Source organism: Gracilinanus agilis, chromosome 3, assembly GCF_016433145.1.
Source record: "Gracilinanus agilis isolate LMUSP501 chromosome 3, AgileGrace, whole genome shotgun sequence".
NCBI classification, from domain to species: Eukaryota; Metazoa; Chordata; class Mammalia; order Didelphimorphia; family Didelphidae; genus Gracilinanus; species Gracilinanus agilis.
In genome coordinates, this window is record NC_058132.1 from 83497338 (window position 1) to 83569426 (window position 72089).

Sequence of the window (72089 nt, forward strand, 5' to 3'; positions counted from 1 at the left end):
CTTAGGTCTAAAGCGATCTGTCATTCCAATCCACTCAAAAGTATAATTTGTGAGCCCCCACTGATGTGCTTATTTTTTCTTTAGCCACAGGACATGATTAACAAAAAACAAAGGCATTAAAATAAAAAATAGCATAGTAAGAAGAGTCACAATAGATTTCCCTTATAAATCTGGTATATAATTGCCCAGAAATATATCATTAATGTGGAGAATCATGCACTAGGGGCACACATGTGATCAACACAACAGAACTGCTGGTGTCTTTTGGTGACATCACCATGATACTCTCAATGGATCTGCTCCATTTTCTGGGCACTTTGATCTGCTAGACTACTGAGCATTGCACTGCTGATCTAAAATTGTCTTGTGGGGGCATCTAGGGAGCTCAGTGTATTGAGAACCAGGCCAAGAGATGGGACGTCTTAGATCCAAATCTGGCTTCCGACATTTCCTAGCTGTGTGACCCTGGGCAAGTCACTCAACCCCAATTGCCTAATTCTTTCCACTCTTCTGCCTTAGAATAGATATCAATTCAAAGACAGAAAGAAGGTAAGAGTTTTTTAAAAAAGGATTGTCTTGTATTGGTGGATGCTATGGGTTGACAGTGGTTGTCCCTGGTGAGATGCTTCATGATGTCAACTTTTGTCTTCATCTCTTCAGGGCCATTTTCCTGAATAAGAGAAAAGCAACATCTCTTTAGTCACATCCACTACATTATACCTAAATCTGTCTTTTGCCCTTTGATTTGGCTGGGGAATCAGCCCTCTGGCTGATAATGATTTAACCTAAGGTTAGATATTTCTTTGCTTTAGCATGCAAGGAAATTTGAGCCAGAACAACAGGTAAGCTAAGAAGTCAAAGCCTTTGATCTCTATTTACCCTTTATTCTTTCCTCTATCTTCTCAGCTGAGGACCTTGCTTCATCCTTCATTGAAAAAATTTTGTATATTGTCCATTCATTGAGAAGTCCCTCTTGTCTTCTCTTCCTTGTCTAATATCACCTAGACATCTTTCACTATTTCCTCTCCTCCTACCTCCTTTTCACATGAAGAGGTGGTCCTCCTTATCAAAGCAAACCATTCTATCACCCTTGATACCATTCCTTCCCATCTTTTCTCTCTCTCTCTCTAATTTTCAATTTTTCCCTCTTTACTGACTCTTCTGCTGCCAGTGAACATGGCCATGCCTTCCCCCCATCTTTAAAAGGTCCTTTTTTGAATTGACCAGTGTTGCTAGCTATCATCTAATTCCTCTCCACTCTGAATCTGCCATACTCTTGGAGAAGGTGGTCTATATATACTGGATGTCTCTACTTCCTTTCCACTCACTGTCTATCTCATTCTTTGCAGTCTGGTTTATGACTTTATCATTCAACTGAAACCGCTCCCTCCAATAATCTCTTAATTGCCAACTTAAATAGATTTTTCTTAATTCTCATCTTTTTTATTTCCCACTTGTCTCTGACTTTATTGATTACTCTCTATTCCTGAATACTCTTCTCATTCTGGGTTTTTATGAAACTGCTTTCTCCTGGTTATCCTCCTCCCTATCAGAGCACATTTTTTAGACCTCCTTTGTTTGTTCTTTATTTAGATCAAAACCCTTAATAGTAGGTTAGACTTTGTCTTACACCCTCTTCTTTTCTTCCTCAATTGGTGATCTCATCAGCTCCAATAGTCTTTACAAATATGATCTCATCAGTTTCAATTACTGTCTTTACAAAGATGATCCCCACTTCTATATGTCCAGCTCTAGGATCTCTCCTTTTTTTTAAATTCTTACCTTTTGACTTAGCATCAATACTAAGTATAGATTCCCAGGCAGAGGAGTAGTCAGGGCTAGACAGCTGGGCTTAAGTGACTAGCCCACTGTCACATAGCTAGGAAGAGTCTAAGATCCAATTTGAACCCAGGACCTCTTGTCTCCGATCTAGCTCTCTCCCCAGCTGCTCCATTGGGATCTGTCTTGAGCCTCACTGCCAACTGGCTTTTGGACATCTTGAATTGAATATACCCCTAGATATTTCAAACTCAACATGTCCTAAACATCACTCAGTATCTTTACCCAAATCCTGCCTTCTTTCTTATCTTCCTAGTAAGTCAGATTCTTACCTTCAGTGCATCCTCGACTTCTCACTCTCACTTGCCCTAACAATATCCAGTCCATTATGGTATTGATGGGGGTAGCCAGCAGCCAGTGAGGAATAGTACCAGGAACAAGACCCTCATACTCTACAATCTTGTATTTCTCACCAGTTGGCACTGGTCAGACATCAACTGCAGAACCTGCTGTTTCAGCATTAGTCAGGCATGAATTGTAGATTGATCGGTTACCCACTCTGCGTACTAGACCTGTAATATTCTGTACTGGCCATCAGCTTTGTGCCTAATCTGTTTTTTAATTGTTCATATTGTTCTTTATTTACTTTAGATTAGAACAGTGAGATATAATTAATTACCGACTTTGGTCCTCCAGGGTACCGCATCACACCCTCCTCCCCTTATTCTCATTCCAGAAGGACAGCAAGACCTCTCCCACAGGGACAAATGATGACAAGGTGGGCAATGGGGAATATGGAACCTGCATACTGGGGATTCTGGCATTCCAGAAGAATCCCCCAAACCTGCACATGCTCCTTATTCCCCGTGACTACGTGTCAAACCCCAAACCCCACCTCCACCTGAATTCAGCCATGCCCAGTGTTTAGGGGAGAGGCGAAGCTTTCTCTGGAATGGGAGATGACTAGCTCCCAGACCCTAATAAATATGCCAACCCTGATCCACAGAGTGGAAGCTGCTATTCTATCAGTTCCAGAGAAGTGACTCTACTAGCTGATCCATCAGCCCCAAAGCTACCTGATATTTTACTACCATAAACCTCTTCAAATAAAAGTCCTTTCTTATTTCTGGATTGAATGGGAGTTTGAACTTCCCATTCTTGGGGGGTGGGGGGAAGACCCTGCTACAGTTTTTTTAAAATTTTTAAAATTTAAAATTTTGTTAATTGATTAAGAAAACCTTTCCCTGGTTACATGATTCACGTTCTTTCCCTCCCCTGCTACAAATTTGAATGTGTTTCTCCCACAACAGTATCATTGTTTCTATCTTCCCAACACCCTTTTTTCACTCTCATTCTAGAACTATTCTAGACCTGTTTGTACTTATTTGTTTACCTGTTGTCTTTCCCCTTAGATTGTAAGTTCCTCAAGTCTTTTGCCACTTTTCATATCCTCAGTGCTTGGCACTTAATAGGCACTTAAAGAATGTTTGCTTATTTATTTTAAACCCTTACTTTCTGTCTTAGTATTAATTTTAAGATAGAAGAATGGTAAGGACTAGTTTAAATGACTTGCCCAGGGTCACATACTAGGAAGTGTCTGAGGTCAGATTGGAACCCGGGTCCTCCCAACTCCAGGCCTGGCACTTTATCCACTCTGCTACTTAGCTGCCCCAATAAGGGCTTATTGGTTATTTGATTGATGTAGGTCCCCACTGCCTCATATCTGGATTATTGCAGTAACTTTCAGTTTGATCACCCTACCTCAAATGTCTTCACCCCACAATCTCTTCTTCATTCAAAATGATTTCCCTGAAGAGCAGGTTTCACTATTTCACCCCAATCTGTATTTATTCAATGGCTCCCCATATCTTCGGGCTGAAATATGAAATGCTTTGTTTGTTGATCAAGGCTCTTTTGTACCTGTCCCCTTTCTACCTTTCCAATTTCTTACTAGCTTGCTAGCCTCTCCACAGCCTAAATTCAGCCTTACTGGCCTAGCTGTAGTTCCTCAGTATCCATTTCCTATATTCCTATTTTGTGCCTTTGCACAGGCCATCTCATATTTCTGGAATTCTTTCCCTCCTCATTTCTACTCTTTTGCTTCTCTGGCTTCCGTCAAGGCTTAGTTCAAATTCCATCTTTTTCTGGAAACCTTTCATCTGGCCTTCCCCTCATGCTGCCAGTGCCTTCCCTCTGAGATTGACTCCCGTTTATACTAGGCATGACTAGTGTGTACGAAGCTTGCATGTTGTCTCTCCTATTAGAACACAAACTCCTTGAAGACAGAGATTGTGTTTTTGCCTTTTTTTTTAATCCCTGGTGCTTAGTACAGTGCCTAGAACATACTATGTGTTAAATAAATTCTTGTTGTCTCATTGACTGATATCTGTGTGGAAAGCAAATCCTTGCTTTGGTGCTGTATTTTGACCATCACAAAGACTTTCATATTTTCTTCTACTAAAATACGGCATCCCTGGTGGATTCCAGTATGCTATATGTGGTCTGAATAGGACAGAATACAGAATGGGAAAACCATGTTTCCTCATCTGGATGCTATGCCTTTCTAATCCTGGATTCCAAAACTAAGAGCTTCATTCTCAATTGATTTCATTATAAGATTTTATTGATATATTTGGATTCAATTTAGTTCAATTTGATTTCACTCCATCCCTAATTCCAATTCAGTTCAGTTCAATTCCAAATCTATTTCTAATTCTGTTCAGTTTTGCACACTTTTCTTAAGCATCTACATAGACAAATCATTATAGCAGAACCTGGGAACACAAAGATAAAAACCCCAAAGTCAATACCCTTGAGGAAATTACAAGAAGGGGAGGATACAATAGAAGGACAAGTAAGTACAAAAATGTCTGCAAAATAATTTATAGTGATCCACAAAAGGAGAAAATGCTAATAACTGGAGGTGGGAAGGAAGAGTCAGGTAAGGTTTCAAATAGGAGGGTAACATCTAAGCCATGCTTTGAAAAAGATCTGGAGTTCTCTAAAGGAAAGATGAAGAGAGAGAGTGCATTCCTGGTATGGGGACTATTTATGTTGAGGCACAGAGTCCTGTGTACTATTACTTTGATAAGTCTGCTAATATATTTAATGGACAAAAGATAATAAAAATCTGTATTTCACTCAATCTTTGCTATAGTGTTTGAGTGAAACATACTGATATGTTGTTTTTGTTATTGAGTCATTCAGTCATGTCTGAACCCTCTGGATCATAGCATGCCAGACCCTTCTATCCACCACTATCTCCCAAAGTCTGTCCAAACTCATATTTATTGCTTCCATGACACTATCTATCCATCTCATCCCCTTCTCCTTTTTGCCTTCAATCTTTCCCAACATCAGGATCTTTTCCAAAGACTTCTGTCTTCTTATGTAGCCAAAGTATTTAAGCTTTGGTATTTGCCCTTCCAAAGTGTAGTCTGAATTAATTCTTTTAAGTATTGACTGACTTCACCTCCTTGCTGTCCAAGGGATTCTGAAAGTCTTCTCTAGCATCACAATTTGAAAGTGTTGATTCTGCAACATTCACTTTTCTTTATAGTCTATAAATCACTACTGGAAAAACCATAGCTTTGACAATATGAACCTTTGTCAGCAAGGCAATGTCTTTGCTTCTTCGTATGTGGTCCAGATTTGCCATAACTTTCCTTCCAAGGAGCAAGTGTCTTTTAATCTCTTGACTACAGTTGCTATTTGCAGTGATCTTTGAGCCCCCAAATCAAAAATATAAAGCCTGACACTGTTGTATTTCTTTTCTTTCTATTTTCCAGGAAGTGATGGAATTAGTTCCAATGATCTTAGTTTTTTAGTGTTAAGCTTCAAGCCAGCTTTTACATTCTCCTTTCATCCTTCTCAAGGTACTTCTTAATTCTTATTTACTCTCTGCCATCAGAATGATATTGTCTATATATCTAAGTTTATTGATATTTATCCTAGAAACCTTAATTCTGGCTTCTGATTCACCCAGCCTAGCATTTTGCATGATATAATCTGCATATAAATTAAATAAATAAGGTCACTATGTACAATCCTGTTGTAATCCTTTCCCAATCTTAAACCAATCAGTTGTTCCATATTTGGTTCTAACTGCTCTTCTTGACTTGCACACAGGTTCTTTAGGAGACATGTAAGATGAGCTGATACTCCCATCTCCTTAAGGACTTGCCATATTTTGGTATGATACACATAGAAGTATCAGAAGCAGAAGTAGATTTTTTTTCTTGGAACTTCCTTGCTTCCTCCATCATTCAGCAAATGTTGGCAATTTGGTTTCTAGTTCCTCTGCTTCTGAAAATCAACCTATACTTCTGATAATTCTCAGTTCACATATTGCTGAAGCCTAGCTTGCAGAATCTTAAATATAGCCTTAGTGTCAAATGAGCACAATTATTTGGTAATTTGAACATTCTTTGGCATTGCCCTTCTTTATGATTGGGATATAAATTGATCTTTTGCAATCCAGTGGCCACTGTTGATTTTTCCAAATTTGCTGGCATACTGAGCACAATGCTTTAATAACATCTTTTAAAATTTATTTTATTTTATTTTAAATAATTCAGCTGGAATTCCATTACCTCTATTAGCCTCATTGTTAGCAAAGCTTCCTAAGGCCCACTTGACTTGACTCTCCAGGATGCCTAGCTCTAGATCAACAACTACACCACCATGGTTATTGGTGATGTTAAGATCTTTCTTCCATAGTTCCTCTATATATTCTTGCCACCTCTTTATCTTTTCAGCTTCTGTTCTGTCCCTAACATTTTTGTCTTTAATCATTGTCCATTTTTGCATGAAGAATTCCCCTGATATCTCTCATTGTGGAGATCTCTTGTCTTTTTTTTATTCTATTATTTTCTCCTATTTCTTTGAGTTGCTTAATTAAGAAAACCTTTTTATGTCTCTTTGCTATTCTTTGGAATTCTACATTCATTTGGGTATATCTCTACTTTTCACTTTTCTTCTTTCCTCAGCTATTCTTAAAGACTCATCAGATAGCCATTTTGCTTTCTTACATTTCTTTTTCTTTGAGATGTTTTTTATTGTTGCTTCCTATACAATAATTCTTCCTCTGACCATCATTTTTCAGGTACTTGTGGGTTTTAAAATTAATATTAAATACTCTATTTATTATATTTAGTAAAGTTTTATTAATAATAAACTAACATAAAAAGCTAACTAAAAAGGTACTAATCAACCTGCTCCCAAGAGCAAAAGAGGAAGAACGAGGCAGAGCCTCCAAACTTATACAAAACATAACCATGCAAATAGACCAAAGGAAAAGCATTTTAGGTAATACAGAAAGGAAGTTTGGGTAATGTAGTTTTTAGGGATTCAAGATTTTCCAACTATACATTCTCCATGCACCTGATCTATTTCACTAAATCCATTCATCACTTCTAGTTCATATTCACAAAGGATATAGGTCAGACCTATATGATCTGATAATTTTCCTTACATTCTTCAGTTTGCCTGGATTTTGCAATAAGAAGCTCATGTTCTGAGCCACAGTCAGCTTCAGGTCTTGTTTTAACTGACTTTATAGAGATTCTTTACCTTTGACTGCAAAGTATATAATCAATCTGATTTCAAAATTGACCATCTGCTGATGTCCTTGTATAGTAACGCCATTTAGAATGTTGAAAAAGTGTTTGATATGATCACAAATTATCTTGACAAAACCCCATTAGTCTCTGCTTTGCTTCATTTTGTATTCTAAAACCAAACTTTCCTGTTATTCCAATTATTTTTTAATTTCCTACTTCAGTCTTCTAATATCCTATGATGAATGTGACAACTTTTTTGGGGTGTTATTTCTAGACGTTGCAGATTTTCATAGAAATGATCAAGTTGGGCCTTTTCAGCATCAGTGGTTGGAGCATAGACTTGGGTCACTGTGATGTTGAATGGTTTGCCTTAGATTTGAATAGATATAATTCTCTCATTTTAAATATTTTACCACAGTGTTGCTTTTCACACTCTTTTATTGACTACAACAGTTCCTCTATTTCTTCTACAGAATTCTTGCCCACAATAGCATATGTAATGATTGCCTAAATTAAATTCACCTATTGTTATGGTTTAATTTTTCCACCTCCTGTTTAACCACATCCAGATTACCATGGGTCATAGATCTTATATTCCATGTTTCTATGCAATATTGATAATTATAGCCTCAGACTTTCCTTTTATCACAAGACATTTGCAGCTGAGCTTCCTTTCAGCTTTGGCCCAGATGCTTCATTCTTTCTGAAGCTTCTTGTAGCTGTCCTCTTCTCCAGTAGTATGTTTGGTACCTTCTTTCCTGAGAGGCTCAGTTTCCAGGGTAATTTCTTTTATCATTTTAATAAAGTCCATAGGGTTTTCTTGGCAAAGATACTGGAATGGTTTGCCATTTCCTTCTCCAGTGGGTCACTTTTTGTGAGAACTCTCCACTATGATCTGTCTGTCTTGGGGTAAACCTGCATAATATAAGTCATAGTTTCATTGAGCTATGCAAGAACCTTCAAGCCCCTCCACCATGGCAGGGCAGTGATCCAGGTTATAGGATTGTCTTAATATTGGTTCAGGTTTTGAGAGATGAAGGAACTCATAATAATAAAAAAATAACTAACATTTGTATAGCACCTGCTATATGCCAGGCACTGTGCTAAGTGCTTTACAGATGTCTCATTTGATATGAAATATGATATATTGTCTTCATAACAATCCTGTGAAGTAGGTGCTGTTTTAATCTCCATTGTATAATTGAGGAAACCGAGGCATTTAGAAGTCAAGTGCCTTGCCTAGGGTCTCTCAGTTAGTAAGAGTCTGAGACTAGATTTATATTTAGGTCTTCCTCTATCCACTGTATCACTTAGCTACCCTAGCCCTAGATAACCATCCCCTACCCAGATTTTAATTGGTTTAATGGATTAATGGGTTTAATGTTCTGGTTAAACTTGGATAAGTTAGGCTCTGTAAGGATTTAGGTGTGCTAGGAAAAGGAAATGGAGCTCTTTACAAATGTACCAATGAAAGACAGTAATTATCAGCTGATGTTATTATCGCACTTAATATAGATTATCCCATTGGATTTCACAATGACTCTGCAAGATGGGAAGGATGGTAATAGGGACTAGATCTATGATTTTATAGATTCAGGGAAGTTGTTGATGAGGAAATTCCTTCTACCAATGGAGACCAGTGCCTTCTCTTTAATTTATAGGCGTAGAGAGTTGTCTACATGTAGAATGGTTGTGATATGACCCTGCTCACATGGTAAATGTCAGAAGTGGGACTAAAACTTGCATCTTCCTGATTCTTAGTCCACCACTCAATTTACCATACCATAATATTTCTAGCCATCTTGGAATTAACTAATCATGAAAAGACCAGAGATGGAAGAATTCCTGGATTTTAGGAGCTGTACTTGGGAGTGACTCATGAATAACTCATCAATCATTCTAGCCATTTCCATCTATGTATCCCCATCACTGGGAGAAAAACTTCAAGCTAACCAGACTGTACAATTCTCTTAATGTATCCTTGAAAAACATTAGGTTTTTTTTGGCTTCAGTATCATCCTGCAAATTTATACAGTACCAAGTTTTCCATCCACTCAGACCTTCAGATCTTTATCTATAACAAAACTTGTTCCCTAGTCATATCTCCTTCATGTTGTACTTGTGAGGTTGATTTTTCTTCAGTCCAAGTGCAGAACTTTACATTTAGCTCTATTACATTTGATCTTATTCAGTTCAGTTCACTACTCTGTCCTGTCAAGGTCTTTTGGATCCTGACTCTTTCATTAAACATTTAAGCTCTCTCTTTCAGCCTTATGCCATCTAAAGACTTGACAAGTGTGCCACCTATTCTTTCATCCAAATATTTGATAAAAATGTTGAACAACATAAAGACAAGGGCAGATTCTGTGGGCCCTCCCTTAGATACCTCCCTCCCTCTTCAATTTCAGGCATTCAAACAGTTTCAGATTCATCTAATTATATCATCATTCAGCCCTCTTGTCTCCATCTTGGCCCAGAAGTTTAGCAATATCAACTTTATAAAAATGTTTGGTTGAGATCTAAGTATTCTATGGCTAGAGTATAATTTTTTGATCCATTAAAGGAAATATGGTTAATTTGATACAAGCTGTATTTGATTAATACATACTTGCTTTTTATAATCAATCACTGCTCCCCCTTCTATGTATTCATGAACCAACCTTTTAATAATGGATTCTAAAATTTTCACTGAAAAACAGAATTTTGAGTTAGAATGAATTTCATTAGACATGTAATCCAACTCATACCCAGAAGAAATCCCCTTCTCCTGACTTTCTAAGGAAGTTCATTCCACTTTTAGACCACTCTAAATCCTTATGAACTTTTCCTTAATGATGAGTTTGAATTTTCCTCCTTGCTACTTCTACCCTTCATTCCTGCTTCTTCCCTTCGCGGCCAGACAAAACAAGTCTAATCCTTTTTTTATGTGGAAACTGTTCATGTCCTTGAGGATCAGTAAGATATAATGGATAGAGTAGTAGGCTTAGGATCAGAAAGTCCTGGGTTCATATCTAATTTCAGATACTTCCTAGCTGTGTGATCCTGGATAAGTAACTTGACTGTAGTGTGCTCATTTGTCAAATGAGGGAGTTACACTCGATTATTTTTAAGGTGACTTACATCTTTAAATCTACGATCCCATCAATTGCCCCCTTTTCTTCTTTTCTCTAGGCTAACCATTCTCATTTCTTTTATATGGCACAGGTTAAAGAACCTTGCTGACCAACAGTTTTGCTAGAAATAGAAATCAAGTTCATTGTCTTTAACTTTGCACAATTCTACTCGAAAATGTTTTTTTTTAATAAATTAGGACAATTGTTTTACTCTTCTCTCCCCTTCTCCTTTACTTCTCTTATTCCTTGAGGTGTTTCGAGTATTAATGACAGTGCCTCAGCAAACACACCTTTAGTTCTTTTAGAAATTTTGGGCGTGATTTATTCAGATCTGATAAATGACCTGAACTCATAAGGGAAACCAGGTGATTTCTGCCTACCTTCTTATTTATCTTGTATTTCCTATTCCAAAGATCATTATTTTTATTACTCAGAGTTGTAAACAAACAAAATAAAAATTTCACATTTCAGACTTCTCATTATAACCATCATCTTGATCTCAAGCAGTGGTCCCATTTCCTATCTCAATCTCCTCATCCCCCAAATACTCAACTAGATCTGTGGTCTCTTCATTGATGCAGGTTGCAGCCCATAAATGTCTGCCTCTTCTATATAACTCTCATCCTCTTGTAATTTGTCATAGTCAGTCTACTCAATATGTCAGAGTTTTCCTTATTTCCTCCTAACATCATGAGGGTGTTAGTGAAGGATTGTGTCTTTCCATCTGTCATTCCTTGCCCTCACCACACAACTAGCCCAATTTCTCTTCCTATCATAAATCTTAATGACATCTTTTAAGTTCCTCATTGATTGTATATCACATTCTCCATATGTCTTTCCATTGTCCTTTGTGCCTAGCCTTTGGAACCCTTTGTATTCCATGCTTTACTGTCATGCAGCAACATGAGTAGGATGTTTTGATATTAAAAGATGGGCCTTTTCTTTTTTGGGAAGCTCAGAGTCATTAAAAGAGCTTTGCAATCTCCTGAAGGCAAACTTGCCCTTTCTCCTTTCACTTAATTATGGGTCCTACTTATCTGTCTATTCCAGATATACACGCCAGTGGGCAGATTCTATACATTGTCCAGTCACATACATGTCACAATCTGGACAACAGACATTCTGTATCTCCTTGGTCTTTCCTTTGTAGATGACCAAAGGTTAAAGTTTAGGGAGTGATTATGGATATGGATGAAATCAGCACAATTTTACCTCTAATTAGGATCATCCAGAGGATCTCTGTCACTCCTGAGAATCTTTTTTTACCTTGGACTTTTTTGGATCTTCTCCATCACAGTGGTGAATGAATACCTTTGGTAGGTATACATCTCCCTTTTTATATCTTGCTTGCTTTTTATGATTAGAAGCTTGCTGAATAGGGTTATTACTTTTCGATTTTTCAAGGAATCTTGAATGATTTTAATAGGTAGACAGGGGAAATTTTATTGAAAAAGAGACTATGAGGCAGTTTTGTTCTACTATATCAAATGATTTTTTTTGTAGTTCACAAACAATAGCACAGTGGGGATTTATTTTTTTTCCTCCATCTTTCCATCAATTGTGAAATGGCACAGATGTGATCTCTTGTTGAATAACACTCATGACTGTCTGCTTGTCCCCTACTAACATTCTCATTAGGAGTGCCCTCCATGCAGGTATAAACAACACAAATATGGATTTTATATAAATAGAAGAGTAGGCATATAGATTGGTAGTTATTGACACTCTCTCAGTTGCATTATTTTACTAATAAGGTTCAAGATTTATTCTACACCAGGATATTTTCTTCTTCTTCAGATACTCTGTGTATTAATCTCTTGATATCGTTACAATTGTGTCACTTTTTGCAAGGACCCCATTTATGTACACTGGGCTACATCTGACTGCATTTCTCATCTTCCTATTTTTTATCAAATGAGAAAATATTTGTAAAGTACTTAGTACAATTCTTGGCACAGAGCAGGTGTGTGATAAATGCTTGTTTCCTTCCTGTTTCCCCTTCTTTATTACCATTTCTATCTCCTCATAAGCACAGTCAAGATGGTCATGTTAGGATTTAAGTGTGATGGTTCTACTGTACTTGATTGAGAGTTTATTATGAGGGGAGAGAATATTATTCTATTATCATAATAATTGTTATTAATGTCTTCCATGAAAAAAGAAATTATTTGCAACATAGCAAAACAAGCAAACAAAAAACAACCTACCTCAAACCAAAAACCCAAACCCATTACTCATTTTTGTTGTCCTTAGCATGCATTACCAACAAAACCTCATTCTGAGTAAAGGAGAAGGAGGTCACCATTATGATGACTATATACACTATAGATTTATGCTACCTAACCTTTACTAGACCCTCATTGTTCCAAGCCAATCCTTTTATTTCTCAGTAATTGGTATCCTATATCATCCCCCACAAAATATATTCCAAATGGTCTCTCCACAAACCTACTGCATTTCATTTGTTATATTCAAAGCTTGCTTCTTATTTTTCTGAGAAAATTTAGGTAATTTGTGATGAACTCCCTCTTCTTCCCTTATCTTTATTTCTAAACCCTTTAAAATCATCCTCTGCTCTCTCCTTCCATCTTCTAGTATCTGATAATGAAGTGTCCTTTCTCATTTTGTTTCTTCACCAGCAGATTGTTCCCTCAACCATTTCCATGGTCTTCAATCTTTTCTAAACTACTGCTTTCTTCCCTATTGATTTCAAAATTCTAGTCTCCCCAATCCTTAAAAAATCTTCATTAGACTCTACCATTCTTCATATCACTCCTGAATTTTTCAGACAGACCTATAGAAAAAAAATTGTCTATATTTCTTCTCACTCACAACTTATTGCAGTTTGTCTTATAACCTTACCACTCAATGGAAACTCTTCTTTCCAAACTTAGCAATGATTCTTAATCGCAAAATCTAGTGTTATTTTCTAAGTCCTCATCTTTCTTGACTTTTCTGCTTCTTTTTGAAACAGTCGACCACCCTTTCCTCCTGGATATTCTCTTCTCTCTGAGATTTCCTGATGTTACCCTCTCTGGGCACTCTTCCTATCTATCTGATCACTACTCAGTTTCCTTTGTAGATTCATTATTTGTATCTTGTCACTTGGCTTCTCCACATGCATCCTTGATTCCACAGTCTTCTAATTTCTCCAGTAGATTGTTCCTTATATCATCTATACTCCTTTAATCTTCAATTGTCTCCTTGTTCCCTGAAGCCTACAAATGTGATCATCTCTCCCCCATTCTTAAAATATCCTCCTTCAATCCTGCTATTTCCCTATTTCATTTCTCTTTTTTTGTGGCTAAATTCCTTTGGGGGAAGTCATATAAAATCAGACCCTCCACTTCCTTTCCTCTCATATTCTTCTAAAACCTCTGTAGTTTGGCTTTTGAACTCGTTATTTAACTGAAAATATCTTCTCCAATGTTCCAAATAGTCTCTCTCTTGACTGTCTGTCTTAGAATCAATTCTAAGTATTGGTTCTAGGGTAGAAGAGTGGCAAGGTCTCTAGGCAACAGAGGTGAAGTGACTTGCCCAGGAGGTGTCTGAGACCACATTTGAACCCAAGTCCTTCTGTCTCTAGGCCTGGTACTTCTATCCACTGAGCAACCTAGCTACCTCCAAAAAGTCTCATAAGTGCCAAATCTAGTTCTTTTCTCACTTCTCATTCTTCTTGAAGAGAATTTGACACTTTTAATCACCTTCTCATCTGGATACTCTCTCCTCCCTAGTTTTTCTGTTTGATGGATTCTTGGTCTCCTTTTCTGGTTCTTCATCTACAGTGATTCCCAAAATGGGCGCCACTGGCCCCTGGTGGGTGCTGCAGTGATCCAGGAGGATGGTGATAGCTACAAGTGCATTTATATTTCCTATTAATTGTTATTAAAATTAAACAAAATTAATTTCCAGGGGGCTAAGTAATATTTTTTCTGGAAAGGGGGTGGTAGGCCAAAAATGTTTGGGAACCACTGATCTATGACATATCCACTGTGAGTGTCTTTAGGGCACTGTCCTGAGCCCTCTTCTCTTTTCCCTCTGTATTGACTCCCTTGGTGGCCTCATCAGTTCTCATGAATTCTATTATTAGTGTTATGCAGAAGAGTCTCAGATTTTTTATCCAGACTCAACCTTTCTCTTGACCACTAGTGTCTCACATCTCCAATGGCCTATTGGATACCCCTAATTGAACCTGCTATAGAAAGCTCAAACTCAAACTGTCTAAAACAGAACTTCTTATCTTTTCACTCCCCTGTGCCCTCCTGTCTCTTCTTCTGAACTTCTCTATTTAGGATACAGGAGGAGACAAAGTACAAGGACTCAAGATGATATTTAATTATTGAATGAGTTCTAACCACCTTGTGTCATCTTGTTAGTGATCTGCAGATGAATTCCTTTTTCTTGTCTTTTATAAAGGATACCATTATCTTCTCTGATATCCAGACTTGCTAATTCATTCTCAAATCCTCCTCTTTTACTTTACATATCCAGTGTTTTTTCAAGTTCTATCATTTCTATTTTCTTGACATTTCTCTCACATGTCTCTTTCTCTGCACTCACAGAGCCTCCATCTTGGTGTAGGCTTTCATCACTTCAAGCCAAAGATTATTGCAGTAACTTCATTGGGTTTTCTGCTCTCTTCTCTCCAGTCACTCCACTTAGCTGCCAGAGAGAAAGATGGAAAAAGAGAGGTGGAGAAAAGGAGGGAGAGAGAAAGAGAGGAAAGAGAACTTCAGCATGTCTCCATAGTTGTAGTTCTTCATCAGTATCATATTCTGCTTCCACATCAATTTTTTTGTATACTTTGTTTCTCAAGCTCCTCTCCAAATTTTTCCTTCTATCCAGCTAATCAGTGCTGTACTCCCCACAAAAAGTACTATTTTTCTTCCTCACTGTGTTGATCTGTACTCATGCTCTCTCATTTCTAAAACATTTTATCATGGTCTATGCCTTCTCTCATGGTTCCTGGATTTCCTTAGATAAGTGTAACTTCTTAGTATGTAATAACACTCTATGCTTCCTTTTATCTATCCTGACCCCCTTGAATATAGTATAGCTTTCCAGAACCATTTTATCATTATGGTCTTTGTCTCACCAAGTCTCGATGATAACTTATGAAGTCAAATTTGCTTTCTCGTGTTAGGATCTCATTCTGTTTATTACCCATATTTTATTCACTGGTACATAGACATCTGAGGTCATAGGTTTCATTGTTGACCTTCTTCTTGGTTACTGTCTTATCTGAGAGAAGACCTTACTGATCCTCTTCTACTATAGGCCCTTTTTTGCTATTCATGGTAGCAGGTCAGTTTGGGTAACCCACATGAGTAGTTTTGTCCCTCTGTCTTTTCAGTTAAAAGACCTCTTAATTAAAATGTTAAGATCAAACGAATATTTCTAGCATCCTTTGTTGGAAGAACTTCATCTTGGCCAAGAGCCCATCCTCCCTATATTTTAAGGCTTGGTCCAGAAATACGAATCTCATTTTCAGACACCATTTCCTTAGCCAGCTGTTCACTTCTGAAATGTCTTTCCTTTCTGAATCTCTTACCTTCGATTGGCAGTAGCAAAGAAAACACCACCTGTACCCCTAAACTTTTCAGATTTTTGCCCAAAGCTTCGTAATCCTTAGCAATGCTTTCAAGGTTCTTCCTGGTTATATTGTTCCCTCCTAAAGCTTCCATGAATCACTAAAAGTAGGTAGTGGTTGTCAAGTTTGACAGTTCCCGAAGGCTGTCTGTGACACAGTACGGATACAAGTCTGTGGAGGACAGCAGAACTTTCTTCTGTTTATATCAGGCAGACAAATAGCCATCTTGGTTATTTTTAGCACAGTCAATTACTCTCCCTCCATTATTGGTGAATTCTTCCTCAGACCATTACTGGATGATCTCTTCTCTGACCAGCACCTATGATTTCACCTTTTTGCAGAACACAAGATATCACTTCTTCCAACAATGCTCCAATTCTTTCCTCAGGAGGAAGAGCCTTACACTGATTAGATAGCACCAGATATCTAGTGCTTCTTCTTCCTTTTGTTCTCTGTCATTATTTTACTCTCCAACTTCTTTACCATTGACAGTTGAGAATTTTCTTTCTTATTGATTTTCTCCCTTTGTTTTTTCCTTTGAATCACTTTCATTCTTCTAAGGAATACTTCATTTAAAAAATTACTGATGCCCTCATTTTTAAAATCAGTAATTTCCTCATATACATTCCCTCTCCCACTTCATATCCCCTATAATTCTCTTCTATCTTACCCTTGTAATAGAGAAAAACAGTTAAACCAAACTTATGGGCAAATTTGGGAATATAGGGCATCCTGTAATGAGAAAATAATAATAATGGAGGAAATATTTGGGTATAAATGATTTATTGGCATGGCAGTTAGAAAGCAATAGGTCAATGGACTCCCTAATCAGTTCAAAGACCCCCAATATAGAATAAAGCAATTTCTTATAGACAAAAACAATTAATCAAAGAAGTCCAAAAGTTCAATTAATTATAATAAAAACAATTAACCAGGATACAACTCAGGTTATAAAATTAGGCAATTTAATTTCCAATTGGAGGAAAGTTTAGGGGCTTTCTAAATTGGGAGGGGGAAGGAGTAGGTTCAGTCCATTTGGAAGAGGGATGTACAAATTTCGAAGTCCTCTATTCATAAAAATGTGCTGGCTAATTATAGCCAACTGTATATATGAAACAATAGATGATTTATATAATCCAGTTTCCCATTCTAGATGAATAACAAAAAATGGAGGAGAATACATGCCAGAGCACAAGATGGAGTCTGTATTTACTGGATAGAATCTGACTGGTCCTTCTTGTTTTTACACTAAACTGCATTTTGTGCATGATCTTTATTTTATCTTGTCAATCCTATGAATCATTCTAAATTGTTACAAAGAGCAAGGAAGTTCGTTCCATCATCTATTTCTAAGACCAGGATTGGTCTTTGCAATTAGTCTGAGGTCGGCTGCCTCTTAACATTCGTTATTGTTGCTGTTCAGTTGTTTCAGTTGTCTGATCCTTTGTGACCCTCTTTGGGGTTTTCTTGACAAAGACACTGGTAGTTTAACATTTCCTTCTCCAGCTCATTTTTACAGATGAGGAAACTGAGACTAGCAGGGTTAAGTGACTTGTATAGGGTCACACAGATATATTATGGCAGAGACTGTATTTAAACTTAGGTCTTCCTGACTCCAGACCAAGCACTTTATCCACTGTGCCACCTAGCTGTCCCTTCTGGACACTTAGATGAGTGTAATCAGTGTGTGTGTTTTTCTCCTAGTTTTGCTTACTTTGCTTGACATCGTTCATAAAGACTTCCTATGCAATGAACACTTTATTATCTCTGAGGATTTGGAGAATAGAGAAGATTCCACTGGTCCTTTCCATTTTTTCTTTTGGGACTGGGACAAACTTGGATTTTGTGCATACATAGATGTTACATGGTGCTAGTAGAACCAGGGTCATATATTGAGGCTTACTTCATTTAGCAGGCAGGAACAAATAACACCCAAGTACAAAAGAAGCAAGCATAAAAGGCACAAAGACTCCAGACAAAAATTCATTTGCCTAATGAGATCTGCCCAACTTATTTGACCCTGTATCTACAGATATCTTTCACTACTTCCCTAGATTCTAGGCACTTTGTTCTCTGCTGTGAGATCAGATTTATTTTATTTAGGGTGCATAAAGAGACAAGACACCAGGACTTAAGATGAAATCCAGTTATCTATTGAGATCTACTCATCTCATTTCATCTTGCTAGTAATCTCCAGATAGATTGATCCCTTTTCTTGTCTGAAGGCTAGGCTTTCTGCCCTAAGGAAAGAGAAACATCTCCTTTTGGGAGAAGGTAAAAGAGAACAGTCTGACACTTGTCTTTATGTGTATATGTATGTCTGGAGTCTGAAGAATCAGTTGAATCATAGAATCACAGAAACACAGAATCAACCTTAGTGGCCATCTGGCATAGTCTGAACCTATACAAGATGCCCCTCTACAACTAGCTTCTAACTGATGATGAAGACCTCCAGTGATGGAGCGATCACTGCCTTTGGAGGCATCCCATTCCATCTTTGGAAAGCTTTTGATGTTGGGGAAGTCCCCACACCCCTATTGTAAGCCTTAATTCACACATGTGCATCTTCCACTTAGAGTTCTTAATACTTCTTTCAGGAACACAAAAGAATAAGCTGATTCTCTCTTCTAGCTCATCAAATACATGAAGACAGTTATCATGTTACTCACCACTTTCTTCTTTTCCAGGTTAAATATTTCTACTTCTTTCAAATCGTTTTCATATGACCTCGAGGCTCTGCATCATCCTGGTTGCCCTCTTTGTTATACTCTCCAGCTTATCAGCAACTTTCCTAAAATATGGCTCCTGGAACTGAACACAATTGCTCAGAAGTGGCCTGAGTTGGGTAGAGTACAGCAAAAACATTGTGTCTCTCATTCTGGATACTGTTCTGGATCCGATCACATTTGCCTTTTTATCTGGGGGATCCTACTGATTCTTTTTGAGTTTGCAATGCATTTAGCTAAACTCCAGGTTTTTTTTAAGGATTCATCTAGGGGGCAGTTAATTGGCTTAGTAGATTAAGAGCCAGGCCCAGAGACATGAGGTCCTGGTTCAAATTGGGCCTTAGACATTTCCTAGCTGTGTGACCCTGGGCAAGTCACTTAACTCCCTTTGCCTAGCCTTCACCACTCTTCTGCCTGAGAGCCAATGTTAGTTCTGAGATGAAAGCTAAGGGCTTAAAAAAAGGGTCTCATCTAGCTATGTCTCTTTCATCTTGATTTTTTTGAATCCAAGTTTAAGACTTTATATTTGTCCTCATCAAAATTTCATCTTACTCTATTTCATCCAAAGTTCCATCCTATCAACATTTTTCCTCTTTCCAATATATTAATTCTCTCTTCTATTTTGGGGACATCTGTAGGTGAGATAATATTTATAAAGGGTCTGGCACATAGTAGGTACTTAGTGTAAATGTTAATTTAAACAGATTCTATGAGCATGCTACCTACTTCTTTCCCCAAGTCACTAATTAACAGAACAGAACAAAACAAACCAGAACAAATCTATGTCCTGAGGGCCTCCCATCCGCCCTGTGGCTCTGTCTTTTTGCAGGTAGTCTCACTTGACTAAGGCAGGGTCATGGAGGAGGAAATGGCCTTCCCTTCCAAGGTCAAGTTCAGACTCTTCCCTTAGAGGACCTGTTTTAGGCTGAAGTGTTAGAATCAGAAAACTTTAGAATATTAGAGCAGCCAGGGACCTTTGTAATCACTGAACCACAAACTCACAGAATGTCAGAAGGAGAAATGACCATAAAAATCGGTTTCACTACTTTTCCAGAGGGGAAAATTGAACCAGAGAGAGGAAGCATGGCTTGTAAGTCAGAGACAAAGTTTCATCATCACCCCAAAACTTCTTCCAACCCTCCAGGTGCTCCAGACATCAGCAGAACATTTTATCCCTCCACTCCAGAGTCCCTGCTTAGTTTGGTTATTTAGATCAGTGAGTATTTAGCTCAGTCTCCAGGATCATTTGCATACTCTCCTCTTTCAGACAAAAGCCCAGAATAAACAGGACAAGCACATGTCCCCCCTTTCCCTTGGTGGTCATGGGTGGCCAGGAGGAAGTAAACAGCTTCTTTGTCTCCTTCCTCAAATCCATGTGATTAGACGGGAGACTTATTGTGACTTATTAAAAGGCCCTGCTGAGCCGAGACTATTTCTCCCTTTTCCAGGCTTGTAAGTTTTGATTAATTCTAGGCCAATGGGAGTCTGAGAGAATGGCAGGAGTCCATGAGGGCTCTGTGTGATTAAGGCCAGACCTGGGGGCTTCACCTCAGTGGAATATTCAGCTTTGTGTCCCCAGTTTGCTTCCCTGAGGTTCCTGCAGATACTTCAGGACACAGTAGGGAGGTGAAGTTTTTGTTCCTGGAGAAAATTGACAAGAGCGCCTGTGGCTATTGTGAGAACTTGGTTTCTTGGTAGTGGCATTTTAATTTTTAAATTGATTTGATTTTTTTCTCCGTACTCGGAGATGAATGTCACCTTCCTGCTGGCTGGGTAGCGAGAAATGAGGTAGTGAGGGTGGTGGGGAAGGAGCCCTTGACTGGGAGCTAGGAGTCCTGGGTTCTAGGCCCAACCCTGACACTCATTGGACATCGAGGCTCTAAACCTGTGGTTCCCAAACTTTTTTGGCCTACTGTCCCCTTTCCAGAAAAAAATATTACTTAGCCCCCTGGAAATTAATTTTTAAAAAATCTTAATAGCAATTAATAGGAAAGATAAATGCACCTGTGGCCATCACCGCCTTCCTGAATCGCTGCAGCACCCACCAGGGGGCGGTAGCACCCACTTTGGGAATCACTGATCTAAACCAATTCCTTTCCCCTCTGGGGTTTGATTTTCCTTTCTATAAAATTAGACTAAAGATGTGGGGTGTGTGATTATGGAGGGGTTCTCCCCAGTCTACCTGGTGAGCTTTTAAGGTATTCCATTCCATTCTTAGGTAGCTCTCACTGTTAGAAAACATTCCTTTATGTGGAATATTTTCTATTAAAATCTGCCTTCTGATAAAATTTTCCCATTGTCCCTAGGCAGTATGATCGGTGGGCCAGCAGATCACTTCTAAGTCTTCTTCTCTATGGTAGCCTTTTCAAAGATTTGGAAATAGGAATCACTTAGTCCCAAAGCCTTTTTTTTTTCTCCCAACATCAAACATCTCCAAGTTCTTTTAGCCAGTCCTTGCATGGCCTGGTCTCCAGTCCCTTCATCATGTTGGAGGTTTCTCTTGATGTGCTCTGGCCCGTCAGTGGCTTTAGGAAAGGGTGGTGCCCAGCAGATAACACAGTACTCTAGAGGGCTCAGGTCCCGGAGGAGGCCCGCTTTGGAAGTGAGAGGAGGGTCTGAGTTCAAATTTTGGTTCTGCTGTTTTCTGCCTAGGTGAGTAGACCTACCCGGGCCTTAGTTTCCTCCTGCATAAAATAAGAGGTTTGGACTAGATGGTCTTTTAGGGTCCTTCCAGTTTGAAATCCTATGATCTGATGAATTCTGCCATTTTCTTTGTTTCTCTCTTTCCAGAGGGACCAGTAGCCTCTTCTGCCACTAACTGTGTCTTCTGAAGACAAAGTAAACAACTCACCCGTATGCTTGGGCTTGGATTGGAGCTCTCTCCTGGAGAATGTTTGGAGCTGAAGGAAGGGAGGAAGAAAGGAAACACCTGCCATATAATAGGTCATGGGCCAGGCACTGTGCTAAGTATTTTACAAATAGTATTTGGTTTGATCCTTACAACAAACCTGGGAGCCAGGTGCTATTATTATTATCACCCCCATTTTACATATAAGGAAACTGAGGCTGACAGAGGTTAAGTGACTTGCCTAGGATCACCCAGCTAATAAATGTCTGAGGCTGTATTTGAACTCAGGTCTTCTTGACTCTAGGTTTGGAGCTCTAACCACTATGCTACCTAGCTGCCTCTAAGTATCTTCTCCTCCTACCCCCAATGTTTTCCCCTATCTACAACTCTCAGGAATATATGTACTCAGGACTTAAGTTGGGATGAATTAGCAATCCTTTAGTCATCTGACTCATCTAGAATGGCTCCAAGAGACGTAGGAAGAGTAATCTAATCAGAGAATCTTAAAAGGATTGATTCCATATTCTTTTTTTAAGTTGATTTATTTATTTAATTAATTTTGGATATTTTTCTGTGGTTACATGATTCATGTTCTTTCCCTCCCCCTTGCCCCTCCTCCTGTAGCCAATGAGCGATTCCACTGGGTTTTACATGTGTCATTGATCAAGACCTATTTCCATATTATTGATATTTGCACTAGGGTGATTGTTTAGAGTCTACATCCCCAATCATATCCCCATCGACCCATGTGATCAAGCAGTTGTTTTTTCTCTGTGTTTCTGCTCCCACAGTTCTTTCTCTGGGTGTGGATAGTGTTTTTTCTCATAAGTCCCTCAGAGTTGTCCCGGGTCATTACATTGCTGCTAGTAGAGAATTGACTCCATATTCTGACACTCTGTCTTTTCTCTTTGGAGGAGTGTGCAGGGACCCTCTAGAAGGTCTTTTTTGGACTTCTGGAGAAATACAGAAAAGGGATCCCACTCCCCACAGCAGCAAGAGTGACTTCTTGCACAAGGCACAAGGCTAATGTTTGTCTGGGTGAGTCTGAGCCTGGACCTCGGTTCCCTGGCTTTCTCTTCTGCTTGTATTTCTTTCCCTTAGTATAGGTGATTGAATAGTAATCCTGAGATAGCCATTTCAGATGTGGTGACAAACTTGTGTTTTCAAGAAGTCAGGAATTCCTGGGTCCCTCCACTAGAACTAACCAGCATCAAGAAGTGGTCTACAATGAACATCCTTCTCAGAGAAGATGACCACTGACAAGAGGATGAACCCAAGACATAAACTAGTTTTCCAGAAGACTTTGAGGGAAGTGTTTGTTTAGTGAAGAGGGGACATGAGCTAAATCTATATTTTAAGTCATTTTCCCAAGGGCTCCAAGGAAAATGTGTAAAGAACGAAGACCCAATGAGACAAAGAGAGTCTTCCCTTTTGAGACTAAATGTGATCACTGCCTGAGCCCAGTGCTTGAGTCCTTTCTTAGGAAAGGACATTCCTTAGCCCTATCCTAGGTTGGTAGTGGGACTTTTTACACTTCAGTGCAGAGAAAGCTTAGGGTTAGGCTTGCTCTTCTGAAATAGCAAAGATATCCTGTAGGACCTTTTTATAAATAAGTTTGGTGAATAAGCGGATCCACAGTTATAAAATTTGGGCAGGATCAGTTTCCGTCACCCTTCCTTCCCTGCAGTGGAGAAGCACAACCAGGACACAAAGGTAGAAAGAGGAAGGAATGCTTGGCTTTAGAGTAAAAGGATTTGGCTTTGAATCTCATCTCTGTTTCTCACTGGTTATATGACCTTGGGTAAATATTTAGGCTTTTTGGACCTCAGTATCCTCACATGTAAAATGAGAGGGTTGGACTAGATGACATTCTACTTTGAAATCTATGCTTCACTGGTTCAGCACTGCATTTAATTTCTGTTTTTTAAAAATGTATTTTTAGGGGGCAGCTAGGTAGTGGATTGAGAGCCAGACTCAGAGATGGGAGGTCCTGGGTTCAAAGCTGACCTTAGACACTTCCTTGCTGTGTGACCCTGACGAAGTCACTTAACTCCCATTGCCTAATTCTTACCACTCTTCTGACTTGGAACCAATACACAATATTAATTCCAAGAAGGAAGGTAAAGGTTTAAAATATATGCAAATACACACACACACATATATTTACTTGTTTCAATAAATAATTTCTAATTACAGATGAAACATTTTTTAACATTCACTTTTTGAAATTTTGAGTGAAGAAGGAAAGTAATATATTAGACCATATATGATATCATTAGTATTGCATTTTTTGCCACATTGGCAATTTATTTATTTATTTATTTATTTGTTCATTCATTCATTCATTCATTCATTTGTTTTTTAAATCCTTAACTTCAGTGTATTGGCTCCTAGGTGGAAGAGTGGTAAGGGTGGGCAAGTCACTTGCCCCCCCATTGCCCACCCTTACCACTTTTCCACCTAGGAGTCAATACATAGAAGTTAAGGGTTTTTAAAAAAAAGTATTGCATTTTTTAAACCTAGAAGCCTCAGGAAGCTGGCGGATTGTCTAGGAGAGATGAAAAGAAGCTGTTTTGTTCAGAGTGGGAGATGAGATTAAAAAAAATACCTGAGAAAACAAGAACTTAAACTAGGATCCAAGGGCTTAAAATGTTTTTTTTTCATAATTGTGTTTCAATAGAATTTTTTTTTTGGTAATTGAATGTGTTTTATTTCATATGTTTGAAAGTGTGGTTCTGGAAAGGGGTCTGTCTATAGGCTTCATTGGGATGCCCAAGGGGTCCATGGCACAAAAAACATGAAGAAACCCTGGACTGGACGGCCTCGAAGGCCCCTTCTGGCTGGCAATCCTATGATTCTGTTGACATCTGTGACCCAGGATAGTATTTGAAGGCTGATCGCTGTTCAACGGGTGGCTGAGGTTGGCTCTCCTTCTCATTTCTATTGGACTCAGGTTGATAACTAAAGTGACTTTGTCTTTCCAGCACTATTCCTTGGGGAAGGAGGGGAAGCAGGAGGGGCAGGAAAATGGGGTTGGAACGTGGTTAGCAGGATGTAGGACCAGCTCTGAGGAAGAGAGGTCTCTCTCCCCTTGAAAACAACTGAGAGGAGTTTCTGCAGACTGCTGCTTTGGGGAGGGAGGGGGCTGTGTTAGAGGGGGTGGCAAGATGAAATCAAGCCCCTCATTGAACTCAGCCTTGCATAAGGCCTTTCCTTGGCTCGGAGACCTGTCGCCTGTCATCAGGATTGGAAAAGCTGAGAGACTGTTGTCTGCTTTAAAAGTTCTAAAATGAAAGCATCCTCCCCTCTCCTCTCCAGGCTCCAGACATTCCTTTACAAAAACGACTTGGTGCCATTCTCTGTGACTGCTGGAAAGAACTTTAATGAAGCTTTAGTGAGGAAAGGGGCTGGGTGCCTGGACAGAGGAGGGGCCAGGCCAGTCATTGTTCCATTCCAGACACTTCTCTAACCAACCCTGAATGTGAATCTCCTTTTGGGAAGTGAGGTGGTAGCATGCATAGAGTGCTGAGCTCAGAGTTTAAATTTGGCCTCAGATGCTAGCTGTTTGACCCTGGCAAGTCACTTACCTTCTGTCTGCCTTAGTTTCTTCCAACTGAGGATAATAATAACAACACCCTCCTCTCAGAGTTGTTGTTAGAGTCAAATGAAATTCTATTTGTAAAGTGCTTAGCAGTGACTGGCACAGAGCAGGTTTTTTTTTTTTTAAAAAAACCCTTATTTTCTGTCTTAGAATTGGAACCAAGTATTGTTTCCAAAACTAATGAATGGTAAGGACTAGGCAATTGGAGTTAAGTGATTCGTCCAGGGTCACCCAACTGGGAAGTATCAGAGGTCAGATCTGAACCTAAGATCTCCTGCTTCCAGTCCTGGCTTTCATTCTGCTGAGCCACCTAACTGTCTCCACATAGTAGGTTCTTTAAAAAACAACAACCGTCACCTCTGTATCAGAATCAATACTACATATTGGTTCCAAGGCAGAAGAGCAGTGAGTGTTTAGACAATTGGGGTCACACAGTAAGGAAATATCTGAGGTCAAATTTGAACCCAAGACCAACTGTCTCTAGATCTGGCTCTCAATCCATCAAGCTGCTTTTAGTAGGTTCTTACTGAATTTTCCTTCCTTCCCTCCCTTCCTCCCTCCCTCCCTCCTTCTTTCCTTCCTTCCTTCCTTCCTTCCTTCCTTCCTTCCTTCCTTCTTTCTTCCCCTCTGGCTCTAGCCATATGACCAGCCCATCTTCTCTTTCTAATCTGTGATGACATCCTTGACATCCATTCTTTGTCTGACTTTCTCATATATTATATGTTACCATCTGCTCACACCCACCATGTACCTTTCTACTGTCTGTGGTAGGTACTTAATAAGCACTTGCTGATTGATTCATAAGTGAGAAACTGAAGCTGAAGGAATTTAAATAACTTGCTTAAGGCCATACAAGTAGTGAATAGCAGTCTGGATTGAAGCCCAGGTCATCTGAACTCCAGATCTAGAATTCTTTTTGCTACAATTTATTGTGTCTTAGGGGTGGCTAGGTGGTGCAATGGATAAAGTGCTGGTCCTGGAGTCAGGAGGACTCATCTTTCTGAGCAAATCTGGACTCAAACACTTACTAGCTAGGTGACCCTGGGCAAGTTGCTTAACTCTGTTTGCCTCAGTTCCTCATCTATAAAATGAGATGGAGAAGGAAATGACAAATCATACCACTGCTAAGAAAACCCCAAATAGGGTCATGAAGAGTAGATATGACTGAAAAATGACTGAACAACTATCTTAGCATCTCTACCAATGGGACACACACATGTTTAACTCTCTCCTACCTTTTGAGGTCATATTTTCCATACCCCTCCTTAAGGCTTCTCTGGAATATTCTAGGCCTCTTGAGGCTCTAAAACAGTTCTGGACGACAGGTTATGAACAGAAAGCTCCAATTGTTAGGGCTGGAAGGCACCTTGGAGAACTTTCTTCCTGGTCCAATACTCATTTTTATAAAGAAGAAAACTGATGTCCAGAGACATAGGAGGTCATATAGATAATGTGACAGTGCCTCTACTCAAACCCAGTTCTTTCATCTTGGTGGTTCTCCTGGTCCTCTCATGACTGGAACCCAGGCCTTTCAAGGGGTTCCTTCATCTGCCATCCCTGACACTTTCTTCTATCTAGCCCCAGCTTCCCTCTTCTTTTTCTATTCTCCTCATCCTTCTTCAGAAGGCTCTTTTTCAGCCCTAGGTTTCTGAGAAAATCCACATCTTTTTGTTCCATGAAAACTCATAAAATCTGGGAGGGACTTTATGAGATGATCTAGCCCTTCTCCTTCCCTTCCCTCACTCTGTCCTTTCCTATTCTCAGCAAGGTGCCTTGTGTGATTGATTTTCTGAACCTATGTGTAGGACTTTACATTTATCTCCACGGAATTTGATCTTGGTTTTTGGTATAGTTTCATTGTCTGCTGAGATGATTTAAAATCTTGATTCTGTCATCCATCATCATATTAGTTATTCAACCCTATTGTGTGTCACCTGCACCTTTGAGAAGCGAGCCATCTCTGTCTTCATTTGAGTCATTGATTAGGACAGTAACAACAGTCAGAACCCCAAATAAAGCTTTGGTCAGAGAAGAGCCAAGGGCAGGAACTGTCAGCCTTCCCCCGTTATTGACCTGCCTCCATACTGACACAGAACCAACCAATTAACACTCTAGCTGTGAGACCCCTATTGTCACTAAACCCATATGACTTTAGCTTGTGTGCAATTCAATTTCACAAACACTTATTAAGCCCTAACTTTGTGCAATAATGTTAGTTGCATTTGTATGGTGCATTAAGGTTTAAAGTGCATTGAAGAAGTATTTTACAAATATTGTTTCATTTGATCCTTACAATAATCCTAGAAGGCATATGCCGTTATTATCCTCATTTTTACAGAGAAAGAAACTGAGGTAAGGTGACTTGCTTTGGGGGCACACTGCTAGTAAATGGCTGAGGCCAGATTTGAACTTGAGGCTTCCACTGCACTGCCTGGCTATGTAGGAACTATCCTTGGTGCTGGGCATGAAATGAAGAAAATTTACCTACTCCTTGACTGCCAAGAATTTATATTTCAATAGGGAAGATGAGACAAGTTACACTAATAACTAAAATGCAAGCTATATTATGATTACCCAAGAAATATCCAAGCACGATACCATTGAATGTTTTGTCAGATTGTTTGTTGAAATCAAGATATTATGTTTTCGACTTTCCCCTGATCCATCCAGCTAGTAATCCTTTCAGAAAAGATTATAGGGTTAGTTGCAATGATCTATCCTGAGGGAACCCATATTGACTCCTGGTCGTGACTTCCTTCTTTTCTAAATATTTAATAAGGCTTTCTAGAATTTTACTAGGGGAAAAATATTGAGATGACCACCTATAATTCTTGAGATCTGCCATTTCCTTTTTCTGTAAATTGGAAAAGCTTTTGCTAATTGCCATTCTTTTGGCATCTTTCTCGAATTTGGTGAATTCTCCAAATGGCCGATAGTCATTTTTAAACACTACTAGATGGCACAGTGGATAAAATACTAGATCTAGAATCAGGAAGAACTGAGTTCAAATCTCACTTTAATTGCTTACCAGTTTTATGACGTTGAGAACGTCACTTCTTTCTGCCTCAGTTATATTAGATGTAAAGTGAAGACAATAATAACACACACCTCCTAGGTTCAAATGAAATAACATTTGTAAAGTACTACATAAATGCTATTATTACTATTAATTATTATTGTTTTTTATTAGACCTTTGATTTCTTGGTTATAGGGACCACCGGGTGAGGCATTCCCTTTCCTAATGCAGCCCAGCACTTTTTCTGAAACTTATCATCCTATTGAGTTGCCAGGGAGTGTTGAGAGTATAAGTAACTTGCCCAGGATCACACTGTCAATAGATATCTTACAATGTTCTAGGCATTATGCTACATGTTTGTTGCCTGACTGGTTGATAGTCGGCCAGTACATATCAGAGGCAGCATTGTAAAATGTATAAGATATTGAACTAAGAGTCAAGAAGACTTGGGTTCAGATTCTGCCTCAAGAACTTATTGGCTTCTAATCAATTAACTTCTCTGGGCTTCAGTTTCCTCACCTGTAAAGGGAAGAGGTCAGACTCAATGATTTCTAAGGTCCCTTCCAGCTCTAGATTTGCAAAGCCATGAACTCTGGTCCCTGGTCTTCCTGATTCTCTGGTTGAGCTCTTTCCTCCCTTCACCAGATTGGTCTGCCTCTCTACTATGGATTCCATCTGCCAGTTTTCTCCAAATGTTAGGGTATATAGCAAATTCATCTGGATCTAGAGTTTTGAATTCAACTGCTCTCTTATTATCTTCATAACTTCCTTGAATTGCTACTTCATTCCACAAATTTATTAGGTACCTACTTTGTATAAGGCACTGTGTTTGGTGCTGGGCATGAAAAGATGAAATATTGTATGTCTGTTGTGCTCCATGAGCTTACAGTCCATGGGGGAAAGAAGATAAATGTGCAGATAACTGAAAAGCAAATCTTTTTCTTTTTTTTGGTCAATTAGTCTTGCCTGACTTTTCCTGACTCCATTTGGGGTTTCATGGCAAAGGAATTAGAATAGATTGCCATTTCCTTCTCCAGCTCATTTTATAGATGAGGAACTGAGGCCAACAGGGTTAAATGACTTGCCCAGGGTCATTCGGCTAATAAGTGTCTGAGGCCAGATTTGAACTCAGGAAGACGAGTCTTCCTGGTTCCAGGCCTGGCACTCTATTCACTCTGCCACATAGCCCCTCTGAAAAGCAAGCTCTTAAAACTTAAGATTTCACTAAGACTTTTGGGACACCTTGTATAAATTCACATGAGTGCTGGAGAAGTCTTTTATAGCTGGAGACTGGAGGTTCAAGGAGGGGATATGATACCTGAACTGAACCTTGAAGGAAGGTAAGGATTTCAAAATATGGATTCTTGTGGGAGGGACAGTAATGGAGGGCATTATAGACTGAAGTGGCAGCATGAGCAAAGGCACAAACAGAATTGTTAATGGAGGACAAGATTGGAGAATGGCAAATAGTTTGATCTGACTGATTTGAAGGACAGAGATGAGAATAGGGACTGTTTTGCTTCTATATAGCTAGTGCCCCAGTGCCAATGTGGCCTAATGGATAGAGAACTGGCCTTTGAGTCAAGAAATCTTAGATCTAAGTCATTACTCTGACACATTCTGACTGTGTGACCTTGTGTATATTTTTCACTACTCCTAGCAAATCTCTAAAACCATTTAGAAGAGCAATTTAGAATCATGCCCAAAGGACTATAAAACTGTACACTCTTTGATCTAACAATACCATTACTAGGTTTACAACCCAAAGAGTTCTTTAAAAAAGGGAAAGGACCTATTTGCACAAAAATATTTATATTTTCATTTTATTTATTCTATATTATATGTTAAATATAAATATTATATACCTGCAATGGAAACTATTTTTGTTGTGGTAAAGAATTGGATGTTGAGAGGATGCCCAATTATTGGGGGAATGGTTAAACAAGTTGTATTATATGATTGTAATGGAATACTATTGTGTATAAAAAATGATGTCAGAAAAACCGGGAAAGACTTATATAAACTGATGGAAAGTAAAATGAGCAGAACCAAGAGAACATTGTACATTGTAACTACAAAACTGTATCAAATTGTGAATGACTCAGCTATTCTCAGCAATACAATGATCCAAGACAACCCCAAAGGATGAAAAAATGCTATCTACCTCTAGAGAAAGAACTGATGGAGTCTCAGTGAAGATAGAAGCATTTTTTCCACTTTATTTTCTTCAAGAATTTTGGTGATATGTGTCTTCTTCAACATAGTGAATATGGAAATATGATAGTACATGTATAGCCAATAGCAAATTGCTTACCTTCTTGAGAAGAGAGGAAAGGAAGGAGAGAAAATTTGGAACCCAGAATATGAGAAAATGAATGTTAAAAATTGCTATTATGTAACTGGGGAAAAAAGAAAATATCACTGAAAGAAAAACTGTGAAGCAGGTATACGTCTATATTGGTAGTGGGAATTTCTTCACTGCACACTTTCCTTACCAATGCCATAATAGATTTGGTTTCCTTCTCTCTTCCCTTTCCCTCTGCTTAAATCCCTGGTGTCTGTATCATGTAGATACTTATTATTGAGTATAAATTGAATTGGTCATAGGAGTCAAGTAGTTTTACCTTCTCTCTGTTGTCATTTGTTAATATCATACTCTTTTCCTTCTTTTTTCCTCACGTTCCTTCTTGTAGCCAACAGGTCTCCAATAATATTAAAAAATGAATGAGAGCTGGAAAAGGTGGTTATCTTCTTTACTCTTCCCATGCTATATATTTGGGAAATGATGCCTCCATGTTAATTGTTTGACCCAGAGAAAACTACCACAAATGATTGAAATGTCAGGGCAGATAGAATTGGTAAGAACAGCCCTGTGGCAGGCTGGGAATGGGGTTTGTGAATATTCCAGGAAAAGAAGGGCTCTGTGGGTTCTCCTATGTCTCTTTCTAAGGAGACAGATGTTCAGCCTTGGCATTTCCTATTGTTGATGCTTGTGAATCTGGACTAGGCAAGAATGTACAACCCAACTACAGAACCCACTGCTGCCCTGCTCCACTTCCATAGTAGAGAGATGTGAGAAGCAGCATGATTTAGTGCATAAAAGCTGGACTGGATCCCAGGAGATCTGGGTTCTAGTCCCACCTCTGAGACACACTGGCTTTGTGACTCTGATTGAAGCCTTTGAATCTCTCTGTGTTCTGGGCAGCTCTCTAAGAATAGAAGGTGCTGCCCTGTATCATTAGAGGGACTTTTCTTATCTGAGAGTTCCCTCAGTGAAATTGTAGGTCTAGACCCTATCTCCATCCATTGTACAATGGTGCATAACCTAGCTCCCCAGGTTTGAAACAAAATTTAAAAAACAAGTCAATTTTACTTAGTTTTCCCCATGCCCCAATACCACAGGTTCCTTTCATTTGGGGGAGGAATACACTGCAATTGACATCATCTCATGGGCTTTCCTTGCCAGGTCTCATGGTCACCAACCAGATAAATATGGGCTGATCACCAGAATAATTAGCTGGTCTATTTAGGGGCTCTCTCTCCCTCAAGAAGGGTCCCAGGATTTTCTGAGTCCTACGTCCTTGTATTCTTTATACTTTCTTTAGCAACTAAAGACTCAACTCAGCTCCCCACACCCACTTCAATTAAAAATGACAAAAAAAACTAAAGAAAATATAGAGCTCTTTGAAAAAGCTTCAAGATTCAAACTTTTTAATGAAGACAGAATATAAAGAGCCCTTCTTATCTTGCCGATTCTGTTCCCATGTGCTGTAATCAAGCAGAATTAATTAAAAGCAATTGAGTGGCGAGCTGGCATGGGAGGCCACTGCACCAACCTTTCATCTTAGCCAACAGAACGCAGTCCCTGAGGCAGAGGCACCGAGGGAGGAGAGGGGAAAAGTACCAAAGGAGGTGGGGTTGGAGGAGAGGCTGGGCAGACCCCATTCTAAAGAGTAAGACTGGCTTAACCCTCTGTCCTCGGAGCACAGTAGAATTGATGAGGAGGAATTGAAGAAGGATTGAGATGTGTTCAACCCCGAAAGCACTTCTCTAGAGAGTGAAAGCTGAGATGAGGAATTTTTGTTCTTGCGATAATTAATTGACCTTTTTACCTTGATTGATTATTAGATCACAGATTTAGAGTTGGGAGGAGGGAAACAAGCATTTATTATTTAGATACTTCATAAATATCATTATTTATAAGTAGAAATGTTATCTTTTTTTTGTTTTGTTTTGTTTTAAACCCTTGTACTTCGGTGTATTGTCTCACAGGTGGAAGAGTGGTAAGGGTGGGCAATGGGGGTCAAGTGACTTGCCCAGGGTCACACAGCTGGGAAGTGGCTGAGGCCGGGTTTGAACCTAGGACCTCCTGTCTCTAGGCCTGACTCTCACTCCACTGAGCTACCCAGCTGCCCTAGAAATGTTATCTTAATAAGCGCTTTATAAGTATTATCTAACTTGATCCTTACAACACTCTGGGAGATAGGTACTATTATAAACCCAATTTTACACTTGGGGAAACTGAGATAGGCAGTGGGTAAATGATTGCCATGGGTCACATAAGGAAATTGATACTGGTTGAAGTTTAATCCACTTGCCCAAGGTCTTACAGGTCATGAGCATTCAAGAAGAAATGCAAACTCAGGGCTTTACATCCAAAGCCAGTTTTGTTTCCCCTGTCCTTCATTGTCTTCCTCAGTTTGTATGTCCCTTTCAGGTTTGCAAAGTATTTTATACATCTTATCTTGCTTGACACCGCAAATTAAACCGAGGGCAAGCAGCAGAAGGGATGCAACCTAGGTCAGAGAAGGAGCTCACTCCAATCTGCCATATGGTAACTTCATATTAAAATGAATTATTCTTGCTAATTAGAATCTAAGCTCTACTGAAGGACTAAAGGTACTATTGTTGTATTCCAATTTTGGCCTCCTGAGTCAAAGCTCTAGTCTCCATACCCTAGTTACAGTTCTGCAAATTAATGGTTATTTTTTGGGCACTGATGCGGTATCCCCTTTAGGATATCAAAGTAGACATAGACAGCAGAAGCTACTTCCCCAAACTATGGATAGGAGTTCCTTGTCAGGGGACAACCTGCTCTACTGTCAGTGGTAGTTGACCACTTACAGTTAGAGCAGGATTTGAACCCCTTAATGCATGGGATCACCTGCTATGAGAGAATGAGTCCTTCACCCCTGGACATACCAGAAAGAGTATCTGTTCTTTATCTGGAAAATTTAAAGATGTAGACTGCCAAGGGCAAAAGGCTGCTCCCAACCACATGGAGGGACAACACAGAATGTTCACCAAGGAATCTATTCTCCTGTCTTCCAGAAGCAGGTCCCAAGCATCTCCCACGTGGGTGCCTCTATCTAATGTGATCTAGGCGTTGCCATACCTCTGTTACACTGTCAGCATGAGAGAACATCATAAAGAAACTAGGATCGTCTCTTCTTGTGATCAGCTGTCTTCATTTGGTGTCCCCAGAGGGAAAAGAGGAAGTGGGGAAACTCTTGCTCCATCATTATCTTACCATGATCCCATCATCGGTGGGCTCAAGGCTCAAAAGCCCAGAGGAATGCAATTTGATCCAACCAACATTTCTTAAATACCTAGTAGAATCAGCAGGCCATAGTGGATTTAGAGCAGTTTTTGAAGCAGAAGACCTGAGTTCAAATTCTTTCTTCAGCACGTAGCATAAATCAGGGCTAGTCACTTTACCTCTTAGTGCCTCAGTTACTCTAAGAATCTTAGTTGAGGAGCAACTGTTCCTCATTTGCATTAGATAGAGAGAATTTCCCTTTGCCAATAAAAACACTGGACCAGTTAAAAAATGTGTAAAGTGTGGCATAGTGGGAAGAGTTATAGTCTGGGAGTCAGGCAGATTGGGGTTCAAACCCTGCTTCTGACACTTTTTAGTTACCTCAGGTAACTCCCTGGGACTTGGCTCCCAAGTCATAAATATGTATGTAGTGGTCTGATTTTGGAAAAAGTTCACTGCTTGAAAAAATCAGTTCCTTCAGCTTACTGTGCTTTATGCACAGGATGCAAAGATGAAAATGGCCACTGTCTCTTGCCCTCAGTTTAATTCAATTTAATTTAATAAGCATTTAGGGACTAGTGAGCCAAAGACAAAGTGAAATAGTACCCGCCTTCAAGGAACCTGTTGTCTAATGCAAGAATTCTTCACCTAGAGTCCATTAATTAAAAAACAAACATTTTTAAAACCTGTATCTTCTATATCTGTCTATATATTAGACAGAAGAGCAGTAAGAGTTAGGCAGTGGGGGTGAAGTGGCTTGCCCAAGATCACATAGCTAGGAAGTATCTGGGGTCTGATTTGAACTCAGGACCTCCTGGCTTCAGACCTGGGTCTCTATCCACTGAGCAGCCTTGCTACCCCTGAAACACATTTTTTAAAAATTATATTTTTATTCATTAAGAAAAAATTTCCACTGTTATATGATTCATGTTCTTTCCCTCCCCTCCTCCCACTCCCTCCCATAGCCAACAGGAAATTCCACTGGGTTTTACATGTGGCATTGATCAAGACCTATTTCCATATTATTGATATTTGCACTAGGGTGAAAGTTTAGAGTCTACATCCCCAATCATATTCGCATCGACCCATGCGATCAAGCAGTTGTTTTTCTTCTGTGTTTCTACTCCCACAGTTCTTTCTCTTGATGTGGATAGTGTTCTTTCTCATAAGTCCCTCAGAAATGTCTTGGATCATTGTATTGCTCACATCTTTTTTTGATAAATGTATTCTAATAAAACTGATTTCCTTTATAATTTGTAATCCAAATTGTAATTATAATTTATAATCCAAAATATTTTATTTTGTCCATTTAAAAACACTATTCTGTAAAGGGATCCATAGATTTCATTAGACTTCTGGGACAAAAAAAAGAAAGATTGCTAACTCCTAGTCTGGTGAGTCTTTACAATCTAGTATGAAGGGATTCTTTTGGGGTAAGTAATTGTGTTGAGGAAACTCTGGTTTTATAGCAAAGTGGGCAGATCAATGGAATGAAGAAATGAGTTAGGTAGATTGGAAATTTACTCCCATATCCCCCCAACACTGCAATGTTGATATGTGCCTCGGTTTCTCCCATTGGGTGATTGATAAGTACTGATAGCCACTTAAAAGCTTTTCTTCAGTGTTTCAAGTGGGTTTAATTGTCCTTGGGTCAGAAGGCCATCTGGGTCCAAAGTCGAGTGAAGAACCTATAGCAATCACTCCCCTTTATACAGTGCTTTAAGCACTTTTTCATGAAACCCTATGAAGTAGAAAACACAATTCTATCATCATCATTTTTCAGATGAAGAAATTAAGATTCAGGGAGGATGTATGATCAGTCCAGGGTCACACAGCTAGTATCAGAGCTGAGATATGAACCCTGGCTCCAATGAGAATAACAATTTTGGTTTGTATAGCACTTTAAAGGTGACATGCCACCACTGGAGTCCCATACAATGTCTCTTCTTAGCAAGGAGATGGTCCTGGACTCTTCATAGCTCTATCAGTTCTCTCTGATTTGAAAGACTTTGGGTACAGGTCAGATCATGGTGGGGTATCTCTGCTCATGTTCCTTTGGATTTCATCATCATACCCCTTAGGAACCTCCTTTTCAGGCACTTCATCATCCTACAGGATCCATCAGCCTTAGGACTCACTTGTGCTAGGTGTCTTCTACTCTTGGAGCCCCTCTGATGAGGGAGTAGAATAGGCAGTTCCTTCCCAAATCTCCATTTAAGGAGGGTGCCCAGGATGGCCATCTCTTCATTTCTCAATGGGCTGTACTCCTTTGAACTTCTCTGTCATGCTTCTGAGTTGAGTGCCTCATCCCTACCCCACCTCCAACCCTTTTCAGCTTCCTTTTATGTGCTGTCCTCTCCCCCTAGATTGTAAACTCCTTGAGGACATGGATTCACTTTTTTGTTCTGTATTTTGTATCTTTTGTGCTCAGCACAGTGCCTGGCAAAATTGGCACTTAATAAATGTCTGTTGGTTGACTGAGGATCAAATTGGGTAAATGTGGAGAGTATTCTTCACCCTAGGGGAGCTAGGTAGTGCAGTGGATAGAGTGTTGGGTCTGGAGTCAGGAAGGCTCATCTCTCTAAGTTCAAATCTGACCTCAGTCTCTTACTAGCTGTGTGATGCTGGGCAAATCACTTCATCATCTTGTTGGACTCAGTTTCCTTATCTGTAAAATGAGCAGGAGAAGGAAATGGCCAATCGCTCTAATACCTCTGCCAAGAAAGCCCCAAGTGGGGTCATGAATCAGACATGACTGAAAAACAACAGAATGATCTTCACCAGGTTGGTCACTGAATGATTCATTTTTTAACCACACGAACTCTTGAAGACTGACTACTCTGTTGTTGGACTGGATTAGAGAGATTTTGAATGAATCAGTAGGGATGGGATATGTCCAAAATAGTTCCTCCTCAGGTTAGGTTAGTTTTCCCTTAAAAGGTATTGAAACTGTCCTTGAAATTTGATTGGTTTAGGGAACTAAGGCTTTGGCCAATAACATAGCTTCTGGAGGGGCTGGGGCCTCGACCTGGGGTCTCAGACCACAGACCAGCAGCAGGAGCCAGACTGGGGAGCTGTGCTCAATTGAATTAAGGCTTCTCTCTTTCCAGTCTGAATATCCCTTTGCAGCTATGCTTAAACACAACCTCCTTTTGTTATCTGTTATATGGATCAAAAGTGTATCATTTTATTCCAGTTTTGGACCTAAGGTGTTAAGGGACTGGCCTGAGTTAGATCCAACCTATTACAAGAAGGGATACTCCTAGCAATGGAACCACAGAATGTTGTAGTTTACATTATGAATCTTTCTTCCCAAACCCACTGCTCTTTCTAAATGCTCTGTTTCTTTAGAAAGCTCCTCCATCCTTCCAGCCACCGAGGTATACCTCTGATGTGTCACTCTTCCTCATTCTGGATGGCCCATCAGTTGCCAAGCCTAGTCATTTCCATCTCAGTGACACATCTCACATCCATCCTCTTCGACCCACTCAAACAGCTATAACCTTGGTTTAAGGCTCCATAACCTCTTGCCTGGACTACTGCAATAACCTTTGGAGATTGGGGGTCTTTCTGCTACCAGTATTTCCTCTTCTAAATACATTTTTATGAGGCCCAGACAAATGGACATTCTTAAAACATAGATGGGACCACATGGTATCCCTGCTCGAGAAATTCCAGCAGTTCGCTATTACCTCTGTGATAAAATAGAAATTCCTTTTTTTTTTTAAACTTTGAGATTCTTCCACATGAGGCTCAACCCCACTTTTCCAGGAATATTGCCTCCTTGTTGCTTCTCACTCACAATATTCCATCTGTAGTCCTGACATCTTTGTATAAGTTGTCTCTCTTGCCCAGGATGAACTGCTTCCTCCCCTCTACCTCTTTTTTAAAAAATCCTTACCTTCTGCCTTAAAATCAATATTATGTATTAGTTCCAAGGCAGAAGAGTGGTAAGGGCTATGTAACTTGGGTTAAGTGATGAGTCATACAGTTAGGAATTGTTTGAGGTCAGATTTGAACCCAGGATGTCGAGGTCTGGCATTCCATCCACTAAGACACCTAGCTGCCCTACTTCTGTCTCTTAAAGAACAAATATTTCTATAATACCTACTATGTGCCAAGTAAGCACTTTACAAATGTTATCTCATTTGATCCTCACAACAACCCTGGAGGTAGATGCTATTAATTATCCCCATTTCACAATTGAGGAAAGTGAGGAAAATAGAAATTAAGTGACTTATTTAGGGTCACAAAATTAGAAAATGTCTGAGGCTTGTGAGAATTCATTTAGGCTGGATTTGAATTAAGATCTTCCTGACAATGAGGCCCAGAGGGTCTCTCCATTATATATATTACCTAACTGCCTCTAATAGAGAACCATTGGAGATGACCCTATTTTAGGGTGAGGGAATGAAGATAAGAGTTGTGAATTAGGAACCTTACTTGGACAGATCTCCAGGATGTAGCGGATGGCGAGAGATGTGAGTTAGTGAGTCCTCACAGACATGAGCTCTGCTGATTGGCCCGAATTTGCCTTTGGTCACTTGAGCAAAGTAGGCCTCCTCTGTGGATTAATCATATCTCCACATGGCAGCCTCTGTGGAACTTGGTCATTATGTGTGACGCTGGTCTTCAAGTCTCTTCCCTCCTGCCTCTTTGGGACACTGGAGGAAAAGCTTAATTTAATTGACCTAATTAAGGAAACAATTTTAGTGATGGCTCTTGTGGAAATAAGAAACCAAGAGGTTGGTGTCTCAAACCTTGGTGAAGGATCCAAAGTGTTTGCTAATTTCTCCCTGTGAAGTTCTGGGCATGGGGTTTCCAGAGTATCAAGGATACTTGTTGGCTGTCGATTAGGGAACTCCTCTGTACTTACTCACATACAAGCTGCAAATTGGACCGCAATTTAGTGAAGGTGAACTATAAGTGGCTCCAGGATGCAAGTCAGAAGATCTAAAACCTAGTTCTGACCTTTCCACTCTTTTTCTATTTAATTTTGGAAAAGATTTCACTTCCATGGAAGCTAACAGAGGCAGTGAGGGGGTACACTAGATAGAAGACTAGCCTTGGATGCAGGAAGGACTCAGTTCAGATTTTTCCCCAGATAATTTCTATATGACTCCATTACACAACAAGTCATTCAACCTCTTTTCATCTTAGTTTCCTCATCTGTAAAATGAGGATGATATTAGCATCAAATTCACAGAATTGCTGTGAGGACAAAATGAGATAGTGTGGGAAAATCATTTTAAAGAGCTCTAAAGGCTAGCTCACGGGGTGGCTAAGTGGTGCCTTAATGCACAGAGCACTGGGCTTGAAGTCAGGAAGGTTCCTTGGATACTTACTAGCTGTGTGAGCCTGGACAAGTGCCTTAACCCTGTTTGCCTCAGTTTCTTCATCTTTAAAATGAGCCAGAGAGTGAAATGACAAACTACTCTAGTATCTTTGTCAAGAAAACCTCAAATGCTTTTGGTTTTATATGAGTATTCTCTTATAACACTGACCAATATGGAAGGATATATTGCATGATAATATATGTATAACCCATGTCAACTACAATTTTTAGGAGGGGGAAGGAAAGAGGGAGGAAGACAATTTGGATCTTATAATTACAGAAACCATGTATTGAAAATTGTTAATACAAGTATTTGGGAAAATAAAATATCTCAAAAAAAACCCTAAACAAACCCAAACGGGGTCATGAAGAGTCAGACAAGATTGAACAACAACAAAACAATAACAAATAACTTAGCTATTTGCCTGGTATTTTTGTCTCTGCCCCAATAATGAAGGCTCTGGAGTTCTTCAACCTCAGTGTACTATTTCTGAGGAACTAATCTGTACAAGGTACTGATTGTGCTACTCTCTCAGGATACATTTCAAAAATCTCTGTCCTGAAGAAGTTTTTATTCTAATGGGCGATATGAGTTTAGTTATGATGGAGGCTCAAAAGAGAGACTCACCCAAAGGAAAATTTGAGGAGAGAGAGAAGGTGTCAAGGAAGAGGTGGTTGCCTGAGCTAAGCCTTGAAAGCAGGTAAGGAAATGGAGAGATATAGAGGTGTCAAGGGAACATATTCTAGGAAGTGGGATCTAATTGTGCAAATGCAACCAGGTGGGAGGTAGAAAGTCAAGTTCACTTAGTAGAACCCAGTTTGGGCAGAACATAGAGTATGTGAAGAATGAGTTCTAATAAATCAGGAAATACAAGTTGGAACTAGCCTGGAGAAGGCCTTGAATATCCTAAAGGTAATTGGGAGTCACAGAAGGTTTTTGAGCAGGGGAATGAGATAGTCAGACCTGTGGATTAGGAGGATTATTTTAGCAGCTGGACTGGAGGCAAGCAGAGCAGTTGGGAGACAAGAGACAGAGAGAATGAGAAGAGGGCAGGGCCTAGGACAGAGTTTAGGAGAATTCCCATTGCTGCTCATTACAAATCAAATGTAGGGGGAGGGGGTATTCACATCCCCTAGGAAGGGCAAAACAGGGCAGAGAGTAGGCAGCCTCTGGCCTAGGATGAGAGTACACCATAAGGCTGTGTCTACTAGCTCTCTGACAACTTTGACCCTTGAATGCTGATATCCTGTTTAGATCTTGAATATTCCTCCCTATTCCTTCCTATCTGCCTATTCTTCTCACCCTTTCATTTAAACTCAGCTCTTGCTTAATTAAGTCCATGATAATTAAAAATTAAATTAAAAAAAAGTAAACCGAATTGCTCAAAATGGGCCCTCACTTCTGCAGATCAGGTGAGCTAGGAAGGTGGTGGTAGTGGTGATGGTAGTTGGGGGTCTTTGGAATTAGGGCAAGATGTACCTACAGGGCACTTGAAGTGCACGGGTAGGTTAGACCTCATTCAATAAAGGCCTTGGTAATGGCAGACTGCCAATGGGCTAGACAGGAGCCTAGCTGGTTGTTAAGGCACAGGATAGGTTTGGTAAGACTCAGCCAAGACTGGACCATAGCCCAGAGAATGGAAAGAACTTGGGCTTGGGAATCCTAGTTACAAGACTATTATTTACAATGTGCCCTTGGGTAAGTCTCTTTCCTCCCCTAGGTCTCAATTTCATCATATGTGAGATGAAGGAGGAAGACTGGATGTCCTCTAAGCTCTTTTCCAAGCTCTGCTGGTCGATGTTTCTGTAGAAGAGTTTATTCATGCCTTTCTCTTTTCCAGGCTGTCAGCTCACTGAGCTGTGTATGCACATTACTATGTCTCAGTAAATATTACACGATCCCTCTTGCCAACACCAGAGCTCCCAATTTAATCTAATTTACCCCCAGATGGGTCAAGCCCCAGAGTTCTCTTCTCTTTTCTTTGAAGAACCGGTTTCCCCAATAGGCAGCTCCCCTGGGGGCTGATTGCCTGTGATGAGCTTTGGAAGTTTAGAAATCAACCCATCATCAGTGAGGCAGGCCCTGGCCCCAGATGCCTAGCTGGCAGCATTGAGGCTGTCAATTCCCTGCTCAGAGTGGTGGGCAGGATGCTCGAAACACAGCCTCGTCCTGGGACACAGCCAGCCCAGGGGAAAAATTGAGATGGAGAAGAGGAAACAGCATGGTATGCTGGTATAAGTTCTGACTCCAGGGCAGGGGTCTCTTAAGTCCTTTTTTGTGTGTTATGTCCTGGGTCCCCTGGGCAGTTTGGTGAAATCTGTGGACCTCTCATGTTTTTAAATGCATAAAATAAAATACATAGGATTAAAAAGGAAACCAATTATACTGAAATGAAGTTGAATTTTTCCCCATCCAAGTTTTTGCACCCCGAAATCTATCCACAGTTCTCTTAGCGGTCCATAAGCCCCAGGTTAAGGACCCTCTGCTTGTGGGTTAGAACTTGTTGCTCTTCAGTTGTGTCTGACTATTTTTGTGACCTCATTTGGGGTTTTCTTGGCAAAAATACTGGAGTGGTTTGCCATCTCATTCTCTAGCTCATTTTATTGTTGAGGAAACTGAGAAAAAAAGGGTTTGATGACTTATCCAGGGTAACACAGCTCCTAAGGATCTGAGGCCAGACTTGAACTCAGAAAGACTCCTTCCTGATTACAAATCCAGTGCTCTATCCACAATGCTGCCCAGAGTCAGAAGACTTCAGTTCTAGCACCTGTGGGTACTACTTGCTGCTCCTAGGAAACATTTTCTGTTTTTTGTGTGTAATGGCCAGGGAGGGATGGTGGAGTGGGTGTGGATATGGGTTTCCCTCTGATTACATGAAGCCCATTCTTTATGTATCTGGATGTTGGAGGATAGAAGCTCTCTAATATTCATCTACTTGAGGCCATGGAGAACCTAGCCTCTATCATTTCTCCTATGGGAGGAGAGGAGAGACAGGGATGTGCTTGAGTAAACTTGTATTTATTTGGGTGAGCCATTGTTAAAATTTCATTGTGAGCATTTATATTCTGGATATCAGGAAATGCTGAGAAGCATAGCTAGATAACATAGTAGATAGAATGCCTGGATTAGAATCAGGAAGACTCATCTTCCTGAATTCAAATCTAGCCTCAAACACTTACTAGCTATGTGACCCTGGACAAGTCACTTAATGCTGTTTGCCTCAGTTTCCTCATCTGTAAAATGAACTGGAGAAGAAAATGACAAGTCACTCCAGTATCTTTACCAAGGAAACCTTAAATGAAGTCACAAAGAATTAAATACAGCTGAACTATAACAACAAAAATCTGTAAAATGAGGGGATTTGATTCCTTCAGAGAGACACTCTGGCACAGTAAATGGTCTTGAATCCAGGAAGACCTGAGATCAAATCATGCCTTGGACATATTCTGGCTGCATTAACCTTGGGCAAGTCACTTAAATTCTCAGTAATCGAGGCAACCTTTTTTTTTTTTTTTAAATTTAAACCCTAACTTTCCATCTTGGAATTAATACTGTATATTGATTCCAAGATAGAAGGTTCCAAGGCAGAAGTAAGGACTAGGCAATTGTGGTTAAATGATTTCCCCAGGGTCACATGACTATCTGATGCCATATTTGAACCCAAGATCTCCTATCTCTAGACCTGGGTCTCAATTTACTTAGTCCCTTAGCTGCCTCCTAGGCAACCTTCTAAGACTTTAAATTGCATAGGTAGGCATAATTTCCCTGTTGAAGATTTCTCTATAGCAATGAAATCACAGGTCCAGTCCCTGCACCCTATCCTCTATTCCCTTTAGCTCTCAGGATCACCCCATGGGAGGCAGAAAGAGTCGTTGTGTCTCCCTGGATGGATTGGTTTTGTTTGGCATTGTCTGAACAGTGTCAACAATAAACACACACATATCCCAGTAAATAAGAGGACAGAGTAGATCGGTCTCAATTTAACTCCATCGAAACTGCCTGACTTTTATTTCCACTGGAAGGGAGTCTCCTGTTTCTCCAGAGACAAAAGTTATATGTTTGTGTTTGTTTTGTGTATGTGTATTGAATGTTGGCCATCATGGGAGATTTCAGGGAATATAGACAATGTGTCGGCCCATCAACCCTAGAAATCTAATCGACGAGGTTCAAGAATAGATCGTGTCCTACTCATCCTCCATTTTCCAACTCCACTGGTTGGTGGATCTTTCCTCTAAGTTTAGCACTGGGCTAGCTTATTTCCCAGGTGGGAGAGGATAACTACTGGGGGCCTTGTTTTGTCAGTATAGTTTGCCATAGAAAAGAGTGAAAATGAAAATGGAAAGGGAAATTAATCCTCAACCTAAGCCATTTCCCCTCTTTCCACCACTGATAGCCTTAGAGTCTGAGCCACACATCACTCTATATAAATCTTACCAGAGTTATTGAGCAAGAGAAGCTAACATATGTCTATACATGCATTTGGATTATCTATCTATCTATCTATCTATCTATCTATCTATCTATCTGTCTGTCTGTCTGTCTGTCTGTCTGTCTGTCTGTCTGTCTGTCTTTGTCTATCTACCTACATGTCTATTTATCTACTATCTACCTGTTTATCTAGCCAGCTATCCATTTATCTATCTCTATGTCTATCTACTATCTAGATATTTACCTGGTCATTTATCTAGTTCTCCATCTATCTTCCTGTCTATCTAACCTATTTATCTATCTGTCTATCTATTTATCAATCAATCTGTTTAAGGTTTGGAAAGCACCTTATAAACATCTCATTTTTATCCTCACAACTTTGAGAAGTGAGTGCAATTATCTCCATTGAGATTGAGAAAGGTTAAATGACTTTCTCAGAGCAACAAAGCTAGTAAGTTTTGGAGTCAAGATTTGAACTCAGGTCTTCCCGATTCGAGGTCAAGTTTTCGATCCACTATGCCACCTAACTTAGTTGGGAGATACCGCAGAAATCATTTAGTACAATACTGTCCCATTTTACAAAGGGAAGGAATGACAATGAGCCCAGGGGAGAAAGTGAGTTAGAGACAATCTTATTTCTTAATTGATTTGCATTTCTACATCTCATTTCATTGTGTAGACTGGGAGGAAGAAGCATGGGACAATAGGAAAAGCATAGGAGTTGGAGTCAGAGTACCTATGTTCAAATCCTGGGGCTGCCACTTGTGTCTTTCCTATGTGACCTTAGATAAATAATTTTCACTCTTCACCTGTAAAAGAAAAGAATTTGACTAGATGACCTTCAGGGTTTCTTTCAGATCTAAATCTAGGCTCCTTTTGGAACCATAGACCAGGGTCAAACCTTCAGGCTTCCCCCCCCCCCAAGTCTTTCTTTGGCTCATGCCCTCATTCAGGGTTTCCTGTGGACACATCAGAATTTGCTCTTATTTAGGTCTCAATGACAAAAGGGGACAAGCCTTCAGTTTGCCTACTAGTATTCAGGCTAGCAATGCATCAAATATAGGTCAGGCTTTATGTAACCTCATAAAAAACATACATACAAAACAGAAATGACTCACCCCAAATAGTCAAAACAACTTTCCTTTCTCATCTGATGGATTTCCTTCTTGCCCAGGAATCTGAATAGCACCCCCCCAGACTTATAGCACCCATTTTGTATTATTACTTTGAACTAAAAGCCAGAGTACCAAGCTTCCCCCTTCCTCCAGAGAGTTCTACTTCCTTCAGAGATGTATCGTTGGATCTCATTTCATGTAAACTCAACACATGAACATTCAGGCATATATGACTATCAATCAAAAAAATTAAGGCAGAAAAATATTTAAAGAAAAAAAATTAATTATGCACTAAATCTGTGCCATTTCCCCAAGCAGTGTGAAGTCTCACAGCAGTTTGCCCAGTCATGCTCATTTTTGCTCCAAGAAGCGTAAGTGTGACACACTACTTTTTTTTTTTGCGCCAAAAATTAGCTCTTGCATCAGTCTTTGTCAGGAGTTTTCACTTGTAACAAGATGTGTCGAAGTCAGAGCATTGTTTCTTTTTGTTTCATTAATGCTATTTAGTTATTAATAATGGCCCCAAAGTATAAGATTAGTGATGCTGGCAGCACTGATAAGTCTAAAAAAATTGCAAAGTGCCTAGGTATGTCTGTATAAGAAATACCCATTAAATAATGGGGTTCACTATTGTGGGTGATTTTCAACTTATGTGAGGAGGTCTTAGAATGTATTGGTTGTGTAAAATGAGGTCTTACTGTACACAGTTTTCCGGATAACAAGATTGTTTCCCTTAAAAGGAGAAAACACTTAGTTGGAGTTAAGCCCCCTTTCTCTATGCCCCTCCAAGAAGAAATAAATGAGGGGCAGCTGGGTAGCTCAGGGGATAGAGTCAAGTCTGGAAACAGGAGGTCCTGGGTCTCAAATCTGACTTCAGATACTTCCTGGCTATGCGACCATGGGCAAATCACTTTAACCCCTATTGCCTAGTCCTTACCATTCTTCTGCCTTGGAATCAATACATAGTATAGTATGGAAAAGTAAGGGTTTAAAAAGAAAGAAAGAAATGGTGGTTGTTAGCATCTTTCAACCCCTTTCCTTAGATTAGTTGCACTTCCACTGAGGACCTTCTAGACTTTAGAACTAACCTAATAAAGATGTTCCTCTTGCTAGGGGAAAATATTTGCTAGAGAGTTGTTCACCCCTTTCTCTAGAACTTCACAGTCCACATAACACACAGCACCAGTGAAGGGTGAGGTCCAAGTTTACTTCTTTACAGTCTGTAGATAAGGATTGTTTAGGAACAATTTCTAATGCCCTCCTGAGTCCTTCTTGTGTGTCATTGAGATGGTAAAATTCTCTTGAGAAGGTTAGCTCTTTTATAAGATGTGAATATGTCTGGCCCTGGTTATATACTCCTCTTGCTCATTTAACACCATATTTGATGGTGGTTGATTGAGTTGTGACACTAGAGTTAAGCTCTTGGATTTAGGTTCTAAAATAAGATCCAGAGGGCAGATTTGGAAATAAATAGGGCTGGGATGGCCAGCGGGAAAGCCGTCAGATATGTAATAACTTTGTTTTTCTGGAGTGTCCTCTGACTTAAATGCATTCCTAAGATTCTATATCCATCCCAGAACTACCCAGCCCCAAGAGATTAAGGAACAGCATGGCCTGGTGGTGGTGGTAGATAATAAGGGTGTCCCTGGGCCAAACAAATATCTATGTAAATGTGAGCCAGCAACTGTAGTAGAGTAGAAAATTATAGAAAGATAGAGGCATTCTGGACAAGTTGAGGAATCTCCTAGATCTGAACAAAAAGTTCTTAGGGATTATTGAATTCCAGAAGCATGTCTCCTGGACTCAGGAGAGGAGAACCTAGACCAAATATGACCTTGACCCGAGAAGGAGCAAGGGACACAGCCACTATTTGAAGGAGCAAACCTGAACTTTGCCCTTCGTTGATACTATACTGTGTGAGGATTTGTGAAGGTCCAAAGAGTAGAAGTCAACATGATAGTTTTTCCTTTGCAATTCCAGGGTAGTTCTAAAAGTCTAGAATTCTATAAGTCTATGTAGACCCCTGGGAGCAGTGGGATCTATGGGAGGGGAGAGCTAATTTGATTTTCTACCAACCCTGAGTTTTTCCCCTTTGTGGGGGCTTTAACCATAAGGTAGTACCTTAAGTCATGAGGACTGTGTTATATGTAGGTATCTTGGAGGCCCACTAAAGATGGAAGGAAAGTTATTCTGACTGTAAATTCAAGTGTCAGACTTTGTTTTTTCTACTGAGTGAAATAAAACCTGTTTTATATTCCATTAGCTTAAGTGCTTGCACTAGAGCCGAGGATCTATTCCTTTTTGTTAAAGGAAACTAGACACAAGCCAAATTCTAATATTCTAAAGGAACATGTTGGGTGGGAACAAATTCTCACTTCCGCCTCTGGGGACTATTAGCTCTCTTCTAGGATCAGTTCAAATGTCACCTCCTTCAAGGGACCTTTCCTGATTCCTCTAGTCTTTAGTTTCTACACCTCCTCCCCACCTTTCCCTGAAATCAAGTGGTATTTATTTTCTATTTATCCTACACTTGACTTTGCTTAGTTAGGTTGATGGAAAAACTTTCTCTAAACTGGTTTTATCCTTCATTGCTTCTCTCTGCTTTATGAGGTGATACTGCTCATAATCTTGAATCATCTTTCTTCATAAGGTTTTACAAGCAAGTTTATATTCTATATCAGGGTTGCCCTTGGCTGCCCTCTCTCTTTCCACTTGGCAAGCAAGTCAAGTATTCATTGACTAAAGTGATTTTTTAGGCTCTTTCAGTTTTCTTGTTATATCAACTGATTTTCATTGGCTAAATTTATTTATGAAATTTTTATAGACTGTGTTTATATCCTTTCTTGTATCCAATACCCATTTTTCATTATCAATGACTTGTTTGAATAGGTCAGGATCAAATCATCTCAATTACATTTCCTCATTTTATTTTTTTATTCTAACTTTGTATCAATTTTCATCTTTGCTCTAATAGGATAATGGTTTGACAACTGATTCTAAAATAACTTTCATATGGGTAATTAGTTCTTTCCTGTCAGCTAAAGTATAATCAGTTTGATTTTTTAGGGTATTATTTGGTGCTCCCCATATCCAGTGCTTGCTGATTCTTTTCTCAAAGAGAATTTTCAAACTATATAGACATAAGTCAGTCTTTGTATTCCTGATCTGTGTTTTCCAGGGGAGGGAAGAAGCATTTAGTAAGAGCGTACTTATGGGGGCAGCTAGGTGGCTCAGTGAAATGAGATCCAGGCCTAGAGACTGGAAGTCCTGGGTTCAGATGTGGCCTCTAGACACTTCCCAGCTGTGTGCCCTGGGCAAGTCACTTAACCACCATTGCCAGAGCCCTTATTGCTTTTCTGCCTTGGAACCCAATACTCCGTATTAATTCTAAGATGGAAGATAAGGGTTAAAAAAAAGAGCCTGCTTCTTTACAAGATATTATTACCTTATTTGATTTTCACAACAAGCCTGGGAGATAGGTGCAATTGTTATCTATATTTTACAAATGAGGAAACGGAAGCATATAGCTCTTAATTGATTTTCCCAGGGACATGCAGCTATGAAATGACAGAGGAATGATTTGAATGCAGTTCTTCATGAGACCAAGTTCATGATGCTCTATCCATTACACCATCTAGCTGTCTCTAAGTGTTTTCTACTATATTTTTGTCCTTTTTCACCTATTACCACCTTTGCTTTAAGGTCACTGAGTGCCAAAGAATATGTTATCTGAATGTAGTGGGTCCTATCACAGAACTGGGTGGGTTCTTCTCTACTTTTTCATCCTCTGTAGTGGGTATGAATACAAAAGCTAGTCATTTCACAGAGTCTTTGGGCAAATATTTATCATGCAATTTAAGATGACAAAGTATTTCATGAAATAATGTTTCTTGTTCCCTTTGGGCATATGATGAAACCAAGTCTATCAATTCTTTTCTTCCTTCTTGGCTTCTCTAAGGAATTAGTTCACATTCTCTAAGGAATGTGAGTCATTCTTTCAATTAAACTTTTTCCTTTTGATTTCATATATAGGAGGATTCTCAAAGTTATTATGATTCAGACCCTCTCATAATATGCCCATCAATTGGTCATTGGATAAAAGATTTTACCTTTGAATCAGAACTTAGTTAAAGTTGAGAAATAGCCTAAAAACCAGGTGATACTTAGCATCTTCTGACCTCCTTTCTGCTACTTAGTCGCCATCACTGCAGAAGTGGAAGATAAATAAAGAAAGGAAAAAAAGAAAAAATATAAAATGGCCCTCTAGAAGACTAAGGGTCACTTAATATTTTTCTTTATTTCATTGCTTACCGTGGTTAAAAGGATAATCACTAAATGGCAAGGCTACTGGAGATGAGCTCTTGGGGCCTTAGGTTGGTGCCTAAAAAGTGAATGAATGAAGGTCTCTTAATAGAGTTGTACTTGAGACTCTTTTATCACAGTAGAATCTGCTAATCCGTTAAGCTTATGAAAACCTAGCATCATAACCATGTTAAAACAATGCATTAGAAGATGATGGTGTGGGCTAAGCAAAGTCACCTGAGGACATTTAATGATGAAAATAGAAGGAGGACAAAAAGAAAAGAAAAACAATCAAAAGTTTACAAACATTTTCATGGAAAATTTTTCAACTATTACAGGCAAGAGGCACCAGACTTGTAATTTAACACCACAATCACAGATACATTTATTGAGGATGTAAAAATAGGTTCCAAAGTCAGTCAGTTAGTCAACAAACATTTATAAAATATTTTCTGGCATAGAGGATAGAGTACCACGCCTGGAGTTGGGAAGATTCATCTTTGTGAGTTCAAATCAGGCTTCAGACAATTATTAACTGTGTGATCTTGGGAAAGTCGTTTAACCCTTTTTGCCTCAATCTCCTTATCTATAAAATAATCTGAAGAAGGAATGGTAAACTACTCTGGTATGTTTGCCAGGAATATCTAAAACAGGGTCACGAAAAGTCAGATGCAACTGAAATAACTGAACAACAAACATGTCCTGGGTACTGTGCAATGGGATGACAGATAGAAGTAGAAAGGTAGTTCCTGCCCTTAGGGAGCTTACATTTTTTTTAACCCTTACCTTCCACCTTGGAATCAATACCATGTATTGGTTCCAAGGCAGAAGAGTGGTGAGGGCTAGGTAATGGGGATTAAGTGACTTGCCCAGGGTCACACAGCTAGGAAATGTCTGAGGCCAGTTTTGAACCCAGGATCTCTGGTCTCAATCCACTGAGCCACCTAGCTGCCCCCAAGGACTTACCTTCTGACTGGAGAAGAGGATGCATAAAAGGGAGCTGAAAAAGGAGGGAGAGAAGGTACTGAAACCATAGAGAAAGTTCTAGGGAGATGAGTCAACAGTATAGTCTAGGGTCAAAGACTTTTTTGGCCTGAATTTTTTAAAATGAGGAGGGGCAGAGTTTGATCAGAAGTTGAGGCCTCAGGGTTGAAGAGGAGTACTTCAGTGTGAGAAATGGTCCAACTGGTAGAGTGAGCTTCCAGGATGAAGAAAAGGCAAAGATGGCAAAAGCAAGTGTTTTAGAACAAATGTGAGTAGACGGGACACAGTATTGAAGGCACTGAGGTATTGATTCACAAGGTAGCTGAAAGAAGTAAAGATAGCAACAAAATCCCAGGGCCTATTAATACTGATCAATCAGAATGTGACTAAGAAAATATTGACTACTCACCTAGATGCCTACTTTTCCATCTGTATTAAAATTTTTATGAGAACCATATACATGCACATCAAGGAACACCCTCCACGGGGGTATTAGAGAGGCTCCGTGTTTCTTGTGATATTGTGCAGTCAGCTCCATCTTTATTATCACTAGAGAATACTATACCCCACTGTGCTTATTGTTTGTTGATTATCTTTTAAAACACATTTGACTTGGTAGAGCAAAACATTGCCTTAGAGGCTCTCTTCCAACAAGGTGTCTCCCAACCATACATCAAAATGATTCAAGATTCCTTGAAAGATATAACCGGAGAGATAACTGCTTTTGATGACTCTCTGATCATAAATATCAGGCAAGGCATAAAACAGGGAAAATTCATGCCAAGGGTATTTGCCACAGAGATGAAGATTCAGGGTGGAGTGCAATTTGGAGAGGGATTCCCGACGGCTAGGCTGCTAGATGGCATCTTGAATAGAAAATTGGACCTGGATTCAGGAAGGCCTCATTTCTAATCTCCATTCAGACACTTATTATCTGTGTGACCTTGGCAAGTCACTGGACTTTTGCCTCAGTTTCTCCATATGCAAAATGGGGATACTAATAACACTTATCTCATAGGGTTTCTTGGATAGATAAGTGGTGCAGTAGATAGAGTGTCGTGCTTGGAGTCAGGAAGATATCACCTTCCAGAGTCTGACTCTGTCGTTGGACACCAGCTGTATGACCCTGGGCAAATCACTTAACCCTGTTTGCCTTAGTTCCTCATCTGTAAAATGAGCCACAGAAGGAAATGGCAAACGATTCTGGTATCTTTGCCAAGAAAACCCCAAGTGGGGTCACAAAGAGTCAGACATGATTGAACAACAACAACCCAGGGTTTCTACGACGATTAAACAAGATAGTACATGAGAGCCCTTTGCAAACCTTAACGAGTTAGATAAATGTTGCTGTTGTTGTTATTATTGTTATTATTATTGTTATGGTGAGGTCCTCCATATGTTTTTGTTTGCAGATGACATTTTACTGGTTGCATAAAGCACCAGAATATTGCAGAGCTCCCTGGAAGAGATCTGTAATCATTCAAAAGGGTTTGGTCTGACCCTCTCCATCTAGAAAAACGATACAGACAAAGTATATCTATTGCCTGATCACATCCCAATCAGTTAATCAACAGACATTTATTGAACACATACCCTGAGCCAGGCACTATACTAACCACCAGGCCCACAAAAGACAAAAAAGAAAATAATCCCTTCTGGAGTTTGGCATCTATTGAGGAGACAGAAAGTGTTTATGGAAGCATTTACAGCTTGGAGTCATGAGACTGTACAGAGGATTGAATGCTGGACTCGAACTCAGCAATACTTGAGTCTGAATCCCGTCTTCTATTCTAACTAGCTGTGTGACCCTAGCAAGTCCTGTAGTGCCTGGCACACAGTAGGTGCTTAATAAATAAATAAAAAAACTAACTGATGATCTCTCTCAGCTTCAGTTTCCTCATCTGTGAAATGAGGATGATGATAATGATGATGATGATGATGATGATGATGATGATGATGATAGCATTTACCACAGGGCTGTTGCGAGGGTCAAATGTGATAGCCTATGTAAAGCGCTTTGCAAACCTTAAAGCACTGTATATATGCTAGTAATTATTATTATTTTTTCACATAGAAAAAATATATGGTAACTTAGTATAGAAGGGACACTTTCTGTTGGTGTTCAGTCATTTCAGTTGTGTTTGACTCTTTGTGATCCCATTTGGGGTTTTCTTTGTTAAGAGCCTGGAGTGGTTTGCCCATTTCCTTCTCCATCTTGTTTTACAGATGAGGAAACTGAGTCAAAAAAGGGTTAAGCTATTTGTCCAGGGTCACACAGCTAGGAAATGTCTGAGGTCAGATTTGAACTCAAGAAAATGAATCATCCTCTTCCAAGTCCAGTTCTCCATCCACCATACCTTCTAGCTGTTGGAGGGAGGGCACTTACAGTTGGGGAATTTGGGAGAGGAATCATGTAGAAGGTGGTACTTTAAATGTATCTAGAAGGAAGAATTAGATTTGACGAGTCACAGATGAGGAGGGTGTACTATCCAGCAAGTATGAGGGATGACCAGTATTGGAAACAGGAAATGGAACCCTCCCACATATTGCCCCTCTCCAGTCATAGTAAAGTATAGAAATATATATCATTGCTAAATTTTGAAGGGATTTAAAAGTTGAATAACAGTTTATATTTTACTCTAGAGGTAATAGGGAACCACTGATGTTTACTAAGTAGGGAAGTGACATAGAAAAGGAAAATCATTTTGTCAGCTGTGTGGAGGATCGATTAGAAGAGTAGGACGAATGATTAGGATTATAAAAGTCCAGGCCAGAGATGATGAGGGTCTGAACTAAGGTGGTAGCTATGAGAGATGTTGTTGCAGTTCATCCTTTGTTTACGAAGAGGACCCATGACATCATGGGGGTAACATCTTGACCTGGGCATGAATGGAATTTAAGCAAGGCAGAGTTGCACAGAATTGTCAGCCACACTCTCTCTTCCAGTTCCATAGAAATCCAGTGGCAGGACAGAAGTTAGAACGACTGGCAATGGCCCGAGATGCAGTGGATGACCTTGGCATCTTCCATGCCTGACCAAGCTCTAAGCACTCCACAGTGTCTGCTTCAGCTGTCTTTGTGGCCATTGGAACAAATCACTCTCACCTGCCCTTTCTTTCAGGGAAGTCTAATAGTCAGAGGCAAGAAATGTTCTGGAGTCCCAAACAGCAAGATTTAGCAACTGAATGGATATGTGGGGTGATGGAAACTGAGGATAATGTCTAGTTATGATTCTGGCTGTCTGGAAGGATAATGATGCCCCTGGTAGTGGGGAGGAATGGGAAAGAAAGATAATGAGATCCATTTTAGACAAGTTGGGTTGGAGATATCTTTGGGATGCCCTTTTGGAAATGTCCAATTGTTCATGTGTTGAACTGGTCTTCAGGAGAGAAAATTGGGCTGGTTACATAGAGTTGTGAGTCATCGACATAAAGGTGATAATTAAGCCCATGGGGTTTGAGTCCTCTTCACGCCCATGTCTTACCTCTCCAAGGGGCATCAATATATAAGTTTATAAAGAACTTGGAAGAAGAATTGGGATGGACAATGCCATCAAGGTAATGTATGAGTGCAAAAAGAAAATAAGCTGGTCTTGTAGCAAGATCAGGAAGGGTTACAGGGGGCAGCTAGATGTCTCGATGGATAGAGAGCTAGCCCAGAGACAGGAGGTCCTGGGTTCAAATCTAGCCTCAGACACTTCCTAGTTCTGACCTTGGGCAAGTCACCTAACTCCAATTGCCTAGAACCCAAACTCAGTATTGATTCTAAAACAGAATGTAAGATTGTTCTTTAAAAAGGTTTATGGCATAGAGATGGTCTAGGGCTCCACAGGCATCCTTGGGGTGTAAGGAAAAGTCACAGATCTCCTCCAGCACACTGAACAGACCACTCTGGTAGGTTTGTGGGACGATATGGACCGTAGTTGCACAGGCAGGAAGGTAGGATGGGATTGCCATCTGTGTCACTGGAAGGAAAAGACAACTCTATGCAGTCTTTGGAGTCAATTCTTATGTGGTCACTGATTTGTTGGAGTATCTGAGTGAATTCTGTGTTGATTTATCTATGACCATTTATCTCTGACTTCCTCTGCCAGCCCCCCTGCCCCAGGATGTAAGCTCCTTGAGGGCAAAAGTTGTCTTTTGCCTCCCCAGCACTTAGCATGATGCCTGACACATAGAAGGCACTTTATAAATATTTATTGATTGGTCAATTAATATCCCTAGTCTAGTGCCTAGCACATTGGCCACTTAATAAGTACTGATTGATTGATTGACTGATTGAGAAGCCCGACTTTTGAACCTAGACATATGCTTCTGGGACATGAGTTTCCTGTCGACCCTATTGGTGTACCCTCTCTGGAGGCAGAGCCCACCTCTTCTTCTCTTATTGTCCTCCACGAATAACCTCTTTTCTGTCTATTGGTCCTATGGGAAGAGCTGGAATTGGGGTAGGGGGCAGGAGTGTCATTAAATATCTATTATTGACTATTAGATATGAGCACGAGACACCAGAGGGCCACAGCACCACAAACCTCTGGGAAGGAAGGAGCCTCAGACATTACCTGGTGTAGTCTCTGACAAGTCTTTCTTTCTCCTCTGCTTGAATACCAGAAGTGATGAGCAGCTCACTACCTATGGAGACAGCCCACTCTAGAGGAATCTAGCTGCTTACTCCTTCCTTCCCCAGACATTCCCCAGGCTCAGGTTCAGCTTCTCAGTCGATCTCCTCATTAGAACAATCCTCTCCCTGGGTCAACAGGACCACTCAATAAATGTAAGTGAGCAGACCCCAGGGGTTCCCTTGTAAATGAATGCTTAAGCTCTTCATTAGCCTGCCATTAAGACTCCACTCACTGTTTAATTATCACTGGCTATGGGGAAATGATGGGCAGGGCTGCAGAGAAGAAGGGGGAAACAGTTTGTTAATAATGGAATAATTCCAGTCCCATGACTGGAAAGCTCCTGTCTTTTCCCTGGGCCTTTGTCTGATAGGTGCAGCCTCTGTACTTTTGGAAGGAGAAAATCACCAGAGGCCTGGTTTCTGTTTCCCCTCAAGCATTTGTTCCAAAAGGCCGGCGAGGTTGGCCTTGGTAAGGCCTTTTGTCTGGGTGTAAAGGGGCTGTGGGACCATAGCTACCTAGATTCAGAGGAGGAAGGTACCAGATGCATAATCTAGCTGATTCCCCTCATTTTACAGAGGAGGGAGCTGAGGCTTAGGGAATCCAAGAGACTCATCTAAGGCCATTCAAGGATCACATCAATCTATTCCTGAAAAAAAATTCTTGCTAGGATATTCCTTGGGTAGCCAGGTGAAAAAATGGGCCTGATGTCAGGAAGACTCATCTTCTTGAGTTCAAATCTGGCCTCTGACATTTATTACCTCTGTGTGCCTGGGTAAAGTATTTAACTTTGTTTGCCTCAGTTTACTTATTTGTAAAATGGTCTGGAGGAGGAAAGGGCAAGCCATTTTTAGAGGAAACTGAGGCAGACAGATGTTAATTGGCTTGCTCAGGATCACACAGCTAGGAAGTACCTGAGGCTGGATTTGAACTCAGATCTTCTTGAGTATCTTTGTTGAGAAAACCCTAGGTGGAGTCATAAAGAATCAGACATGACTGAACAACAACATGACATCTTACAAATTATCCTGCAGTTCTTCAGTGAGGGGGAAATCCACCACTTTCTGGGCAGCCCATTCTACTTTTGGAAAGTTAACAATAATAAGGAACATTAATAATCTCCCCTTATATTAAACCTAAATTCATTGGGGCTTCCCTGTGCCAGCTGCCAACAATAGGACTATTATTCTAATGCTTCATAAAACAAAACTAACAAAAAACAAATTCCTAGAGACAGCTGGGTGACCTATTGAGGGATGAGATTGAAGTTAGGAAGATCTGACACTTATTAGCCTTGTGAACTTGGCCATGCCACTTAACATCTGTTTGCCTCAGTTTTTTTGACACTAAAATGGGAATAATGATAGCACCTTCTTCCAAGGACTGTTGTGAGGATCAAACGAGATAATATTTGCAAAACATGTAGCATAGTGCCTGGCACATAAAAGGTGCTTATTTCCATCCCTTTCTCCCTATATTTGTCTCTACAACTACTTATTATTTGTAGTTTCTACTCTTTGGGGCCAACCAGAAAATTTTCACTCAGCTCAGATCTACTCAGTCCTCATCATTTCCCTCTGGATGGTCTCCAGCTTATCTTTTTTTTTTTAAATTAAAACCCTGGCCTCCTGTTTTAGTATTGATCCTAAGCATCGATTCCAAGGCAAAAGAGTAGTAAGGGCTAGTGTAAAGGTGAGGCACCAGGGATGTTAATTATTATTAAAATATAACCTAAATGATTTGTGGGTACACACTGGGTTGAAGGAGAGACAGGAGCAACCAGGATGGGGAGACCAGGGTTCACTGTTTTAACTGACACAGTAATGGCAGTTGGCCCAACGGTCACCCAGCTCACCCTAGGTCAGGGTCTATGGAACCAGCAGGCAAAGGTAAAAGTTTATACAGTTTTAATTTAGGGTAACTAAATAAAGGATGAGATAGGGGATTCTACCCTTGAAACCCTAGGGACATACCACAGGGGGCAGGGAAGGACTTAACTACATTATCCTATTGACCTAAGCCAGGCAGGGCCCAAAGGAGCAGTACTGGAGTCACAGGAAAGGCTCCTTCAAACCTGGTTCCAGCCAGGTTTGGTCAGCACAGTTAAAGAGCAATTGGGGTCTCACGGTAAACCATGGATGGACACAGGATGCCAAGAGCCAACTCCACCAGGTGATCCAAGGCACCCAGGTAGGGAGACTGAGTTTGCAATTCTGTCCACCAGATCCCAAACCACTTCCCCACCTGGTGCAGCTCTGCAGGTCTTGTCCACTTGCTGAAAGCCTCCACCTCTCAGGATCCCAGAGAATCAGGCTGCAGTTTTTCCCTAACTCTGAGATCTCCCAGGGTTAGCAACAGTTATGTCCAACCACTAATGGAGTCTCTCTCAGAGCACAAGCCCACTTCCTGCTCCTTCATTTCATCTTGGAATCCTCCAGCCCTTCCTGCTAGGTCCAACGCTGTTACTAAATTAATTGCTAAAACAACACTAGCTATAAGTAGGTTTAAGTGACCTGGCCAGGGTTACATAGCTAGGAAGTGTATGAGGCCAGATTTGAACTTAGGACCTCCTGTCTCCAGGCCCAGTTCTCTATCCACTGAGTCACCACGCTGCCCTTTTCTCCAGTTTACCAACTTCCTTTCTATACTGTGGTGCCCAGAATAGAACACCGACAAGAGGAGATTACAGATCCTATCTCCTCCTCATTCCTGGAAGCTTTGCTCCTCTTACTCTGGTACAAGATCATATTCACTTCTCTGGTTGCTATATCACACTGTCTACTCCTAGTGAGTCTGCCGGCTGCTAAAACTCCTAAATCTTTTCCTGACAACTTCTGCTTAATCACATCTCCCCCATCTTGTTCCTGTGAAATGATTTTCTTAAACCTAACTGTACGATTTTATAATTGTCTCTGTTAAGAGACAAATGTGACTTTTAAGGAGAGATTGGTGATTTCATTTCTATAGCAAACTCCCCGGGATGAAATTCCTCTTTTAATGCAGGTCAGCCAGCCAGTCAACACATATTTATTAAGCACTTGCTATGTGCTAAGTACTGTGCTAAGCCTGAGAATATGAAGTACAGAAAAAAGGCAGTCCCTGCCTTGTAGGAGTTCACAGTCAAATGGGGGAAAATAGGATCCAAAAGGGTCCGAGTATGTGTGTGAAGTGAGGAAGGCACTCAGCTCATGGACATGAGGAAAATCTCAGAGTATAGCTTGGTGGGAAGTGAAGAGATGGCTGTTCTTGGGCACACTTCCTAATGGGAGATTCTGGAAGAAGCTCTCTGCTCCCCACCCTCTATCTGCACCTTCCAATCAGAAAGAGGAAAAGGTCTTAGGGGGAGAGGTCAGCACCTTCTCCATAACTAAGAGAATTTCCTAGAACACTGGGAGGTGAAGTGACTTACCTAGGATCCCACAGTCAGAACATTTCAGGAGGGGGGCTTGAGCTCTTTTCTTGGTTCCAAGGCTAGCTCTCTAAGCACTACACTACCCTGTTGCCTTGCTTAAGGATAATCTCAAAACATAATTTTATCCTTATTAAATTTATGTTAGATGTTTCTATAGGAAAGAGACATTCTGCCCCCTCACCCCATTATATTTCTTGTGCCTGGCATAAAGGTCTCAAAGATGGTAAGAACTCACCTGTTTGTTGAACTGAATTAAATTAAATAGCAAGAAACAGCTAAATTTCATTTCATTCATTCATTTCATTCATTCACATCTAATTCCATGTATTATATATTCAGTCTTTTTTTTTACCTTCAGTACAGAGGATGCTGTCTGTGGATATTGTCCATAGCTTTGGGGGCATCTCAGTTTGGAGGACACAGGTCTTCTTTTCTATTGGGTATGGAGTAGAAAGCAATAGAACATCATGTCCAATGGGTAGGGTGGGACCAGATTCTGAAAACTTCAATGCCTATATAGAGAATCGGGATATGATCCTTTAGGCCAGTGGTTCCCAAACTTTTTTGGCCTACTGCCCCCTTTCCAGAAAAAATATTACTTAGCACCCCTTGTCACATACTATCACTGCCCCCTTACACTTATTCACTGCCCCCAAATGCACCTGTGGCCATCACCACTTCCCTGGATCGCTGCAGCACCCACCAGGGGGCGGTGGTGCCCACTTTGGGAATCACTGCTTTAGGCAATAAACATTGAAGGTTTGTGAGTACTTTAATAATGAAAGAGTGAATTCGAAGGATGAAGGATTCGAATGAAATCACTCCACCCCACTGATAACTAGGTGAGAACAGATATCAATGGATTCATCATTTATAGGCTTCGGGCAGAGTTTAAAGTCTTTAAAAGACATTAGATCGAGTGAAATCACACCAGACAAGAGATCTGGTCCAGTTGGCTGGGACATTCCATCATCCCTTTGGATCTGGAGTATGTTGGGCTTAGGTCTTCTCATTGTTGCCCTAAATGGCGTTGCCATATCAACTCATAGTAGTATCTGCATGGGGAGGCAGGGACCTCACAAACAGGACAAAAAGACTTGTAGAAACCAAGCGTTATGAGTTACCCTCTTCCTAGAGTTGTTCCTTAAGCTTGAGCCCACTTTCCTTAGGACTCCCATATTTGGGAAATGTGTCAGAGATAATCTTAGGGGAAAGTACACCATTGGGAACTCAAGCCATTGGCATTGGAGAATCACTCCTGACCTTTCAATGGTGCTTCTGTAATCCTAAAGGGATAAATGTGGTGAGCCAAGTTCCATGGACCCAATGGGAGTGGAAGTTGGAATGAAGATGCCCCAGAGCTTATATGGGCTACAAATGAATGAATTAAAAAAGCATTTACTAAGTGTTTACTGTATTCCAAGCCCTGGGCCAAGTCCTGAAGATACAAATACAAAAGAAAAACTAGTATCTGCTTTTAAAGAACTACCATCTAATGGACACACACTCTCTCTCTCTCTCTCTCTCTCTCTCTCTCTCACACACACACACACACACACACACACACACACACACACGAGAGTGGTGGACAGCAAAGGAGCACTTGGTTGGTCCAGAAAGTTGTTGAGTTAGTAAATGGTAGTAGACTGACACACTTTATCCAGGGACACTGGCAGCAGTAGGGTACATGTTCGGAGTGGGGTGGGTAGGGTTTGTCAAGATGATTAGTAAGGATGCTGTGAAGGCAGTAGCTTGAGAGAGTTTGGTTTGATGGAACTTCAGCATATCTAAGTAGAGATGTTCTCTAGGCAGGTAGAATTCATAGAATCAAAGAATTCCAGTGATGAAAGGTATCTTAGTAGTCATTAGGTTCTACTGTAACCCAAAACAAGAATTGCTTCTAGAACATTCTTGGTCAATGAATATTCAATATCCCTTTGAATACTTCTTGGGAAGGGAAGCTCATTACTTCATGAGGCTGCCTGTTTAATTGTTTGACTACTCTGATTGTTAAGGACTGAAATGCATTTAGAAATCTTTTTTTATAGATACATTGTGCAATGCCATCTGCCCTCCAAGAAAGAACTGGAGTCTGAATGCAAATTAAACATACTATCTCCTATTTTCTTTATGCCTTTTTTATTTGAGAACTCTTTCATAAAATGACTTATATGGAAAATGTTTACATGATTACACATGTAAAATCTATAGCAGATTGCTTGCCCTTTCAGGGAGGGGGGTGGGCAGTGAGGGAGAGAGAGAGGGTCAGAAGAAGAGAGAGAATTTGGAACTCAAAACTTTAAAAAAATGAACATTAAAATTGTTTTTACATGTAATAGGGGAAAATAAAATATTATTTAATAAAAAGAAAAAAATAAAGACATTGTGCACCAAAGCTACCTCTCTGTAATTTTAACAATTAAACTTGGTTTCACAAATATCTATTAAAAACCAACTGTTTAAGTCATGAGGTTCCATACAGGGAATACAAAGATGAAAGTAAAACAATTCCTGCCCTCTAAGAGTTTGCATTCTACCAGTGGAGCACAACATGTCCACCAGAGGCAATCACAGATCATGGGCTGGGTGTGTTGTATATCATGGAGTATGACCATTGGCCTCTCCTCAGGGGTGGGGAGTGTGCCAGGGTGCCTGCTTATCTATGACTATGATGGACACAAATAAATACATTAAAAAATCCAGGCGGGAGATTATCCTAATAACTGGGTCACACAGTAAGCTGAGCTTCAAAGAAATGCAGGGATTCTAAGAGATGGAGGTTGGAAGGGAGTTTATTCCAGGTATGGTAGTCAAAGACACAGAGGTGGGAGACACAATGCTAGGTTTGAGGGACAACTTCCCCTTATTTGTTCTAGTTCACTCATCTGGAAGCCCAAAGAACAAGTCAAATTCCTCTTCCACATGACAGCTCTTCAAACCTGTGAACAACAGTTCTCTGTCTCCTATATCTTCACTTCTCCAGGTTGTTGTTGTTTAAGCATTTCACTTGTTCTGACTCTTCATTTGGGATTTTCTTGGCAAAAATATTGGGGTTGCTTGCCATTTCCTTCTCCAGCTCATTTGGCAGATGAGGAAACTGAGGCAAACAGGATTAAGTGGCTTGTCCAAGATCACACAACAGATTTGAAGAAGAATCTTCCTGACTTCAGGCCTATACTCTATTTACTGTGCCCCCACTGTGGAGTGTAAAACATCCTACATTTCTTCAACTAGTCTTCATATACACTACTTTAAAAAAAACCCTCTTTCCTTCCATCTTAGAATCAATACTGTGTATTGGTTCCAAGGCAGAAGAGGGGTAAGGGCTAGGCAATGGAGGTTAAGTGGCTTGCCCAGGGTCATAGAGCTAGGAAGCATCTGAGGCCAGATTTGAACCCTAGAATCTCCTGTCTCTAGGACTGACTCTCAATCCACCTAGCTGCCCCCATATACACTATTTTAAGAAAGCCTCAACTATGATTCACTTCATCTACTCTCCAGCCATCTCATCTCCATTCTTCTCAACCACCTCTTACTTGGCAGAAATCAGAGACCATATCCTGAGAGAACTTCTACTCTTTTCTGGTTTAACTCCACAACAGCTTCCTCACTAACCACCTACCCACTTGTCCTCTAGTACCATGAATCATGATCAAGTCATGGTTGAACAATGGCAATTCTGCCATTGTTCCTGGATGGGATATGTTCACCTTCTCCCCAGTAGACTTGCTCGTCATCTCTTGAATTTTCAGGATCAAAGTCCCCTTTCTGTGAGTTATCTCTGTCTTTAAAGCAGAAGTCCATTAGGGTTTTGCTTTTTTAATTGTGTCTCTAGCTTTTAACACAGTTCTTGGAACATGAATGCTTTTCTGTCCATTCATTCATATGGCATGCTGTTGAGTTACCTTATCAGCCCAGGCACCTGCTTCTTTATTTCCTTGAACTTACCCACATTTCTTTTAAATGTGGGGCAGAAGTCCGAAGATGAAATGTCAGATGGAGTCTGACCAGGGCTGAGAGCAGCAGGACTATTGAATCCGTTCTTCTGGCCACTAGACTTTTATTAATGCAACCAATTACTGCATTGCACTGGCCTGTTTTTCATGACCATTTTACATCGCTATAGAGATATTGAACGTGGAATAGCGTTCTGCTCATAGTAGGTGCTCATATATCATTAAATGGATGAAAAAATGAAGAGATTGAGTTTGCAGGCAATCCTCAGGCCTTTTCCACATGAGCAATTGTTTAGCCAACCCTGCTCCATTCTGCTTTTGTACACTTGACTTTTTCACCCTGAGTACCGGAATTTAAATTTTAATCGCTATTAAATTTCATCTTATTATATTCATCCTGCTGATCTTTTTGAATCTTAATTCTTTTATCCAAGGCATTAACTATAACTCTCAGCTCTGGGTCATTTGCAAATTTCATAAGCATGTTATCAATGTCTTCTTTTCAGGACTTGGTAAAAGTACTGAATGGAATGGGGCCAAGGATGGAGTCCTATGGCACTCCACTGAAGACACCCAATTTGACATTAATCAATGCCTTTTTTTAAAAAAGCTTTTACAGAGAGGCATTTATGGAGGAGAAATAGCAAGGAAAGAAATACAAAAAAAATCCCTCAGTTGAGCATTTATGTTCCTCTGGTCCCTCTGCCAGCAACCTGTTCTATAGACTTCAGTCCCTGGACCTTTGGGACTCTCCTAGAGTTTTCTAAGCATACAAGACCATAGATGTTTCTAATAATCCCTCACCAAAAGGTAGGGAAAAACAACCACAAAAAAAGCAAGCCACAGAGACACTTTGTACTCATAATAAAGTATGGACTTAGGTGGGAATAGTAGTTAGTGTCAACAACCTGAAAAAACACAGAACCACCATAGCAGTTACAAAGGAATGTGTCTTTAATCAGGACAAGGGAGACAGTGCTCTAATGGCCAGCGCTTCGAGTCATATACACACAACACTACACTTAGTGAAGCTCTGAGCCTCTGGGAACAATGTGTCCAGGAAAAATACCACAAATGGGAATTGTCCTAATTGATACTTTTTTGGACATCTGGTTCTGAAATTTTGAATGATCCTCTAATCTACTAAACCTATAAAAATGAGCTTAATATTAATATTGGATTTGGGGTAAGAGAACCTGGATTCAAATTCTGACTTTGCTATTTACTATCTGTGTGACCTTGGGCAAATCTTTTTTACTTTTCTGTATTTCAGTTTCTTCATTCTGTAAAATGAGGGTGTTGGATCAGATGCTCTCTAAGGATTCTTCTGGCTCTAAATTCTATGATCTTACAAATGAATACATGTCCAGTCCTAGTGATAACCAATTCCATTCTAAATGTTCCAGAATAAAGTGTTTGATATTCTGGTTTAGAATTCTTCTGGGGTTGAACATCCCATCCCCATTTTAAAAATTAGGATTTTTTTTACATAAATGATTTTTGATAACTTTTGTTTTTATGACACAATCATTCCTGGGGAGGGGGAAGCTCTCCCTTCTCTAGGTTTGAATCCTCTCAGATAACAAAAACATCAAAGACAGTGATTACAACTGGCAATGTAAATAATATTCTGCCTACTTGAATCCCACCTCTCTGCTTTGAGGAGAAAGGTTTATTTTGCTACTTGTTTTCTAGGAACATCACTGATTGTTTCATTTTCTCAGAGATTGGCTAACATTTAGTGATACATTGTTGTAACCATTTTATTTAATGGGATTTTTTTTGGTTCTGCTTATTTTACTCTGTATCAGACTACCCAAGTCTTCAAAAGTTGAATTGTTTATCATCTTCAGTTCTGTTGACACCTTTCTTGTTCTTTATGATTTCTAAAAGATGAATCACTACTAAATTTCTTTCACTGATCCCATTTTAAATCTTCTAAGATTCTGGAATACAATTGATCTAGACCAAGAGACTTGTACTCATCTGGGAAGGAAAGAATCAAGTATTATTAAGTGCTTATAATATGCTAGGCACTTTACAAATATCTCATTTGATCCTTACAAAAACCCTAGATGGTAGGTGCTAATTATTATTCCCATTTTATAGATGAGGAAATTGAGGAAAGCAGGATTAAGTGACTTGCTCAGAGTCACTCAGCTAGTCATTATCTGAGAGTAGAATTGAACTGAGGTTTTCTTGATTCTAGGACTAGAGCTCTATCCACTGTATCATCTACTTGCTCACTACAAATACTATTATCTCTATTTAAGTGATTTGCCTATAGGGATTCATGCCCAGGTTTCTAAGTCCAGAACTCTATCCATCAGGCCACAGTACCTCCAACAGCCTCAGATAGCTAGGCAGGTCTATAATATATATGGATCTTGTTTCTTTTTTGAATAGAACCTTGGTTAGTGCTCAGCCTGGGCCCTCAGGCAGATCACCATTTCTCTTGCCTCTGTTGTTAATGCCCACATCACACATGTTCAACTTGGACAATTTTCTTCCCTGCCAGACTCTGAGCAGAATCTTGACAGGCACAAGGCAAGAGCTGAATTAAACACATGACAGGATACATTGATTTTACCCAGGGCAGAGTGCCCTCCGCAGAGGCAGACGGACGTATTTCTGGGGAGCCAGGTCATGGGACTATGTCCAGGAACTCAAACAATTGCTGCTCTCTGGGAAAAGGGCCACAGGGTTGGGAAGTGCCCGCACCCAAAGTCACCTTCACTGAGGCTCTGGCTTTATTGCTCAGGGGCTCCCGTCTCACCTTGCTTTTATCCAGTTGTTGGCCTCTCTTCAACACAACTGTCAGTAGCTGGAACCTTCCCAGTTGACAGCTGTCTGTAGGTTGGGGCTCCAGTTCTCACACGAAGTAGGGTATAAACAGTCACCCACAGAGCAGAGCTGGAGTCACTCTTACAGACTGATCAATGGAAGCAGTAGGTCTGGCCCATACAATGAGTTCTGTGGGCAGGCCAGTGTTCATGCTGCTGACTGGCCCTTTCCCTAAAGAGTACAAGGTGATGTGCCTGTGGGCGATGAGGGGGAACAAAGGCATGTGGGTCTCGGGTCTCTGAAAAGCTCCAACCCTGTGGCATCCAGAAGCTAGTCCAACTCTACTCTTATGTGCCAAGGCTGGTTCATGCAGGTACAGTGGCCACGAAGAACAGGCCCCCAAACTAGTGTGGCTGGACTTGTATTTTAGTGTGACTGAGGCTATCTGTGAGTGAGAGTTAACAGGGAGGAGATGACTTACTCTCCCCTCCTCCATCCCCAATAACCATTCTCCCAATTATAAAATTTCTATTTGTAGAAGGTGGGCAGGGCGCAGACATAAGTTGGTTTGAGAATGCTTCTTTGGGATACTAGTACAACCAACTGAAATAAAAAAAAATAAAGTGGATTGCGTAATTAGGTGGCATATGTTGCAACTCAGTTTTGGGACCAATATCAGAAGTTCAAAGGCTTGGGAAGGCTAGCCAAAGAGAGACTGTCAGGATACCCACAATGATATGAACAGGGTTTATTAAACAAGGCCAGGAAGGGAAGGGGAATGGGACAAATCTCACTAATTATATATCTAAGCCTCCCACCAAACCCTACTAGTTGTTATACCAGATTGTTTTCTCTCTCTACCTCACTAACCAAAAATTTCCCCCTTTTGTTGATAACTAGAGTAGAGAAACAGGCTGTATAATAAACTGGTCCAGAGGGTCAAAAGGGAGAGATTCTCGCTGACAGTTGGTTTCACGGTCTTGGCAAGAGTCCCAGCATAAACAGAAGTAACAGGAACAAACAGGAAACAAACAGGAACCAGATGAATATCCAGAAAGAGGGGGAGTAATGGTCTAACCACTCAGTTCACCTGAAGGTCCAGACACACACACTCAACCACTTCCAAGGAGATCAGTTGCTTATAAAAGAAGTCCATACACTCTCTCTCTTCAGAGAGAAAGTTCAACTGCCCCCAGGAGTCACTTGCTCACCAGGGTTCTGGAATCTCCCTATCTCTGCTATGCTAGCATTTCCTGCTTTCCCAAGATTTCCCTACAACACGATTAGTTGACTAAAGGGACAGCATAGAATATTGAAGACCGTGCCTGATCTGGAGTCAGGGAGACTTGGGTTTGAATCCCACCTGTGGGTTATTATAGGAAAATCATTCAACTTTGCTGAGTCTCAGTTTCCTAATTTGTAAAATGGAGATTAAAAACAGTACCCACCTTAAAGGATTGTTGTGAGGTTCAAGTGAGATGATATATGAAAAGCACAATGAAAATCTTAAAATGCCTTATAAATGTCATCTATTACATTATTATTATTATTACCCACCTCTGCATGCCAGGCCAGGGAGCATGATCAAAGACACCCCGTAGATTTTTCCCCCCCTTGCAACCTGCCACTCCAATTTTATCACTTTCTGTTAGGAATTATTTAGTTTAGGATTTGGAGTAAGGAGGGACGTGTGACTGAAGTTGTTTTCCTGTGGCTAGGCTGGGTTTATGTAGTGATCCATATTTATTAGCCTGGTCCAGCAAAAGTTAACAAACCATAGACAGTCATTTGCCAGGCCGGTGGCCAGTGGGAGGGTTTCCATCTTGGACAGGGGTAAAGAACAGCTTTAACAGGGCACCCCACACAGAGGATCATAGATTTAAAACCAGGAAGTCATCTAATCCAACTCCCTGATTTTACAGATATGGAAAAATAATTTGCCTGGGACAATGCAGGTAGTTAAGTGGGGGGGGGGGGGGGGTGAGGATTCAGACCCCAGGCCTCTGACTCCAGACCAGCAACTCTTCCTTCTGCATCTTGATTTCAACTCTGTAATCATCTCAATTCAAGAGGGAGATCCAGAGGGAGCAGGGGTGGGAGTGGGGGGAAATGACAACACATTTGCCCCTGGGAGGGAGGTGGGAGGATTGGGAGGAAAGAAGGGGCTGTCGATTTTCTCTCTCTTATCATTTTACCATCAAGGGGGATTGATTATTTGGAGACCTCACTTATCAACTTTCAGTTCACAAACCTGACCCTGAGATGTGAAATTAGCCGATTTATTAAGTCAACGTTGTTTCTGAGCCTCTCAGAATCCATTCACCAAAGATGGGTGTCGGGTATCACTCTGCTGAGCTGAATGAGCAAAGTGTCTGGCTCCCAGCTCTACTTTCCATGCGTTGTCATGGGAATGACTTATACAAGGATTCATTGCAGCAAAAAAAAAAAAAATTGGCAAGACGTTACCTTTTGAAAATGTTTCTGCTTTGGGGGTGAGCGTATGGGGGTGGGAGACAGCAAAAAGGTTGTGTTTCTGTGATCGCAGTTGACAGTTTTACCCTGGACAGCCTTGTCTCTGCATGGGGCTAATCCTATTTCTGCCACTCATTCTTTGTGTGATCTTGGACAACCTTTTCCTGCTCTGGACTTCAATTTCCCTAAATATAAAATGAGGAGGGGAGGTGGTTAGATAGATTGATCTCTTTCTGTCTTTGTCTCTCTCTTTATAGAAAAGAGATGACAGATATACAGATAGATAAACAGAACATCCATTAAGTACTTATCCTGTTCCAGGTACAAATATTGGGGATATAAATACAAGCAAGCTAATACGATCCTCTTTTCTCAAGGAACTTACACCACAGTTGGGGGATACACTGCATTAAGAGGACCTGGAAAGCAGGGGATGGGGATATTGGGAAACAGAGGTCTGGTTCTGGAAAGATAAGGCAAAAACTTACTTATCAGAGTCATGGGTTCCAGGTTGAATCCAAAGTTCTGTGTGTAGATACGGGAGGAACAACTGAGATAATGTCCATAGTACAAGCAGCATAATGTGGAGAGATGGCCAGGAGTGGGTTGGTATAATGGAAATGTCACTGAGTTTGAAATCGGAACAATGCCACTTACTTACTGTATGACCTTGGGTGAATATCTCTCCCTCACTGTGTCTCAGTTTTCTTATCTGTACAGTGAAGGGGGTTAGACTAGATGACCTCTGCAGTCCCTTCCAACACTTCATCTTTTGCCTTGAGGGTCTCTGCTATCCCTTCCAGCTTTAACTATTTTTATATTTCTGTGAACTCTTTCAGATTACAATGTGGCAATGAGATCCAATCCTGGGAAGCCTCTGGTTCCATTCACCAAAAAGTCATTGGAGGAGGATGTTGGGCATCTAATCAGAGGCAAATTGACTATTTTAAGACCCTCTCTGCTCCCCTCAAATCAGGGACAGACTCTTGGTCCCCCTTCACATGCTGCTGGCCTTCACAATGTGTTGGCCCTTTAGTCTAGCAGCAAGTTTATGAGGAGAATCCATCACAGGGATACCACAAGGTGAGGCTGTGCCTAGTGGCGAGTCTCTGCTGAAGAAAATTGAGAGTCAAAGTATAAGTGATTTGCTATTTTCTTTCAGGAATGCCTGAAAGGAAAAGCAGTTTATGAGAAAGGAGGAAATTGTATGAGTCCTGAATGGAATTGCTGAAATTTATTGCTGGAGAGTTCCCTTGCTTGTAGTGAAGGGCACCTGACTTCTCCCTTCAATCTCAGGTTTTGAGGAGATGTGTATCACTGCAGAGATGAATGGGGCTAAGTGCTCCCATAGTTGTTTTACAGGATGAGATACATTCAGGGAATAGCTCACAGAGATTCTGATGAGGTTTTAACTAGGGCAGGGCAATCAGAGCTTTGCTCCAGTGTGGGATATTTCAAGTACATCTCTGGCCACCTTGTTCCAGGAGGCAGCATCTTGGCATCTACTTCTTTCCTATTCAGAAGCTTAAAATCTTCTTGTTGAGATTCTTAAAATCCCTTCTCTCTACCTCTACAAAACTGAAAAACATTCAGGAAAATTGATTTAAAAAATAGGGCAGCTAGGTAGTACAATGGATAGAGTGCTGGTGTTGGAGTCAGAAAGACTCATCTTCATGAGTTCAAATCTGGCTTTAGACATTTACTAGCTATATAACCCCAAACAAGTCACTTAACTCTTCTTGCCTCAGTTTTATCTCTAAAATGAGCTGGAGAAGGAAATTGCAAACCACTCTAGTATCTTTTCCAAGAAAGCCCCAAATGGTGTCACAAAGAGTTGGACACGAAAGAAAAATGACTCAACAACAACAAAACTGATCAATACATTGAAAAAAAATCTGACATATGCAATGTTTCACACCTGTGGGCTACCTCTGCAAAGGAGTGGGAGTTGTGGAGGAAATGTCTTCTCATATCTCTTCTTTGGAACCAGGTTTGTTCTTTTAAAGTTTACATCTATTCTTTTATTTTTATATTGTACTTTCTGTTTATATCTTTGTAGTCATTATATATATTTTATTTTCTCGACTCTGCTTATGCTACTTTGCATCAGTTCAGATACGTCTTTCCATGCTTCTCTATTTTCATCATGTTCATTTTTTCTTACAATATTGTCAAGTTCAATTATTTTCATGTTCTGCTATTCGTTTAGCTATTCCTGAATTGATGGACATCTACTTTGTTTTCAATTCTTTTTTAGACCACAAAAAGCGAAAAGCACTGTTTCCCATGTAGATTCATTCACATTTATATTTTCTGCAGAATTGTAAACCAGCTTTTACTGACTCCAGGTTCACCAATATGTTAGCTGGACCACTCAGCCCCTGGAGCTGCTGTCCTGCAGAAAGGGGCCACCTTTGTCACTTGAATAGCCCACTGGGCCACTCCTGTGACTTAGAGAGGCAGGCAGTAAAGGGATGCATCTGAATACAGCCTAACCAGCATTCTATCCAGCCTGGCCCAACCAAACTGAAAATGCCAGGATCTGGCTGACACTGGAGAGTACTGTGCATATGACATTAAGGAAACATGCAAATTATATGCAAAACAGAATGCAAATCTGTCCTTTTTAGAAGCAGTAACAAAGCATACAATCTCCTTTACATATTCATCCATTCATTCACTCAATATTTTTTTAAGTGCTTACTATGTACAAGATATAGTGCCAGGTACAAAAGAGGGGAAAACCAAGTTAAATGAATGTTTCTGTGTGTCCAGAGTCCTAGTCTAATGTCTCACCATGTTGTAGAGGGGACTCTGGTTTCTCAAAGAGTATACCAGGGAAGCTCTGGAAGGTTCTATAATATTGGAATGACTTCAAGTAAGTTTTTTTAAATAACCTTTACCTTCCACCTTAGAATCAATGCTAAGTATTGGTTCTGAGGCAGAACAGTGAGGGTTAGGCAACTAAAGTTAAGTGATTTGCCCAGAGTCACATAGCTAGGAAATATCTGAAGCCAGATTTGAACCTAGGACTTCTCATCTTTAGGCCTGGCTCTCACAATCCTCTGAGCCACCTAGCTGTCCTTCAAGAATGATTCTATCAACAGGATAAGTCTACTTTCCAAGGACTAGATGCCTTAAATATGAGAAAGCTTATCCCTTGTAGGCTGATCACTTAGTGATGAATCTTTGCTTATGGCAACTCATGAAGCAAAATTTCAAAATATCCCTTGGTCCCCTGTGACTCACTCTTCCTCCTCTTCCTCCCTCCTCCTGGTCCTTCTTCTAAAAAAAGCCCTTACCCCCTGTATTAGAATCAATATTAAGTATTGGTTCTAAGGCAGAATAATAGCAAGAGCTAGATAGTTGGAGTTAAATGACTTATTCAGCGTTCCACACTTAGGAAGTATCTGAGACCACATTTGAACCTGGTCTTCCTGGCTCCAGGCCTGGCTCTCAATCCACCTAGCCCCCAGCTGCCCCTCATTCCTTCTTCTGAGGTGAAATATGGTAAAGGGTGCAGAAGATGCTAAGAACCACAGTTTTTAGACCATTTATAAGCAGCAACTTAGACACTGGTACTCTAAATGTGAAATACTTGTCCAGTAGCCAACTAGTGGGAACACTGCTGTAGGAGCTGAATCATGTCAATATTGTCATTTTCACTATAAGTGAAGCCAGGAGACAAAAGGGAGTTGCAGCTAAATGGAAGTGTGGCTCACAGACTCTTCTTAGTGAGGCAAATGAAGGCACTGGCTGAGCTGGGTTTAACACATGTCCAAAGGAAACAAGAAGAATCATTTCATGATGCACTTGGCCATCTTGTATTATGGTACTCATGCCGAGTATTTGTAGGAAAACTTTCATGACAATCATTGTGGCTGTTCTAGCAACATCTGCTCTAGAAAATAAGACTCAGAAAATAGTCCAAGAGCTGGAAGGGACCTTAGTAGCCATCAAGGCTATCTAGTACAAACTCTTCATTTTCCACAAGGGAAACTGAGGCCCAGAGTGATTTTTTTTCTCTAAGGTCACAAGGGTTTGAACCTATGTCCTCTGAATTAATAGCCAGTGATTTCTGGCAAATTCTATGAATAATTTGATAGGAACCCTCCAAATAAAATGAGCAAATACCTTAGTATTTGATGGCGCAGCAAAGAAGGAACTTAGAGAATGACAGAGAAAAATAGATTGATTCAAAAGTAAAAAATGAGAGAGTTCAAAGGCTTATGTATCATATCAATATTAATCACTACGACAGCCTACTAATTGTAACTAGTTTTTTTTAGAGTTTTATTATGTGCCAGACACTGTGCTAAGTACTTTACAAATATCTCATTTGATACTCACAACAATTCTAGGAACTAGATCCTGTTATTACCATTTTACAGATTAGAAAATGGTGGCAGATGAAGGTTAAGTGACTCTCCCAGGGTCACACAGCTAGGTAATGTCTGAGAATGGATCTGAATTCCCCTGACTTCAGACTCAGAAGTCTATCTATTGCACAATTTAATTACATAGTTTAAGTACTTTTTTTTCTTGATACAAACACACTTGCATGCTAATTATTTATATAAAAATCTTTTAATCTCAGTGCATAAAGTATCACAATACTTTTTCAACACTGTCTGCTTTGTTCATTCATTTTTGTCATGAATGTTCTCTTCAGGAGAAGAATTGTCGAAGACCAAATGGCATTACTAAAGAAAAAAATTGATTATATTTTAACAGACAGGAAATGGTTGGTTACTGATGTAGGAGTCATTCTCAAACCAGCCATCTGTGTTCAATCAGACCATTGCCTTGTTAGAGAAAAGATTAAAATCGATACTATAGTGGAAGATTAAAAATGAGAAGAAGATATGATGTGCAGTGGAAGTAATTTTAACCTGACCTTATGTTACA